Source organism: Musa acuminata, chromosome BXJ3-7, assembly GCF_036884655.1.
Source record: "Musa acuminata AAA Group cultivar baxijiao chromosome BXJ3-7, Cavendish_Baxijiao_AAA, whole genome shotgun sequence".
Taxonomy (NCBI): Eukaryota; Viridiplantae; Streptophyta; class Magnoliopsida; order Zingiberales; family Musaceae; genus Musa; species Musa acuminata.
The window spans coordinates 37,502,785-37,574,481 of NC_088355.1; the positions used below are offsets into that span (position 1 = coordinate 37,502,785).

Sequence of the window (71,697 nt, forward strand, 5' to 3'; positions counted from 1 at the left end):
AAAGTTCTATATATTCTCTTTGGAAAAAGTTGGAAGGTCTCTATGAAAGAAAAACAGTTGGCAACAAAGCTTTCTTGATCAGAAAACTTGTAACCCTAAAATATAAAGAGGGTGCTTCTATTGCTGAGCATTTGAATGAAATGTAGAGTATCACTAACTAGTTATTCTCTATGAAAATATCTCTTGATGATGAGTTGCAAGTATTGTTACTTCTCAATTCATTACTAGAAAGTTGGGAGACACTAGTGGTTTTCCTCAGTAATTTTGCACAATATGGTGTTATCACCATGAGTCAAGTAACAAGTTGTTTATTGAATGAGGAGTTGAGATGAAAGAATTCAACAACATCTTAGAATGATTCACATATACTTATCTCAAAGAACAAAGGAAGGTCAAAGTCCAAGAATAGAAGCAATTCACGTATTGGTAGAAGCAAGTCAATATTAAGAAAAGATATTGTTTGCAATAACTATGGTGAGAAAGGATATTACAAGAATCAATATGAGCAACCTAAGAAAAGAAAGAAAGAGAAAAAAGAAGTGGAGTCTATAGAGTCAAAAGATAATATTGCAACTATAGTGCAGGGTAGTGATTATTTGATTTTGTCTTCTTCTGATGATATTTTTTCTTATGTGTGTCAGGATCTTGAGGGAGTAATTAACACATGTGCTTCTTATCATACTACACCACGAATAAAGTTTTTTGCTACATACAGGTCTGGAAATTTTGGTGTTGTCAAGATGGGCAACTATAGCATGGCAAACATCATTGGCATGGGTGATATCTACATAAAGACCAACCTTGGCTACAAGTTGGTGCTTAAGGATATGAGACATATAGTTGATTTGAGGCTGAATTTAATTTCAGTTAGAAGATTAGATGAAGATTATGATAGCAGATTTCACAAAAGGTAATGGAAGCTCAATAAGAGTTCTCTTATTGTAGCTAATGGAAAGAAATGTCACACCTTATACAGTTTATAGGGCAAAGCTTATGATAAGCAACTGAATGTTATAGAGAAAGACTTCAGTATAGAGTTATGACATAGGTGACTAGGACACATGAGCGAGAAGGGGCTGCAAGCTCTTTCAAAGAGAGAGGTATTGTCAGACCTCAGAAGTGCATATTTGAACCCTTGTATTAATTGTTTGGCTAGTAAACAACATAGAGTTTCATTTATTAGTCCTACTTTGTCTAGAAAAATGTATGTCTTAGACCGTGTTTATACATATGGATGTGGTCATTTGAGAACAAAAACTCCTGGTGGATCTGTTAATGTTCATAACATCAGTGATGCACTTTATTTTGTCACTTTATAAATAATTTTTCCAGGAAAGTTTGGGCCTATGCTATGAAGACCAAAGATCAAGTTATTAATGTCTTAAAAAAATTTCATACTAGAGTTGAAAGGGAGACAGAAAGGCAATTGAAATGAATAAGATCAGATAATGATGGTGAGTATACAGGATTATTTAATGATTATTGTATATCACATGAGATCCAACAAGAGATGACAGTTCTTGGTACACCTCAGTATAATGCAATTACAGAGAGGATGAACTGCATCATCATGGAAAAAATCAGATGTATGCTTTCATAGGCCAAGCTATTCAAAAAGTTTTAGGATGAGGCTTTGAGGACTGTAGTTGATGTGATCAACTTATCACCATGTACAACCCTAGATGGTGATGTTGTAGAGCATGTATGATTAGGGAAATATGTTTCCTATAGGTATTTGAGAGTGTTTGGTTGTTGTGTATTTGCACATGTTCTCAATAAGAGGTCCAAGTTAGATGGTAAGACTAAATAATGTATTTTTCTTGGCTACTCACATGATCAGTTTGGTTACAAGTTTTAAGATCCAGAAAAGCAAAAGGTATTTAGACGTAGAGATGTAGTCTTCTTAGAGAATCAAACCTTTGAGGATTTGAAGAAGAAGGCACCAACCAAGACTTCTGCAGAAGGATTAGCATATTGTGACCCAGTTACACCTCCAGTATATCAGGGTGATGGGGAGATGTGTAGAAAGATGGTATAGAGCCTGATGTTGATCTACCTATAGGATATGTTAAGCAAGAAGAAGTTAGAGAGGAACTTCCTACATAGCCTCAGTTGAGAAGATCCTCTAGACAACGTCAACCTTCAAGAAGATACTCTACAAAGGAGTATGTGATGCTTACTAATGCAGGTGAACCAGAGAGTTACTAAGAAATAGTTGAAAGTGAGCAGAAAAAGAAGTAGTTAGTTGTTATGCAGAAAGAGATGGATGCTCTTCAGAAGAACCATACATATGATTTGGTGCAACTACCAAATGGAGAAGGCCTTGAAGAACAAGTAGGTTTTTAGGTTAAAGACTTAAGAATATTATTCTCAACTAATGTACAAAGCTAGATTGGTTGTGAAAGGCCTTGGTCAAAAGAAAGGTATCGATTTTGAAGAGATTTTTTCTCCTGTTATTAAAATATCTTCTATTCGTGTTGCTCTTGGTATTACTGCTAGCCAGGACTTGGAGGTTGAGTTGTTAGATGTGAAGATAGCTTTCTTTCATGGTGATTTGGAGGAGGAAATTTATATGAAGCAACCAGAAGGTTTCAAAGTCAAAGGTAAAGAGAACTTTGTCTGCAAGTTGAGGAAGAGCTTGAATGGGCTGAAGTAAGTTTCAAGACAATGGTATAGAAAGTTTGATTCATTTATGACAAAAAATAGATACAAAAGAATGACTTCAGATCATTGTGTGTACATTTGGTGAGAATTTTATTATTTTCTTACTATATGTTGATGACATGCTTATTCTTAGGAAAGATATATTTACAATTGATAGGTTGAAGAAGAAACTGAGTGAGTCTTTTGCAATGAAGGACATGGGGCCAACAAAGCAAATACTAGGTATACAGACTTCTCGTGACAGTAAAAATAAGAAAATTTGGTTGTCACAAAAAAAATACATCGAGAAGATATTGGAGAGATACAAAATTAGTTGTTTCTCCTCTTGTAGGTCACTTCAAATTGTGTTCAGAACAGAGTCCATCAAGTGATGAAGAGAAGGAGAAAATATAAAAAGTTCCTTATGCTTCAATAGTTAGAAGTTTAATGTATGTAATGGTATGTACGAGGTCGGACATCGCATATGCAGTGGGTGTTACTAGTAGATTTCTTGCAAATCCAAACAAAGAGCACTAGACAAGTAGATTTTTAGATACCTCGGAGGGAGCTCTAAGGTTTGTTTAAGCTTTGGAGGTGGATCACTTGTGTTGACAGGTTACACATATGCAAATATAATAAGAGATATTGATACGAGGAAGTCCACTTCATGTTATGTACTTACTTTTGCAGGGGGGCGGTGTCATGACAATCCAAGTTGCAAAGGTGTATTGCTCTCTCTACCATAGAGACAAAATATATTGCTGCTATAGAGATATGCAAAGAAATGTTATGGATGAAAGAATTCTTATAAGAATTGGGGCTAAAACAGAAAAACTATGCGGTGCATTATGATAGCCAGAGTGTCATCCATTTGTGTAAGAACACAACTTTTCATTCTAAGTCGAAGCATATAGATGTTAGATCTATAATAGTGTTATCAATCATCTAGTAGTGTTATCATCTCATGTTAGATTAGATCTACAGTATATTCTTGCTGTGATTACTTAGGGAGAATTTAAATATTATGCACAGTGACGTGATCATTTATCCCAGTTATTCTCTTGTGATTGTTACTAGGGTTTTGGACAAGAGATTGAGATTTGTATATTTATTATTCTTATAGTGGATATCTCTAGTTTGTCTCGTGGTTCTTACCCTTCACTTTGGAGGGGTTTTCCATGTAAATCTTGGTGTCATATTTTATTATGATTTTCATTTAATTCTGTTGCGTGTTACGGCCTGTTAGTATTTATTCCTATATAAAGTTTATTTCTCCTTATATCCAATTAAAGTTTAGATCATATTTGTATATCATTTAATGTGATCATATACACACGAATATACATATGAGGATATAAGAAACTAATTTTTGTGATAGAAAAAGAAAGAAAAAAAATGTGTTTCTTAATAACTGAAATATCAGTACCCAATGAACGTTTAAAGATAGTCACACGATTTTATTTTATTTTCAGATAATAATAATGCAGTCTATCTCACGAAGAATATTATGGATTTACATGAGTTCAATTATAACGTCTATTGGAAAGAGTTGAACACATGCTGATAAAGAGTAATTAAATGACAAATGTTGCTCCCATGGCATTGCAGGTTCACCAAGCCGCAGCACCATCGCCGTCAGCCTCCTCCTCCTCCTTCTTCTTCTTCTTCTTCAAGGAAATGACAAATAGGTAGTGCTTACTTTTCTGTTGAAGGAGATGCCTGGAGACATTGGCTGCATATATAGAGAATAATTCATCCAGTATGGCATCCCCGAAATGCTCTTCAATCAAGGGTTGAAACGCTGCTCTCACATATCCTGCGACGTTCTTTCCGCTTGCTATACTGTCGAATGCAGCGGAATCATCATCCGAGTCATCAAACGGGTCCCAATTAGCCTCAAAGATCTGTGCTTGTTCTAAATCAAACAGGTCTTCCCTATGGATCACTGCCTTTACTTCTTCCATGGAAGGTGCATAATACGGCAAATTGAAGGTCACCAGTTTGTCCTCCTCTATGATTCCCTGGACAATAATGTCGCCAAACCATCAAGAGGGTATGAAAGGTTAAAGTGCATTCTCTCCAATTTATTTCTTTGGGATTGTGTTTGCTCACTATTTATTTCTTTACACTTGAACTATGTTCTCTTTCTTGTTTCTGTTGGAGCATGACATGGCCATGCTTCTGACCAGATCGATCCAAGTCCACTAAATTTTTATGAGCAAGAAGGGTGCAATGCTGTTTATTTTCCTCTTTCTTCCCCGTTCTACTACTACTTGTGATGATGTAAATATTTGATTCTCCACCTCCCTCACATCCTATCATCTGTAATTAATTGGAGGATGATGGATTTAAACTGTTAAGATTAATTTAAATAGTTAGAATTAGATAAAATAAAAGAAAAAATTAGATTTAAATATATAGATTAGGATAAAAATATTTATTGAGGTATGATAGATTTTTTTATTATTTTAAAAAATTTATATTTTATCTTTTAGTCAATATAAATATGTGCTCTTGGATCAATCCAAAATATCGTAGATTGAAATTACTTATAGTTCCTTCTACTATTCTTTTTCTGAAGTTCTATAGGAAAGTCAACAATATGATATCATAGCCTGATTCAAAGAATATCAATAGAAATATATCGATTAAAAAAGAAGAGAAAGTTGGTATATCAAAAAAAAAAAGATGACAGGAGTAGGTGCTCCTAATCAACTTCTCTCTATCTTCAAATATGATAATTATCAATTTTAGGTTGTTAAAATGAAAATTTTATTTATCTCATAAGGATTATGAAATTTGGTAGAATATGATTTTGTTAAGTATGATATATAGGATTCTAATATTATTAAAAATCAAAAATATCATATGAATGAGAATACATAGAAAGATGCAAAAGCCCTCTACATGCTATAATAAATAATAGATAATTCCTTATTTTCCTGAATTATGATGACATCAACATCATTAGAAGCCTGAAAAATATTAAAAAGTGTATTTGGAGGCACAAACAAGGTAAAAATTTTAAAGTTTCAAATTCTTTGACATAAATTCAAAACTCTTATGATGAAAGATTCTAAATCTATTGTTAATTTCTTCTAAAAAATATCTAAATCAAATGAGATATTATGGTGAAAATCTAAAAGATCAATATGTAGTAGAAAAGGTTATATGAAGTTTATCTCAAAATTTGATATGATTTCTACTGATATAGAAGAAGATAAGGATAAAAGTACATTATCTATTGATGAATTAGTGGGTTCTCTTTTAATTCATGAACAAAAAGTGAATAGATCTTCAGATGAAACTTTAGAACATGCTCTTGAAATGAAGATAGATTAGAAGAACGACAGAAAAAAAAAATTCATAAGTCATATCTCAAGGGAGAGATCAAAATAGCTGAGGTCATGATCAATTAAATGAGGGTCAAAGGAACTCAAACAATGGTAACAAAGAAACTCATTGATGTTTTTTATTATTATTTTAAAAAACTTATACTATATATTTTAATCAATATAATTAGGTACTTTATGATCAATCGAAAATACTACAGATTAAAAGTACTTCTAGCTTCTTGTACTATTTTCTTTTCTTTCTAATTTTTTTGTAAAAAGGCCAACATAAACAGCTCTCCTGAAATGAAACCATTTGGTTTGATCTTTTTAATTCTTTTATTTTCTTTTTTGTGTTTTACCATATTCAACTTTGCGGTAAGATAAAGGCCAACCATGCAATAAACATGAACTAGGAAGGATATGAACTGGTACGTGAAGAAGAAGACGAAGAAGAGAAAGGTACCTGTGATACCAAAGCACTCAGGGCTTCGGCTAACAGGCCGTAAAAGTATCCCACATCTCCCGAGGGTGGATAACTCCCTTTCCTTCCTAGAAATGACAATACCATTCTTGCTCCGTAGCTTAGTTCTGCATGACGGCACCTAAGGAACCCTGACAAGTCTCTTTGGTGTTGGTCTTGATATGCTTTAACAACTTCCAGTGGGCTTGTCTCTGCAACATAGATGTTCTTATTGTTGAGTGGAACTCCCTGTTCACCTTCAGGAACCTGATATTTTCAGAATTAAAAGTAAGTTTGCCTTAGCAAACAAAAGTAACATAGGTTTTGTGTGATGTTTCTGATAGAAATAATAGAAGATAAGAACAATAATTGAAGAAGCTTTATTGTAGAAATGAAATAGCTTTAGCTTGAATCTATTAACATGTTCCCTCTCCTATTTATACAAATTAGGAGGAAGGATTTCCCTAACAAAATAGAGGATTTTCCTCAACAGAATAGAGAAATTTCCTCATATAGTTAGGAAAATCTTATCTTCTATCATGCCCCCGCAAGATGGTGCTCCTGACAAGGATACCAATCTTGGATCGATGCAAAGAATTATTTACAAGCGAGAGGCTTCATGAGTAAGATAAGTGTAAATCGCTGCTGCTGCTGCTGCGATTGCTGTTGCTGTGATGGCACAGGCGTTCCCTTCATTCTCCTTAAGTCTGCCGAATGTTGACAGATCAACGAAGACTACCGCGGTGAGGAAGATGAGGATTGACCACGGAGCCTCTTAGGAATGCAACGGCGTTGGTCGCTAGCCGAAGGGTGAAGCTTCACTTTTCTCAGTGACGTTGGTCGCTGGCCGAAAGCAAGAGCGAAGCTTCGCTTTTCTCAACGACGTTGGTCGTGGTTGCGATTACGACGGCTGCGACGGTAGAGAAGAAATCTACAGCAATGTTGCAGTGATGCTACTACAGCAAAGGAGGAAACTGCAACAAAGGAGGAAGCTGTAGTAGAAGAGGAAGTTGTAGCAAAAGAGGAAGGAAAATAGCTACAACGAGGAAGAAAGGTGGGGCAGTGCTGATGAGCAGCACTAGAGATGCCGTAGCGGAAGGGAACGGACGTTGGCGCAGAGTGGCAACACCAATGATGAATTGGCAGCGAGAAGAGAGCTTGCTCTAGGCAAGCGGCTCTGATACCATGATAGAAATAATAGAAGATAAGAACAATAATTGAAGAAGTTTTATTGTAGAAATGAAATAGCTTTAACTTGAATCTATTAACATGTTCCCTCTCTTATTTATACAAATTAGGAGGAAGGATTTCCCTAACAAAATAGAGGATTTTCCTCAACAGAATAGAGAAATTTCCTCAATATAGTTAGGAAAATCTTATCTTCTATCAGTTTCAAGCAGTCTTCCTTTTCTTTACGAGGTTAACCATGCTGATGAAGTGAGCGAGCATTTCAGAGAATTTGTTTAGTTATTGGTAGTTAATTAACCGTACCAATCATAGCCGCTTTAAGAAAGTAAATAATGAAAAAAAACAAAGAAAACAAGTAGAATTCAGATAATAATAGTGTAGCAATTGTCATTTATTAAGAGGAAGGCAACCTGAGAGAGCCAGTTGAGACAACAGGAAGCGTTGAAGAAGTGGACACTTTGACAAGGGAAAAGCCTGCCGTAGAAGGAGCCTGGAACTCCCACGACGTAGTATGGCACCAGCAGCTTCCCCTTCTCCTCCTCGACCTTCCTCTTGTAATCTCCCAGAGACCGGAAGACGTGATTGAAGTCATTCCCCGGGAGGTCATTCAAGAAGAACAGGATCTCCGGCATCTCCTGGCGTCCCAGGCTCCGCCGTAGCTTGCCAATCACGTCGAGCACCTCGGAGACCACCTCCAAAGTGTTAGGGCCCGAGGAACAACCTAAGTCGACCACCGCCATCCTCTCGGGGAGCAGCGACATGTAAACCCCTCCTATTGCCTCCTCCAGTATTGGCTTCGCCATGTGAAGTACCTTCTCCTGGGACGCAGTTAGCAAACCAGTGAAAAGATATGCTGACGCCTACGCAAGTGTAAGTTGTTTAAGTTCATGCAAACAGTTGGGGTGTTCAACACTACCTGAAACTTAGAATTGGAGGCGTAGCTGGTTTCCCCAGCTCCTCCGACCATGTGAAGGATTCCTTCTATCCTCTTGCCCATCTCTCTCTCTCTCTCTCTCTCTCTCTCTCTCTTTTTGAAAACCAAGTTCCGAGCACCATGATTATAAATAGCCTATAAGGACCACTGTGGTTGTGCAGAAGCTGTAACATGCTTCGGAGAATACATAGAAAGCAATAACACCATTTTCTCTGACAACATTAACAAAGTCAAAGGAGATGGAAAATAGTAAATGAATGAACGAAGGTACCACCAAGTTGGTTGTTTGTATGTCACTGTCCGTACTAGGTTAAAGGAGATGGTGGCATGGTTGGACGATAGTAAATGAATGCATGGAGGTACCACCAAGACAGCTTCAGAGAAACACATCATCTCCTCTTGTTTCAGCTGTGCTCCTGCTTCGTCGTTATCAGTCTTCGTTGGCATCTTAATAGCTAGGAAAGAAACAGGAACACGCTCTCATCACTCCTTCGATCCCCTTTAATTTGATCTGTGATGGAAGGGACAGATTGTCCTTCTGAAAGTGTCGCCGGGATGTAGAATAAACTTTAAGCAAAAAGAAAATGATAATTTTAATAATTAAAAAAAATATATAAAAAAATTAACGTAATATTATGGTTCGATAACTCTATTAATGCAAGAAATTATTTTCTCTTGATTTAACCCAAACTTAAGTCTAAAATCACTTAGCACACTCTCTCACCTAAATCCATTAAACATTTTTGTCAACCCTCTAGATTTATTAGTGAAAAACCCTTATAAGCATCGTCTCTCTTTCTTACATCAAAATCTTGAGATTAAATATGTATATATTTATAGGAATAAATTCTAATTCTCTAATGATTATTCATAGTCTCTAATTTAAATTATAATCCTCATCCATCAAAAAAATTAAATTTAATTAAAACTCATCTCAAGTAGTTATAATTTAATTAAAACTCCTCCCAAGCAGTTAAAACCTAATTAGAACTCCTAAAATACTTTCAACCCTAATAATTCCTACCTTGGTGAGTATTTTTTCACTTTTTGCCTTATATACAAAACTAAACCATTGACTTAAAGAATTACTCACATCTATATGAATTGAATTGGTTCATGATCCAACACCAAATTCCAACAAACCTGCTAATGAATCTTATATAGCTGCATCAAGTCAATGATACTACTTGATTCCGAAAAGAGACATTCATCTCACTATCTTACCATTACTAGATTTTTTTCCCTAATAATTCTCTACATCCTAAAAATCATAAATATGATCATTTATTTATTGCAAATGAAACTTATTGTTATATGTATTTATCATCCCCTAACTTATTTTCAGCACTTTGATGTCTTTACTATTTATTTCCATATGATACAACCCTTGATGCAATCTTTCATTCAACAGGACCATGAAACCCTTAGTACACCAGTAGCTACAACAGGACCATGAAGCCGTTAATCAATTTTGCCCTCTATGTCTGGATTTAGATTCTTAGTTCTCCACATCATGACATTAATCCTTTAAGCTTTTGTGCAATAGTTAAATTGCTCTTCAATTATTGCCTTCCATATTCGGACATGTCTGCACCACAAACAACCGACGCCCACAAAGCCTTCAATGCGAGGAGGAAATTGGGTGGTAGATGGATCTCACTGTCAGGGTTGTTCATCCCAGTTCACTTTTATCAATAGAAAGGTATGCATATTTGGATGTACTTTCTATGACCATGTTCTGGGTTTTTTGTTCTTTCCTGTATGAGTGTTTTTAACTTGAGTCTTTGTCAATGCATGATCATGTGGGAGCACTAACATTGCTAGTCATCCGTGCTATGTTTTTATTTTTCTGGTGCTAAATCCTGGTTTCTTTTTCCAGAATTTATATTGACAAGGCTGCATCTACAAGATGCATGCAGAAATATTGGGGAGTTTCTCTCCAGTCCTCCACTGGTACAGAATTCGCTCTACACCGATGGAATTCTTTTATGTTTTTGAAGTTACTCCAATTTTGTGTACACTTGGTATCATTCTCTATTGGACATCAAATGTCCCTGTATCCATGAAGATGAACTCGTGAGGATGCCTCTCTCTTCCAAAAGCTTGTCATCTGGCAGGCACATATCTTAGTCTACTTGAATGCAATCAAGTCGATGTCTCTCTCTTCTTCTAAGTGCTTGTGGTGCTTGGAATGCTAAGTTTTGAGCCCCCGGACTCTGTATATAGTCTACAAGATGGTGGTTTACTGCCCAAGGAGGACAGCGCTCTTTGGTGCAACTCGCAACGACACTCAAAAGGGTGTTCGACGAAATGTCTAGTGTTCCTATTGCGACGCAAAGGACGGAGTCGAACATCAAGCAGCAGCAAAATGGCTGTCATCCTTTTTCTTCAAGAAATGGCAAATACGTTCTGCTTAGTTTTCTCTTTGAGGAGATGCCTCGAAACATTAGATGCAAATCTCGAGTTGATCTCTTTGGAATTGATCTTGATATATGCTTTTATGACACTCCGGTGGGCTTGTTTCTGCAATGTAGACCTTCTTTTTGTTGAGTGAGACTCCCTGTTCAGTGTCAAGTCCTTGAGGAACCTGACATTTTGGGATCACTAGAGCGAGAATGGATCGATGGATAGATACAATGTGATATCAGATATTAAACAAAATTTTCAATATAATATCCATCCCGAACCATAATTGATTACTCCCTCAGTTTTCACTTTCCTAGTTGTGTAATAGAAGTATAAGGGTTGATGGCTTAATAACCTTGTTAAAAAAGAAGTATACAGTGCAACATAATAGTATGGAGTCGAATGCACATTGCAAGTCCGTCCATCAACCAGCAGCGAGATGGCTTTCATTCTTTTTCTTCAAGGAAATGACAAACACGCTATGCTTAGTTTTCTGCTGAAGGAGGTGCCTCGAAACATTTGCTGCATATCTAGAGAACAGCTCATCGAGAATGGCGTCGCCGAATTGCTCCGAAATCAATGGTTGCACCGCTGCATGTAGGTTAGTTCTGCATGACGGCACCGAAGGAACTCTGACAATACCATTCTTGCTCCGTAGGTTAGTTCTGCATGACGGCACCGAAGGAACTCTGACAAGTCTCTTTGGCGTTGGTCTTGATATGCTTTCACAACTTCCAGTGGGCTTGTCTCTGCAACATAGATGTTCTTATTGTTGAGTAGAACTCCCTGTTCACCTTCAGGAACCTGATATTTTCAGAATTAAAAGTAAGTTTGCCTTAGCAAACAAAAAGTAACATATGTTTTGTGTGAAGTTTCAAGCAGTCTTCCTTTTCGTTATGAGGTTAACCATGCTGATGAACCGACTGAGCATTTCAGAGAATTTGTTTAGTTATCGGTAGTTAATTAACCGTAGCAATCATAGCCGCTTTAAGAATGTAAAGAATGAAAATAAGCAAAAAAAAAAAGTTGAATTCAGATAATAATAGTGTAGCAATTGTCATTATTAAGAGGAAGGCAACCTGAGAGAGCCAGTTGAGACAGCTGGAAGCGTTGAAGAAGTGGACACTTTGACTAGGGAAAAGCCTGCCGTAGAAGGAACCTGGAACTCCCACGACGTAGTATGGCACCAGCAGCTTCCCCTTCTCCTCCTCGACCTTCCTCTTGTAATCTCCCAGAGACCGGAAGACGTGATTGAAGTCATTCCCCGGGAGGTCATTCAAGAAGAACAGGATCTCCGGCATCTCCTGGCGTCCCAGGCTCCGACGTAGCTTGCCAATCACGTCGAGCACCTCGGAGACCACCTCCAAAGTGTTAGGGCCCGAGGAACAACCTAAGTCGACCACGGCCATCCTCTCGGGGAGCAGCGACATGTAAACCCCTCCAATTGCCTCCTCCAGTATTGGCTTCGCCATGTGAAGTACCTTCTCCTGGGACGCAGTTAGCAAACCAGTGATCAGATATGCTGACGCCTACGCAAGTGTAAGTTGTTTAAGTTCATGCAAACAGTTGGGGTGTTCAACACTACCTGAAACTTAGAATTGGAGGCGTAGCTGGTTTCCCCAGCTCCTCCGACCATGTGAAGGATTCCTTCTATCCTCTTGCCCATCTCTCTCTCTCTCTCTCTCTCTCTCTCTCGCTCCCTTTGAAAACCAAGTTCCGAGCACCATGAGTATAAATAGCCTATAAGAAGGACCACTGTGGTTGTGCAGAAACTGTAACATGCTTCGGAGAATACATAGAAAGCAATAACACCAAGAAGGTTGTTTGTATGTCACTGTCCGCACTACGTTAAAGGAGATGGTGGCATGGCTGGACGATAGTAAATGAATGCATGGAGGTACCACCAAGACAGCTTCAGAGAAACACATCATCTCCTCGTGTTTCAGCTGTGCTCTGCTTCGCCGTTATCAGTCTTCGTTGGCATCTTAATAGCTAGGAAAGAAACGGGAACACGCTCTCATCACTACTTCGCATCCCCTTTAATTTGACCTGTGATGGAAGGTACAGATTGCCCTTCTGTACAGTTTTCTCGAGGGAGGTCGAGAAAACTTTAGCCAAAAAGAAAAATGATAAGATTAATAAGAATAAAAATATATAAAAAATTAACGTAATACTATGGTTCGATAACTCTATTAATGCAAGAAATTATTTTTTCTTCAGTTAACCCAAACTCAAAGTCTAAAATAACTTAGCACACTCTCTCACCTAAATCCATTAAACCTTTTTTTCAATCCTCTAGATTTATTAGAGAAAAACCCTTATAATCATGGAAGTATCTTTGTCTCTCTTTCTTGCATCAAAATCTTGAGATTAAATATATATTTATAGGAATAAATTTTAATTCTTTAATGATTATTCCTAGTCTCTAATCTAAATTATAACCCTCATCCATCAAAAAATTCAAATTTAATTAAAACTCATCCCAAGTAGTTAGAATTTAATTAAAACTCCTCCCAAGCAGTTAAAACCTAATTAGAACTCCTAAAAAACTTTCAACCCTAATAATTCCTACCTTGGTGAGTATTTTTTTACTTTTTGCCTTATATACAAAACTAAACCATTGAATTAAAAGAATTACTCACATATATATGAATTGAATTGGTTCATGATCCAACACCAAATTTCAACAAATTCCAACAAAGTCAATGATACTACTTGATTCAGAAAAGAGACATTCATCTCACTATCTTTCTATTACTGGATTTTTTCCCTAATAATTATCTACATCCTAAAAATCATAAATATGATCATTTATTTATTGCAAATGTAACTTATTGTTATATGTATTTATCATCCCCTAACTTATTTTCAGCACTTTGATGTCTTTACTATTTATTTCCATATGATACAACCCTTGATGCAATCTTTCATTCAACAGGACCATGAAACCCTTAGTACACCAGTAGCTACAACAGGACCATGAAGCCGTTAATCAATTTTGCCCTCTATGTCTGGATTTAGATTCTTAGTTCTCCACATCATGACATTAATCCTTTAAGCTTTTGTGCAATAGTTAAATTGCTCTTCAATTATTGCCTTCCATATTCGGACATGTCTGCACCACAAACAACCGACGCCCACAAAGCTAAGTTCCTTTTTCGAGGAATCACTTTGCATTATTGTGAATGCGTGAATCGTATGTCAAATACTAAATAGTTGCACACCTCATCTCTCACTTTCTAATCCTCCGTTATAGTACAGACTTGATTATCCACTTAACTAATTCTCTCACTTCCATATCCTTATCTAATAAATACAGACTATTAGATTATATTATTATATTTAATTAAATAAAATATATTTTAAACATGATTAGATTCTAATTATGGTTATTAATCAATAAAAAAAATTAATTATAATAGTATTTCTTAGGAGATGATCTTGATTGAAAAAACTCTTCTAATTATTTATCCTACACTCTTTCTACTCTTATTTATAAATAGACAGGATCTTATGAGGACTAGACATATGATGTGTGGATATGCGGATAAGTGAATACGTGATATTATTGAGAGATTATATATATCTTTTCTCATCTCCTTTTAATCATGTGAACTAGTCATTGAGATGTTATAGATTTTCTCTCATCTCTTCTAAGTTATATGAACCAATCATTGAAAGATTATATATCTTTTCTCATCATCCTTTTGTCCTTAATCGATCACTCATAGCGGTCCTGTGAAGTTAGGAAGAGAGGAGAAGGCGAGTCTAGTTCTACTTATAGATCGACATTGCTATACCTTTCGGATCCGATAATGGTGCATTTGTAGATCAGATAAAAGTTTTTTAAATGGCTTTGAAAGGTATATATCATAACTTTGATCTATTGTTATTTGATTTTATATTTTAATATTAATTTTTTTCGTATAACATAAGGATATTATTTTGCTCACAATTGGTATCAGAGCTATGTTTGTAAAATCAAATATTTTATATCTATTTGTTAGCATCTTTCGATCATGAAAATGTATTATTTAGTTTTTATTTATGATGCATGAACAATTTATCTATATTGTCAATCTACTTTTCTATCCAGTTTGTTTTATCTCCTGCTTGCGAGCGATGCAAGATACCTTATGCTTGATCGATGGACCACCATCGACAACCTTCCATCGATAATACTATTGTTAAGAATGATAATCTTTGGTGGTTGCCTGTCCAGTTGAAAGTAGCGATTAGTAAGCACTATTGGATACTTATTGAATGTCTGATTATTAAATTTTTTGAGCTTTAATACCACTTATTGAGGTGAAAGAGAAAAACTTGAAACCAAAAATTAAAACCCTTAAGATTAATAAAAAAATATATACTAGAAAGTCAACACTATTCAACAACTCCCTAGAAAAAATCAAATTCTTCACAAAAAAATTAGTACAAGTGATCACTTTAGTTTGAGTTAACCCAAACCTAAGCCAAAAACTCTTCGCACATCCTTTCACATAAATAAAAACTTTTTTCACAATCATTTTTAGATCTACCAGAGAGAAACTCTTACAAACACTCAAAATATCTTACCTCTACCTCTCACAAAAACCGTAAGACTCAGTGTATTTATAAAAATAAATCATAATGACTATATTTCTTAATTGAATCACTAATCCAAATTCTAATATTAATCTATCAAAATATTTAAATTTAAGTAAGATTCCTTCTAGATATTTAGAACTTCTAAAAGTCTCCTATCTAGATCTTCATTGCAGATAACTATGGCGACCGATCTTGGGGTGATGACATAAAAAGTAGGTCGTCGGCAAGTTAGTTGTTCCTTAGATTCTTTGGTCTAGTTGACTGTTCATCATATTCTTTGGTCATTTATAGATAAATTCATTTGCATAAAATGGTGGGCCAATGTCAACACCAAATCATCCGTGATAGAATTGAAAATATTAAATCTTTATCATAATTGGATCACTATTCGCTGGAGATAGAACTAATAATGATTTAACATCTTATCCTAATAGGATTTATATCCAACACGTGGATTAACTTGAGGTTTAGTAATCCTTTAAGCTTTTGTGCAACAGTTAATTATTCCTCAATTATTGCGTATCGTATTCGGACATGTATACATCACAAACGACGTACGAATCCCACTAGTATGTGACTAGAATGTGAAACACTAAATAGTTGTATACTTCATCTCCAACTTTCTAATCCACTTATCTAACTCTTACCGTAATACTCTGCATGAGTCCTATATCCAAGATTAATAAAATTAAAATTGATTTATACGAATATGATAAATATATATATTTTGATCAGTGATTTAAATCAAACGAAGTTGATAGGTTAGTTAGCCCGTGATATTCAATTTCAAATCCTCTATTAAGTATAAACTATTAGATTATATGATGTTATCTAATTAGGTAAGATATATTATATATATGATTGGATTCTCATTTAGATAATATATTATAATATAAATAGACATGACCTCCCAAGAACTAGACACAATGTATAGATACGTAGATAATTCATCACTAATAGTGGTTAAGTACATATTGTTATTTGATTTCTGATTTTGATAATGATGATTTTTATGTTCATAATTGGTATTCGAGTAATATGAAATCAAATACTTTATATCTATTTGTTAGCACTTTTCTCTCACAAAAATATATTGTTAAATTTTTATTTACGATGTATAAATAATTCGTTTGTATTATTGATCTACTTTTCTATATTACGAGTGATCCGAGATTCCATGGTCATCGATAGCTTTCTGTCATATATTTATGAGTGATGCAAGATTCTATGCTTGGTCATCAATAGCTTTCTGTCGATAATAATATTATTATGAAAAATGAACTGATCATCATTTATTTACGGGTATATATCCAATGCAAATATTATGGAGTGTGATAGCTCTATGATGGCTACACAACGTCACTTCGTGCAGTGACTTTGTCGATAATAATATTATTATGGAAAATGACTTTTTGTGGTCATCATTTCACTTGCGAGCGGCAGCTATGTTCCCAATGCAAATACTATCGAGTGTGATAGCCCTATGATGGCTACACAACACCTAACTTTGTCGACAACAATATTATCATGGGAAATGACCTTTAGTGGTCATCATTTCACTTGCGGGTAGCATCTACGTTCCTAATGCAAATACTATGGAGTGTCACAGCAAACGACAAGATACATTTGATCTAGATGTTATACTATGGAGTGTCAATGCAAATACATCTTTGTTGTCTATTTATGATGGTTATGGTATATGTTAAGAATCTAATTTCTCTACATAATGGGGTAAAACATAATTTTGGATCTTGTCATGAGGATATAGTGTTTTGAATCTAATTTCTCTATGCCGGTTTCAAAATTTGAGGAGCAACTCATATATCGATATTCTTGGAAGAACTATTGAAGTATTTTAAAATTTTCCTAGGTTTGGATTTAGTTTCGATAATAATGTTAATTGTCATATGGATTTGGATACTATGAACCATTGAGATTGTAATTAAGTTTATTGAATATGTTTTGTATTTAATATTTTATTAGTAAAAAATTTAATTTAGCATCTAATTTAGCATCTAATGGGTAATACTCTCTGATTTACAAACTTTTCTAACTTAGCCATTGAAAGTGTTTTATTGATTAAACCCTTAGTGTGGTTCTTTACTAAAAGTAAGACACAGGATACAAGTATATTCTATCTGTTGATGAACCCTTACACCGTAACCGAGGTGTCAGCACACAGCTCGGTCTAATCTTGAATGCGCAAGGTTACAACGTGGATGCTCGGGTGGTGGAAGCGAATATCAAGTTGGTTTGACACCTGTCTCCCGAATGCAATCTTCATTTGTAGTGAGTGGCCTACTTTTTCATCGTTGGGCTCTTGCATATAGGCCGAGGTTGGGAGGGGGATTTCTCAACTCGATCCCTCCGAAGCTTAAGTTAGTATTATGTGGATAAAGAGATCGAATGTCCGAAGTGCTTCCCTTGATGTCGATCAAGGGGTCGACTTTTATACATTCAAATGAGAGTCGATCGTATGTGATCGGTAAATGACGGTTGACTCTTCGGGCGACGGCTCATACCTACTATGCAAGTGTCAACCAATTTCCACAGATCCACACTACGCGACACCATTCTAAACTTTCTGGAATGGCTTTGTGCTATGCGCCCCACCTCGTACGGCCTCAGACAGCACGAGACAAGTAGCCGTCTCACTCGAGTCTGAGGTGTCATTTTGACATGATGCACTATATCAGTCCTGAGGATCCATGTAGGCGCTAGCGTGACTGCTAACTATTATTGTGGAGGGTGGCCCTAGAATTTACTGAAAGAAAGTATGCAGAATGTATATATTTTTCACATTAAAAAAAATTCTCCCACTTGGTTTGATGCCTTAAGGGTTTTTTCGACTGCTTTCTAAATAAATGTTTGAGAATGATACTCTCACCTTCCATCTCATGAGTTACAGTGGTTTCGATGAGGACAAGTCGATGGGCCAAGCCATCATGCCAACTGCGAGCGCTCAATCTCGAATGTCATGTCCGCGGTGACATGACGACAAGCTATTACTGTTCTTTAAGCCAATTTGTTTTCGTTCGGCAATCGTAGTAAGTAAAACTTATTCGAATGCTCACTTCTATTCAACCGATCTAAATCGAGTTAGATATCTTTTGATTGAGTAGGAGACATACAAATAAGTATCAACATCATGTTCTTATATCTAGACAGCAACTACAACTTAGATCATATGAATTATCATTGTAATGCATGCAGGCCTTCAAGCTTTCCTCCTCAAGGTAAAGACTAACACGGTGTAGTTGCATTTGTCTTTTAGGAGGTGCCTTGCAGTAATATTATCGGCAACTAGTGAGAATAATGCATGGGGTATGGCATCCCCAAAATGATGTGAAATCAAGGGCTCCATCACTGCCTGTAAAGTGCTTGCCACATTCCTCCCATTGAGTACATTGTCGGAGTCGTCAAACGGATCCCAACTGGACTCGAAGCTCTCCGCTTTCTGTACATCAAATGAACCTTCCTCCTCTATCACTGACTTCACTTCCTGCATCGAAGCTCCATAAATTGGCAAATTGAAGGTGTCCACTTTGTCTTCTGATATGATTCCCTGAACTCAATAAACAATAAGTCGGGTCACTTCTCTTCTTTAACCTTCCTTACGACGCAAGTAATACCATGTACTCACTACTCCCTACTCCGTAAGGTGAAGATTTGAGGTACCTGTGAGACCATTATGTTAAGGGCCTCTGCTAGTAATCCATAAAGATAGCTTAGCTTGTCATTGGCTGTGTTGGAAAAAACATGTAGAATAATTCTTTTCTCTTTTTTTATCAAAAAATGAGTTCCTCGTCAAAATATCAATTTGATATCAAAATGTAAATATCAACAGTGAGATCAAATTTTTAACATAGAAAATCAAATGTAAGAAAAACCATGAGATCGTAGTCCACCTCAAACTTCCACTATCAATAGTAATGATAATAGGTTTATAGTAAATTTTCTCTAGAATAACCAGAGGATCATAATAAAATCAAGAATATAGATATTGGCTCAAGAATAGCATATCTTCATCATATAGATGAATCTCATCAAAAGAAAATTCTAGATCTCATAAAAATGGGTATAGCAGGAAAGTGCCTCAGAGAGGGTAAACCATGGATCAACACTGTTAGAATTGTAAAGCTTATTGCAAGAAATCTCCGTATAAAATTTGGGTTAAAACTGACAACGTTTAGCCACTGATCGTCAAAAATCAAGTAGAAAACTTAATATCCTAATCTTTCTCTCTAGTTTTTCTCTCTCTCTCTCTGCGCGTCACCACTACCGCATGCGTTCACTGCACAAGCTTGCTGCTCTCTCTCTCTCTCACCTTTTGGCTCAAAAAGCCTAATTATCCAAGCCCACATATGGGCTGAACCCAATAATTCTATCTTTCCAACTCATATGGTGGGTTGTACTAAGCCCGCTCTTCGCCCTACATGCTTCAAGCTTCTCCTTAGGCAAAGACTTTGTCAACATATCTGAATCATTCTCATTGGTATACACTTTTTCCAACTGTAATTCTTTCATCTCAAGCACATCACGAATCCAGTAATATCTCATATCAATATGTTTGGATCTAGAATGGCATGTTGAATTCTTAGAGAGGTGAATAGTGCTCTGACTATCATAGTAAATAGTACATCCTTCCTGTTTCAAGCTCAATTCCTGTAGAAACGTTTTCATCCATAAAGCTTCCTTGCAAGCTTCAGTAATTACTATATATTATGCTTCTATGGTTGATAGAGCAATACAATTCTGTAACTTTGATTGCCAAGAGATTGCTCCCCCTGCAAATGTCATCAAGAACCCTGAAGTGGACTTCCTAGAATCAGTATCACCTGTCATATCTACATCTGTGTACCCTTCTAACACAGGTTCATCACTGTCAAAATATAAACACAACCTGGAAGTACCTCTTAGATATCTTAATATTCATTTCACTACTGCCCAATGTTCCTTTCTAGGATTAGAGAGAAATCGATTGACAACTCCAACTGCATAAGCTATATCTGGCCTAGTACAAACTACAGCATACATCAAACTACCTACTACAGATGAGTAAGGTACTTTGGATATTTCTTCTTTTTCTTTCTCACTTGTAAAACATTATTTCAAACTAAGCTTGAAATGACCTGCAAGTAAAATCCTTCAACGGTAGATATAAGATGACAACCTCCAACAAGAGGTGCAATAAATTGCAGCTTAATTAGGAAAAAGAGAGGTGAATGAATTCTGAGTCTTTAGATATCAAAATCTTCATTATGAAATAAGTGATCCCTCCTGATGATATATAACCACAATGTCATCATCATCATAAAATAAATGAAAGAGAGGCACATAATTAATGAGAACCAACCAAGATGGCTAACACTACAGAAAACTGGCAGCATGCATGTATCAACACACTGAAGAAACCAATTAACTGATAATAATATACAGATGATTGAATCTCACAAAAAGGAAATGATGTTGAAACAATGGAATGGGTTCCTTCAGATGCAATGGAATTGCACATTGGCATTGGAAATGAAACAAGAGATCACAGAAGACAAGGATAAAGAAGAGTACACTAAGCACACTGATGGATAATTCTCCCTCGTGAGTTATTTAGCCTTTTCTTTCTGTAATTTTCTCAGATTTTTGTTCAAAGCTGCTGAAGTAGCATTCTCATCCAGTTGATGGCCATTCCCTACGTATGTCAAAGCTGTAATTGATCTCCAAGAAGCACTTGCCATCATCATCGACAAACTGATACAGGAAGGTTCAGTTCTTAGTAAGCAAACTGCAGTCTCAGTATTCAGCTTAAGCAACTCGATCAAATTGTTAATGATTACAACACAACTGATTGTTTCTACTTAAAAGAGACAAAAAATAGAGTGTAGTAATTGAACAGCTTAACAAAGAGTCACCACCTTTCTCTGAAACTTCAACAAATTCTTTGAAGAACAATTCGGTCTGTCGCGGCAGTGATCCAACATGTCCTGATATAAAACTTCATACAATTCAATATTTCTACTACTTATCCAATATATTGGTCATCTAAATACAGTTAAACACCCACCGGTAAGCTTGGTGGTGTGTATTCAGACTCCAATTGTTTTTCTAAAGCCTTTGCTAATTCAAGTTCAGCCTCTGATTCATCTATCTTTCCTTCTCTACGCAACTTGAGAGCATTACGTTTATGAGACAAGGAATCCTGTCGAATTCTGAAGTGATCACGGCCTGATTTTGGTTTCTCAGATGGGCTAGTTATGTTCTCTTGCTTTAGAGCATTACTGTCAGGAGTTAAAGCACCTCGCTTAACCACATCTGTTTGTTGACCAGCACATAGTGTTCCAATTATGATAAAAATTTAATATTTTCAATTTCATCCTATCCATTCATGACCAAAGAATCCAGGTAAATCATCCAACTTGTGGTGATCTACTTCTTGTATCATCACTCCAAAATCGACCATCATAGTCATTTGTAACAAAGCTCTAGATAGGAGACCTATAGAAATCATTCTAAATATCAAGGAGGAAAAGAAGAAGTCAATAGAAAGTGAAGCTTGATATTGATATATATACATCTTTATTTAGTGGCGTCTTATTTCAAGACAGAGAAATTATGATATCTCACCAGGTGCAAAACATGTTCATACCACTTCAATTAATCAGCTTCACTTGCAATAATATACATATTTCGCTCCATTTAACCAAGGAGCAAAACTTTAACATTCAACCATGTCACCCACTATGAATAAGGACTTCGAAAACCAAAATATATATAAATAAAGAGATCATTTACCAAAAGATATACTGAAAAGTCAAAATAAGAATACTGTGGTTCAATGCTCCCTTTTTATATTCACAAAAGAAAAATTAAGTTATTATCATATGAGATTAATTACAAAATCTTTGTTTTCACTCAAGCACAAATTCTTTTATATACCAACAATATAGACTCTAAAAAATTTATATATTTTCTCTCACCAATCCTAGAGAGTGACATTTCATATCAATCAGATATTAGTATGACTGAACTGAGTTTCAATCGGATGTTAGTACGATTCAATTGGAGTTTAAGTGAAACTCAAATTCGATCTTGATCCAACTAAACCAGGATCAAGCTAGACTTCGAACCCAAGGATCAGATTCTTACTCAAGTTTAACTCAAACCAAATTCTAATGGAAGTCCAAGTCAACTTAACTTGACTTCGACTTGAACTTCAATGCAATCTCAATATTGATAAACTTAAATTGAGCTCAATCTCAAGCCCGAAGTCCAGATGCAGCTAGCTCAACAATCCAACACCCGGATTGAGTCAATCATCCTAAGGATGTAGCCCTCCTTAATAGAATTCCTGCTGGGATTGCAAGGAGACTCGCACACCAACTGAAGCAACTTCCTTAATAGAATTCGATGCTAAAGGCATGCTGTTCACATGGCATATTACGAGTTACAAGACTTAGGTTTCGATGTATACAGTGCAACAAAATAGTATGGAGTCGAACGCACATTGCAAGTCCGTCCATCAACCAGCAGCGAGATGGCTTTCATTCTTTTTCTTCAAGGAAATGACAAACACGCTATGCTTAGTTTTCTGCTGAAGGAGGTGCCTCGAAACATTTGCTGCATATCTAGAGAACAGCTCATCGAGAATGGCGTCGCCGAATTGCTCCGAAATCAATGGTTGCACCGCTGCTCTTACGTATTTTGCCACGTTTTTGCCGCTTAGATCACTGTCGAATGCAGCAGAATCATCGTCTGAGTCGTCGAACGCGTCCCAATTAGCCTCGAAAACTTGTGCTTCTTCTACATCGAGCAGACCATCACCATGGATCACTGCCTTCACTTCTTCCATGGAAGGCGCATAACGTGGCAGATTGAAGGTTACCAGTTTGTCCTCCTCTATCATTCCCTGGATTTGATACGTGAATAACTCGATGAATCAGTTGTCACGATGTCATCAATCGATGTTACTTCTTACCTCTAACACCAAGGCATTCAGGGCCTCAGCTAAGAGTCCCCAGAGGTGTCTCATCTGTCCGTAGGTCGGGCAATTACTTTTCCTGCCTCCAAATGAAATCACCAGTCTGCCTTCGTAGCTGAGTTCTGCATACCGACACCTGAGAAATTCTGAAAGGTCTCGTCGGAATTGTTGTTGATATGCTGTCACAACCTCCGGTGGGCTTGTCTCTGTAATGTAGATGTTCTTGTTGTTGAGTGAGGCACTCCGTTCGGTGTCGAGTCCTTGAGGAACCTGACGTTTCAGGATAGCTAGAATGAGCTATCAGACAGCAGTATCGACTGCTTTGAATACTACCGTTTAAGAGGAGGTCAACCTGAGAGAGCCAGTTGAGAGATCCAGAACAGTGGAAGAAGTGGACGCTCCGACGTGGGAAAAGCCTGCCGTAGAAGGAGCCCGGCACTCCCACCACGTAGTAGGGCACCAGCAGATTCCCCTTCTCTTGCTCGACCTTCCTCTTGTACTCGCTCAGACACCGGAAAACGTGATTGAAGTCGTTCCCCGGAAGGTCATTTAAGAAGAACTGGATCTCCGGTGGCTCCTGACGTTCCTGTAGACTTCGTCGTAGGTCGCCGACGACGTCGAGCACCTCGGACATCACCACGAAAGTGTTGGAGCCCGAGGAGCAACCTAAGTCGGCGACCACCATCTTCGCAGGGTGTAGCGACTTGTAAACCCCTCCTATTGCATCGTCCAGCACTGGCTTCGTCATGAGAAGTGCCTTCTCCTGTGACGCAGTTAGCAAACCATGATCGGATATGGTGAATGCTACGTAAGTGTAAGCTTTTAAGTTCATGCAAACAGTTCAAGAGGAACCACCTGAAACTTAGAATTGGAGGCATAGCTGGTTTCCCCAGCCCCTCCAACCATGTGAAGGACTTCTTCCACCCTCATGCTCATGCCTTTCCTAAGAACACGATGGTGCATGAAACGCAGAGCTTTTTGCACGCCAGGACGACTATATATGGTCTACAAGAAGGCATTTAACTGGCTCATTATCCCATAATCAGAACCACAATTAGTTCTTATTACTTGTAATTTGATTATTCCTGATTCTTTTATAGGACTTTTCTGTTCATCATCCATCACGTAGTCAAAGACATATGTCACTGATGATGTGGTTGTGCAGATATTCTTCGAGGGAAATATAACCACAGCAGCATCGCCAATGTAGATAAAGAATAAAAGGACATTAGAGACGAGGAGTACCGTGGTTAGCCCGTATCTGAAGAGCTTGCTTGGTAGGTCAGAGGTCAGAAACACATACCAATTTCAACCCTAGACTTTTAGAATGCTGCAGTGGAGCAACATCCTCCACCGATCGGTAGCATTATTGCACGAATACCGTGGTTAACCCGTCTCTGAAGACCTTGCTTAATAGGTCAGAATCACACACCGATTCCAACCCTGGACTTTTAAGAATCCTGCGGTGGAGCAACATCCTCCACTGATCGGTAGCATTGTTGCAACGGAGCCTACGATCAGCAAAACAAGACGTTTATGATCGTATTGTGGCGGTCAACCACCTCTTTAAGTTTGCTTTCGAGACGTTTATGATCCATAGCCGGCCATCCTTGTCAGTGACGCGCTAAAATTCAATCGAGGCTCCGCTGTCGTGTCGTCAGCACAGGTTACAGGAAACCCTAATGGGATGCCAAGTCGAAGATGAGCGGACTTGTGCACTTTTTGGTGTTCATCGTGTACTACAGCTAGCAACAAGACAGTAGATGTACATTTCAGTGATCCCAGTCCTTCCATGAAGGTAGCACCTCCCAGCTTAAAGCTTAGATCATATTTGTATATCATTTAATGTGATCATATACACAAGAGGATATAACAAACTAAATTGTGATAGAAAAGAAAGAGATAGATATGTGTTTCTTAATAACTGAAATATCGGTACCCAATGAACTGTTAAAGATAGTCACACGATTTGATTTTATTTTCATAAAATAATAATGCAGTCTATCTCACGAAGAATATTATGGATTTACATAAGCTCAATTATAACGTCTATTGGAAAGAGTTGAACACATGCTGATAAAAAGTAATTGAGTCACAACTGTTGCTCCCATGGCATTGCAGATTCACCAAGCAGCAGCAGCAGCAGCAGCATCGCCGTCAGCCTCCTCCTCCTCCTTCTTCTTCTCCTTCTTCTTCAATGAAATGACAAATTGGTAGTGCTTACTTTTCTGTTGAAGGAGATGCCTGGAGATATTGGCTGCATATATAGAGAATAACTCATCCAGTATGGCATCCCCGAAATGCTCTGCAATCAAGGGTTGAAACGATGCTCTCATATATCCTACGACGTTCTTTCCGCTTACTATACTGTCTTCCCTATGGATCACTGCCTTTACTTCTTCCATGGAAGGTGCATAATACGGCAAATTGAAGGTCACCAGTTTGTCCTCCTCTATGATACCCTGGACAATAATGTCGCCAAACCATCAAGAGGGTATGAAAGGTTAAAGTGCATTTCCTCCAATTTATTTCTTTGAGATTGTGTTTGCTCACTATTTATTTCTTTACACTTCAACTATCTTCTCTTTCTTGTTTCTGTTAGAGCATGACATGGCCATGCTTCTGACCATTTCGATCTAAGTCCCTAAATTTTTATGAGCAACAAAGGGTGCAATGTTGTTTATTTTCCTCTTTCTTCCCCGTTCTACTACTACTTGTGATGATATAAATATTTGATTCTCCGCCTCCCCCACATCCTATCATCTCTAATTAACAGGTAATATTGGAGGATGATGGATTTAAACTGTTAAGATTAATTTAAATAGTTAGAATTAGATAAAATAAATGAAAAATTAGATTTAAATATATAGATTAGGATAAAAAGATTTATTGAGGTATGATATATATATATATATATATATATATATATATATATATATTTTTTTTTTTTTTTTTTTTGAACTTGTATTTTATCTTTTAGTTAATATAAATATGTGCTCTTGGATCAATCCAAAGTACTGCATATTGAAATTACTCATAGTTCCTTCTACTATTCTTTTTCCTTTCTCATTGAAGTCCTATAGAAAAAATCAATAGAAGTATATCGATTAAAAAAGAAGGAAAAGCTAGTAGATCTAGAAAAAAAAAAAAAAGATGACAAGCATCGGAGTAAGTGTTCCTAATCAACTTCTCTCTATATTCAAATATGATATTTATCAATTTTGGGCTATTAAGATGAAAACATTATTTATCTCATAAGGATCGGTGGAATTTGGAATTGGGCTATTATAGCCCTCTACATACTGTAATAAATAATAGATAATTTCTTATTTCCCTTAATCATGATGGCATCAATCATTAGAAGCCTAAAAAATATTAAAAAGTATATTTCGAGGCACGGACAAGGTAAAAATTTTAAAACTTTAAATTCTTTGACATAAATTCGAAACTCTTACGATGAAATATCTTCTATTGTAAATCAAATGAGATATTATGATAAAAATCTAAAAGATCAAATTGTAGTAAAAAAAGTTATATGAAGCTTATCTCCAAAATTTGATATGATTTCTAAGAAGATAAAGATGAAAGTACATTATCTATTGATGAATTAATGGGCTCTTCTTTAATTCATGAACAAAATATGAATAGAGCTTTAGATGAAACTTTAGAACATTCTCTTCAAATAAAGATGGATCAGAAGAATGATTAAAAGAAAAATTCAAAAGTCACATCTCAAGGGAGAGATCAAAATAATAGAGGTCATGATCAATTAAATGAGGGTCGGAGGAACTTGAACAAAGGTAACAAAGAAACCCATAGATGTTTTTGTTGTAAAAAAATTAGACATATTGAAAAAATTATTGGTACAAAAATAAAAATTTAAATGTTCCTCTCTACTCTTAATGTAAAAATATGGCCATCTTGAAAAAGGTTGTTAGAACAAAAAATAAATAAATTATTATAAAAAAATAATGACAAAAAAAGAGATTAAGAAAATATTTTCTTTATAACATCTTACAAAAAATATTCTAGATTTGTTTGGTTTTTGGATGATGGATGCAGTAATCATATGATAGGGGACAAAAGTTTGTTTTAAAGATTTGATGATTCAATTAAATCTATAGTGCAGATGAGAAATGACAGTAAGGTTCAAGTGGAAGGAAAAGGAGCAATTATTATAAACACCAAATTTGATAAAAAAATTATTAATGATGTAATGTTTATTCTTGGTTTAAAACAAAATCACATTAGTATAGGGCAACTAGAATATTGTGTTTTTTTTATGATGAAAAATACTTAATTTATGATAAAAAAAATTAAAAAATTGATAGCAACTATGAGGATGATAAAAGATAAAGTGTTTCCATTATTATTTTTGGATTTTTCCTTACATACTGATGAATCGACATTTTGATATGACAAATCTTGTATGATTCAAACTGATAAGAAGATACGTAAGAACTAGACTAAAGTTGATGAAAGTTTTAATGAGAGCGATGATGAGTCACAATTCAAGAAGCAAAAAGTTTCAAATTCTGTGTCATTTACCAATGGTAAACCTATTACAAAGACTATAAAAAAAGGAATGCACTAGCAGTGATGAAGATGATGATAACAGCTTTAAAGAAAGTTTTTCCTAATGAACAATTAAAAGAACAATAAGCTAAAAAGTTTCAAATATCAAAAGACAATAGTGATTCTAACGAGCTGAAAGTAAAGATAAATAATCATTAAAGACTTTAAAGAATGTTAAAGATGCAAAAATAATGGATGCAATACTGAAGATCAGTTTGCCAATATCTTTACAAAAGCTTTAGTGAAAGATAAATTTTATTGCGAAGACAGCTTCAAGTTTCAACTATTTAAATTAAGGGGGTGTGTTAAGATTAATTCAAATAGTTAGAATTAGATAAAATAAAAGATAAAAAATTAGATTTAATTAAATAGATTAGGATGAAAAGATTTATTAAGATATGATAGATTTTTTTTTATTATACTAAAAAACTTGTACTATATCTTTTAATCAATATAAATAGATGTTCTTAGATCAATCCAAAATACTACATATTAAAAATACTTCTAGTTTCTTATACTATTCTTGTCTTTCTAAAGTTTTGTAAAAAAATCAACATAAACATCTCTCCTGAAATGAAACCCTTTTATTTTCCTTTTTGTGTTTTACCATATTCAACTTTGCTGTAAGATAAAGAAGAGTAGACCATGCAATAAACATGAATCTAGGAAGGATATTAACAACTACGTATGAAAGAAGAGAAAGGTACCTGTGACACCAAAGCACTCAGGGCTTCGGCTAACAGGCCGAAAAGGTGTCCCATGTCTCCCCAGGGTGGATAACTCGCTTTCCTTCCTACAAATGACAATACCATTCTTGCTCCGTAGGTTAGTTCTGCATGACGGCACCGAAGGAACTCTGACAAGTCTCTTTGGCGTTGGTCTTGATATGCTTTCACAACTTCCAGTGGGCTTGTCTCTGCAACATAGATGTTCTTATTGTTGAGTAGAACTCCCTGTTCACCTTCAGGAACCTGATATTTTCAGAATTAAAAGTAAGTTTGCCTTAGCAAACAAAAAGTAACATATGTTTTGTGTGAAGTTTCAAGCAGTCTTCCTTTTCGTTATGAGGTTAACCATGCTGATGAACTGACTGAGCATTTCAGAGAATTTGTTTAGTTATCGGTAGTTAATTAACCGTAGCAATCATAGCCGCTTTAAGAATGTAAAGAATGAAAATAAGCAAAAAAAAAAAGTTGAATTCAGATAATAATAGTGTAGCAATTGTCATTATTAAGAGGAAGGCAACCTGAGAGAGCCAGTTGAGACAGCTGGAAGCGTTGAAGAAGTGGACACTTTGACTAGGGAAAAGCCTGCCGTAGAAGGAACCTGGAACTCCCACGACGTAGTATGGCACCAGCAGCTTCCCCTTCTCCTCCTCGACCTTCCTCTTGTAATCTCCCAGAGACCGGAAGACGTGATTGAAGTCATTCCCCGGGAAGTCATTCAAGAAGAACAGGATCTCCGGCATCTCCTGGCGTCCCAGGCTCCGACGTAGCTTGCCAATCACGTCGAGCACCTCGGAGACCACCTCCAAAGTGTTAGGGCCCGAGGAACAACCTAAGTCGACCACGGCCATCCTCTCGGGGAGCAGCGACATGTAAACCCCTCCAATTGCCTCCTCCAGTATTGGCTTCGCCATGTGAAGTACCTTCTCCTGGGACGCAGTTAGCAAACCAGTGATCAGATATGCTGACGCCTACGCAAGTGTAAGTTGTTTAAGTTCATGCAAACAGTTGGGGTGTTCAACACTACCTGAAACTTAGAATTGGAGGCGTAGCTGGTTTCCCCAGCTCCTCCGACCATGTGAAGGATTCCTTCTATCCTCTTGCCCATCTCTCTCTCTCTCTCTCTCTCTCTCTCTCTCTCTCTCTCTCTCTCTCTCGCTCCCTTTGAAAACCAAGTTCCGAGCACCATGAGTATAAATAGCCTATAAGAAGGACCACTGTGGTTGTGCAGAAACTGTAACATGCTTCGGAGAATACATAGAAAGCAATAACACCAAGAAGGTTGTTTGTATGTCACTGTCCGCACTACGTTAAAGGAGATGGTGGCATGGCTGGACGATAGTAAATGAATGCATGGAGGTACCACCAAGACAGCTTCAGAGAAACACATCATCTCCTCGTGTTTCAGCTGTGCTCTGCTTCGTCGTTATCAGTCTTCGTTGGCATCTTAATAGCTAGGAAAGAAACGGGAACACGCTCTCATCACTACTTCGCATCCCCTTTAATTTGACCTGTGATGGAAGGTACAGATTGCCCTTCTGTACAGTTTTCTCGAGGGAGGTCGAGAAAACTTTAGCCAAAAAGAAAAATGATAAGATTAATAAGAATAAAAATATATAAAAAATTAACGTAATACTATGGTTCGATAACTCTATTAATGCAAGAAATTATTTTTTCTTCAGTTAACCCAAACTCAAAGTCTAAAATAACTTAGCACACTCTCTCACCTAAATCCATTAAACCTTTTTTTCAATCCTCTAGATTTATTAGAGAAAAACCCTTATAATCATGGAAGTATCTTTGTCTCTCTTTCTTGCATCAAAATCTTGAGATTAAATATATATTTATAGGAATAAATTTTAATTCTTTAATGATTATTCCTAGTCTCTAATCTAAATTATAACCCTCATCCATCAAAAAATTCAAATTTAATTAAAACTCATCCCAAGTAGTTAGAATTTAATTAAAACTCCTCCCAAGCAGTTAAAACCTAATTAGAACTCCTAAAAAACTTTCAACCCTAATAATTCCTACCTTGGTGAGTATTTTTTTACTTTTTGCCTTATATACAAAACTAAACCATTGAATTAAAAGAATTACTCACATATATATGAATTGAATTGGTTCATGATCCAACACCAAATTTCAACAAATTCCAACAAAGTCAATGATACTACTTGATTCAGAAAAGAGACATTCATCTCACTATCTTTCTATTACTGGATTTTTTCCCTAATAATTATCTACATCCTAAAAATCATAAATATGATCATTTATTTATTGCAAATGTAACTTATTGTTATATGTATTTATCATCCCCTAACTTATTTTCAGCACTTTGATGTCTTTACTATTTATTTCCATATGATACAACCCTTGATGCAATCTTTCATTCAACAGGACCATGAAACCCTTAGTACACCAGTAGCTACAACAGGACCATGAAGCCGTTAATCAATTTTGCCCTCTATGTCTGGATTTAGATTCTTAGTTCTCCACATCATGACATTAATCCTTTAAGCTTTTGTGCAATAGTTAAATTGCTCTTCAATTATTGCCTTCCATATTCGGACATGTCTGCACCACAAACAACCGACGCCCACAAAGCTAAGTTCCTTTTTCGAGGAATCACTTTGCATTATTGTGAATGCGTGAATCGTATGTCAAATACTAAATAGTTGCACACCTCATCTCTCACTTTCTAATCCTCCGTTATAGTACAGACTTGATTATCCACTTAACTAATTCTCTCACTTCCATATCCTTATCTAATAAATACAGACTATTAGATTATATTATTATATTTAATTAAATAAAATATATTTTAAATAGGATTAGATTCTAATTATGATTATTAATTAATAAAAATAATAATTATAATAGTATTTCTTAGGAGATGATCTTGATCGGAAAAACTCTCATAATTATTTATCCTAGACTCTCTACTCTTATTTATAAATAGATAGGATCTCATATGGACTAGACACATAATGTGTGGATATGCGGATAAGTGAATACGTCGATACGTGATATTATTGAGAGACTATATATCTTCTCTCATCTCCTTTAGTCATGTGAACTAGTCATTAAGAGGTTATAGATTTTGTCTCTTCTCTTCTAAGTTATGTGAACCAATCATTGAAAGATTATATATCTTTTCTCATCATCCTTTTGTCCTTAATCAATCACTCATAGCGGTCCTATGAAAGTAGGAAGAGAGGAGAAGGTGAGTCTAGTAGATCCGATAATGGTGCACTTGTAGATCAGATAAAAGCTTTTTGAATGACTTTGAAAGGTATATATCATAAATTTGATCTATTGTTATTTGATTTTATATTTTAATATTAATTTTTTTCGCATAACATAAGGATTTTTTTTACTCACAATTGGTATCAGAGCTATGTTTGTAAAATCAAATATTTTATATTTATTTGTTAGCACCTTTCAATCACGAAAATGTATTATTTGGTTTTTATTTATGATGCATGAATAATTTATCTATATTATCAATCTGCTTTTCTATTCAGTTTGTTTTATCACCTGCTTGCGAGCGATGCGAGATACCTCATGCTTGATCGATGGACCACCATCGACAACCTTCCATCGACAATACTATTGTTAAGGATGATAATCTTTGGTGGTTGCCTATCCAGTTGAAAGTAGCGATTAGCAAGCACTGTTGGATACTTATTGAATATCTGATTATTAAATCTTTTGAGCTTTAATACCACTTATTAAGGTGAAAGAAAAAAACTTGAAACCAAAAATTAAAACCCTTAAGATTAATTAAAAATATATATACTAGAAAGTCAACACTATTCAACAACAACATTAGTTAAAAAAATTAAATTCTTCACTATATGAAAAAAATTAGTACAAGTGATCACTTTAGTTTGAGTTAACCCAAACCTAAGCCAAAAACTCTTCCACATCCCTTCACATAAATAAAAACTTTTTTCACAATCATTTTTAGATCTACCAGAGAGAAACTCTTACAAACACTCAAAATATCTTACCTCTACCTCTCACAAAAACCGTAAGACTCAGTGTATTTATAAAAATAAATCATAATGACTATATTTCTTAATTGAATCACTAATCCAAATTCTAATATTAATCTATCAAAATATTTAAATTTAAGTAAGATTCCTTCTAGATATTTAGAACAACTTCTAAAAGTCTCCTATCTAGATCTTCATTACAGATAACTATGGCGACCGATCTTGGGGTGATGACATAAAAAGTAGGTCGTCGGCAAGTTAGTTGTTCCTTAGATTCTTTGGTCTTAGTTGACTGTTCCTCATATTCTTTGGTCATGTATAGATAAATTTATTTGTATAAAATGGTGGGCCAATGTCAACACCAAATCATCCATGATAGAATTGAAAATATTAAATCTTTATCATAATTGGATCACTATTCGCTGGAGATAGAACTAATAATGATTTAACATCTTATCCTAATAGGATTTATATCCAACACGTGGATTAACTTGAGGTTTAGTAATCCTTTAAGCTTTTGTGCAACAGTTAATTATTCCTCAATTACTGCGTATCGTATTCGGACATGTATACATCACAATCACAAACGACGTACGAATCCCACAAAGCAAGTTCCTTTTTTTAAAAGAACTACTTTGCATTATTGCGAATACGGGACTAGTATGTGAAACACTAAATAGTTGTATACTTCATCTCCAACTTTCTAATCCACTTATCTAACTCTCTTACCGTTGAGTCCTATATCCAAGATAAATAAAATTAAAATTGATTTATATGAATATGATAAATATATATATTTTGATCAGTAATTTAAATCAAGCGAAGTTGATAGGTTAGTTAGCCAGTGATATTCAATTTCAAATCCTCTATCAAGTATAAACTATTAGATTATATGATGTTATCTAATTAGGTAAGATATATTATATATATGATTGGATTCTGATTTAGATAATATATTATAATATAAATAGATATGACCTCCCAAGAACTAGACACAATGTATAGATACGTAGATAATTCATCACTAATAGTGGTCATATAAATGATAAGTACATATTGTTATTTGATTTCTGATTTCGATATTAATGTGTTTCACATAATGATGATTTTTATGTTCATAATTGGTATTAGAGTAATATGAAATCAAATTCTTTATATCTATTTGTTAGCACTTTTCTCTCATAAAAATATATTGTTCAATTTTTATTTATGATGTATAAATAATTTGTTTGTATTATTGATCTACTTTTCTATATTATGAGTGGTGCATGATTCCGTGCTTGGTCAACGATAGCTTTCTGTCATATATTTATGAGTGATGCGAGATTCTGTGCTTGGTCATTGATAGCTTTCTGTCGATAATAATATTATTATGAAAAATGACCTGATCATCATTTCACTTTATGATAATGGGTATATTTCCAATGCAAATATTATGGAGTGTGATAGCTCTACGATGGCTACACAACGTCACTTCGTGCAGTGACTTTGTCGACAACAATATTCTTATGGAAAATGACTTTTTGTGGTCATCATTTCACTTGCGAGCAGCAGCTATGTTCCCAATGCAAATCCTATCGAGTGTGATAGCCCTATGATGGCTACACAACACCTAACTTTGTCGACAACAATATTATCATGGGAAATGACCTTTAGTGGTCATCATTTCACTTGCGGGTAGCAGCTACGTTCCTAATGCAAATACTATGGAGTGTCATAGCAAACGACAAGATACATTTGATATAGATGTTATACTATGGAGTGTCAATGCAAATACTACGTTCCTAATGCAAATACATTTGATCTAGATGTTATATTAAAAATGCTTAAATGCTGACAGTACCTCAAGATAGTATTAGCATTTCAGCCCTTGTAGGATGCTAACATAGTTTTTTTAATTTTAAAGTATCTAATAACTTTATCTAAACTTACAAAATTGTCAAATGATTTAATGAGAAACCAATATGATTTATTATTTATACAAAGGTATAATTTTATTTACTTATTTTTAAAGATTATTTTTATATGATTATATTTTTTTATTTACTATGCATTTGGGCCATATGAAATTTTAATAAGATTAGATATATTTATTTATTTATTACTTATTAATTTAAATAAAAATACGTATTTACTTTTGAATAAATATTAAAAATATTATAAGGTTAAATTTATTATAAAATATTCAATAAATTCTAAAATATTATTTTATCAAATAATACTTACTTCAATACATATTTAAAATATAATATTTATTTATTATTTATCAAACACTTAAAGTATTCCACAACTATATATTCATTTAAACTCCTTTCCCTATAGTTGCACAATGAAAATATAAATATATTCCTAAACATAACCAAATAATAAGATAAGAGGGAGTAAGATTTGGTTTGTTGTGTATTGGTAAAGTGAGGTCATGGGACAAGCTAAAGTGAAAAAGGAAAAAGGATTTAAAGGAAAAAAAAAATTAATATCAAATAGAACGTGCAGACAATGGATTTTATTTATGATTATTGATATGTTTTCTTTATAAATTTAGGGAAAAAATCTTAATTATTATAATGATTTTGATAGTAGGTAGGTATCTAACGACTTTGTCTTAGCCTATTTTTGAGGTAATGATGCATATGTTAGTGGCTTGTAATGTTTTTTTGTTAGTTTATAAAATATTTTATTATTAAAAAATATTGGATACATATTATGTATGTTTTCAACCTCTGAAAAATATATGTTTTGGACATATTATTTGAAGCAATTATTGGCTTACAAATTATTTTACGGTTCAAAATATCAAAAATCCATTGCAAAATCAGTTCTGTAAATACTTTATGATTCTATGAAATATTTTTTAACGAACTGTCCAAATGTTTGACATTTGATCGATGACATCTTTGTTGTCTATTTATGATGGTTATGATTTAGATCCTATCAATGGGGGTTAAGCATTGGTATATGTTAAGAATCTAATTTCTCTACATAATGAGGTCAAACATGATTTTGGATCTTGTCATGGGGTTCTCTACGCCGGTTTCAAAATTTGAGGAGCAACTCATATATGGATATTCGTGGAAGAGCTATTGAAGTCTTTTGAATTTTTCTTAGGTTTGGATTTAGTTTCAATAATAATGTTAATTGTCATTTGGATTTGGGTACTATGAACCATTGAGATTGTAATTAAATTTATTGAATATGTTTTGTATTTACGAGATGAGTTATGAGTTTTATTAAGTGTGTAAAATTGGGATGGTAAGCAAATTATTTCTTGTTTTTCTCGTAAGAAAATTTATGAGGAATACGGTGTTACACAACTCTCGGCTTTTTGTTGTGCTGAGGCGTTACAAGAACAGTGCTGGTCATGTTAGAAAAGACAGTGATAATGATAATTGGGTTGGTTGGTTAGTGATAGGGCAATATCACCCACATGGACACAGTCAAGCAAACATGAAGGCACTGACATGGAACCTAAAGACTGATGTGGCATGTAGCACACGCGTGGCACCTCGAACTCAGGTGGACAACCACCCCTTCCACATGAAACAACATCATGCAGTATAGTCGCCCCAGAAAGCACGAAACAACATCGATCTGTGCAAGTCGATCGACGCCTGCACAGAAGCTTAAGCCGATCACCCGAGGAGCCGATTGTAGTTAATTGATTGTATGCGGCCAAGTTATCCTCGTAGGTGTAAAAGACAATCCTCCCTGATTGGTAAGGTGGAGATTTTTCTAAAAGCTCAATTCCTCTCTAAACTACACAGTATTGACTTAACTTTCGAATGGACAAAGTCGGGAAACCCCTCCCCTCCCGACCTAGGCTTGTGTATAGGAACCTATGTTAGGATCGGAGCGGCACTAAGAGGGAGGGGTGAATTAGTGCAGCGGATTAAAATGTTGGTTTCGACAAATCTTTCGTACGATAAGAACGAAACTTGAAAAGCTAAACTTGAAAGCGTATTCTTAAAGTTGCGCAGCAAAGGTAATAAGGAACTAAAGCATGTAAGAAGGTTTGCAGTAATGTAAATAGCAATAATGAAATGCAAACCAGAGATCACGCCGATTTTAGAGTGGTTCGGTCAAATGACCTACATCCACTTGCGAGGCCCCTCTTCGATGAGGCTCCCACCTTCTACTAGCAAATCTCTTGAAATGAAAGGGCAAATACCCCTCTTACAACCTTTTACAAGCAGTTCAACCTCTTACAAATTTTCAGCAAGAAAGAATGAGGAGAACTCTCTAGCAAATTGAAAACAAGACTTGCTAAGACTTTCTAAGACTTTTCTCTCAATCAATTGCTTCTCAAAAGTTGTGTTCTCAGCTGAGACTTGAGGGGTATTTATAGGCCTCAAGAGGATTCAAATTTGGGCTCCAAAAATTTAAATTCTCTTATGTTCCTGATGCTGGCGGTGCCACCGCCCAGCCAAGCGGTGCCACCGCCCAGCCCAGGAGGTGTCACCGCCCAGCTCTCGGGTGCTGGGCGGTGCCACCGCCCAACCCAGGCGGTGCCACCGCCTAGCTAGGCGGTGCCATCGCCTGGCTCTTCGATTCACTAGTTTGGCTTAATTTTAGCCCAAACCAAATCTAACTTTGGGCCCAGTTGGCCCCTAACCAGGATATAGGATTATCTCTTAATCCTAATCCTAATTACAAGTGAACTACATAACAAAAAAAACATCCTAAGCAAGTTTTCAACTGCGAACGTCGAGTCTTGTTCCAGCGAGCTTTCCGACGAACTTCTTCCTACGGACTCCCTGCAAACTCCCGATCTTGTGATGACTTTAACGAGTAGCCGAGCCTTCTCGGTGATCTCCGTGAACCTCCGACGATCTCTTCGGCGAACTTCCGAAAATTCCGATAGGTTCCCGATTTCTTCTCGGTTGGTTCCGGTAGCATCTCCGACGATTCTTCGGACTCTTAAACGTCCATCGATCTTGACTCCGGTATTCTTGCTTTGTGTTTTCTGGTTATATAGTTAATCCTGCATACTTAACTCAATAATATGGATTAGATCAATTAACCCATCAATTGATTTTATCATCAAAATCCGAGATTCAACAATCTCCCCCTTTTTGATGATGACAATCAATTGATGACGGAGTTAAACATAACTCCCCCTATCTATATGCCATATTATGAGAAGATGAAAACACTTGAATTCCATCCATAGAATTCAAGCATAAACCGATAAGTTCTAACCGTAGAACTTATCGTTATTCTCATTAAGCAATAGTAAATACAAAACTTCGATGAAAATCATTTTCAAGTAGAATGATAAGAGACAATTTTTACTACGATAGGAGATAAAGATTTTCAACATGAATTTCATGATATAAATGTAAGGCATACTTTCAATATGATCAATCAATCTTGCAATATTCTCAAGGATTTTGCAAGGCATATAAGACATTCATATCACACATGCTTTTGAAATTCATATAAGTCATGCTATCAAAATGGTACAAGTCATCACTTTTCGCCCCCTTTGTCATCAACAAAAAGGGAATGAGACTTGAAGAATATAACTTGTGATTATAATATCAGGAATTCAGCATCGATCATACGAAAATCCATCATCCAAAAGTAAGTATGCTAAAATATTTACGCAGAGTTCACCTAAAGGAAAATTCAGCATTCATCCATTTTATCAAATCTCTTCTTTCTATAAATAAAAATTGTAGATGTACAAGGAAGAGATAGTGATAAAAATTCCAAGCGTAATTCCAATAAGTCAAGATCATAATTCGAATACAAATCCATTCAAATTCAATTTGTTAACTTGAAACTCATAATTAAGTCATCAAAATCAATTTCGAGATTCACAAAATATCATAAAATCATTCATCTTGATCAGATGGGAGCAGAGTTTGACTCAAGATGAGATAATTTAACATGTCATTTAGAATCGAAAGAGAAGAATCAGATTCATCGAGGAATGGAGAGAGGATGAAAAACTTTACGGAAAAATCCATTCAAACAAGTTTATTCTTAGGGACAATTTAACATACCTAATTCCCTTCTAATGAATTCAAATTGGTCTTCATTCAAAGCTTTTGTAAATATATATGCTAATTGATGCTTTGTGTCAATGAATTCTAGAGCAACATCATTGTTAAGGACATGATCGCGTATGAAATGATGCCTAACGTCGATGTGCTTAGTTCTAGAGTGCTGAATTGGATTTTTAGTAAGACATATGGCACTAGTATTATCACATTTTATGGGAATATTTTTAAAGTGAATTCCATAGTCTTCTAATGTATTTTTCATCCAAACAACTTGTGCACAGCATACACTTGCAGCAATGTACTCGGCTTCCGCCGTAGATAGTGCAACAGAATTTTGTTTCTTGGAAGTCCAAGAAACAAGTGCATGTCCTAAAAATTGGCATGTTCCGGATGTACTTTTTCTATTTATCCTGTATCCGCCAAAATCAGCATCTGCATAAGCTATTAAATCAAATTTTTTAGATTTTGGATACCACAGTCCTAGATTTGGAGTTCCTTTAAGATACATAAATATTCTTTTAACACTTTTAAGATGAGATAATTTAGGATTTGATTGAAACCTAGCACAAAGTCCTACACTAAACATAATATTCGGTCTAGTCGCGGTGAGGTAGAGTAGACTACCTATCATTCCCCTATATGTTTTTTGATCGAAATTTTCACTATTTTCATCCATGTCTAACTTAGTCATAGTACTCATAGGGGTGTTTATTGCTTTTGAATTATCCATGTTAAATCGTTTTAACAACTCTAATGTATATTTAGATTGGTTAAGAAATATACCATCACTAAGTTGTTTGATTTGTAATCCCAGAAAGAAAGTTAATTCACCCATTAAACTCATTTCAAATTCATGACTCATACATTTGGCAAATGATTCACATAGTGATTCATCCGAAGAGCCAAAAATAATATCGTCAACATAAATTTGCACAATAAGAAAATTATTTTCAAAATGTTTGATAAACAATGTAGTATCAACCTTGCCTTTGGTAAAATTATTTAAAATAAGAAAGGAACTAAGCCTTTCATACCAAGCTCTAGGAGCTTGTTTCAAGCCATAGAGAGCCTTAGTCAATTTGAATACATGATTAGGAAGAAGAGAATTTTTAAATCCGGGAGGTTGTTCGACATATACTTCTTCGGAAATAAAACCATTCAAGAAAGCACTTTTGACATCCATTTGAAACAGTTTAAAATTATTACTACTAGCACAGGCAAGGAGCATCCTTATGGCTTCTAATCGAGCCACGGGAGCGAAAGTTTCTTTGTAATCGATACCTTCTTCTTGGTTGAAACCTTTGGCCACTAATCTAGCCTTGTTTCTAACCACGATACCATTTTCGTCTTGCTTGTTTCTAAAGACCCATTTAGTACCAATGACTAAATGGTCACTAGGTCTAGGAACAAGCTTTCATACCTTATTCCTCTCAAATTGATTCAATTCCTCTTGCATTGCAATAACCCAAAAATAATCTTTTATGGCCTCGTCAATGCATTTAGGTTCGATTTGAGAAAGGAAGGCGGCATTAGCACAAAAATTCTTGAAAGAGGAACGAGTTTGAACCCCTTTTGATGTATCTCCTATAATTAGCTCCTTTGGATGAGCATCTATATACTTCCATTCCTTGGGTAAGGAAATTTCGGAAGAAGGTGCATCCAAGTTGCTATTTTGAGGAGAAGGTTCATTTAAATTCAAATTATCAAAACCAAGATCATCATCAAAATCATTTTTCTTTAAATTAGAAATTTCATTAAAAACTACATGAATAGACTCTTCTATTACTAACGTTCTTTTGTTAAAAACCCGAAAAGCCTTAGAAACGGAAGAGTAACCAAGAAAGATGCCTTCATCGGATTTAGCATCAAATTTTCCTAAGACATCCCTTTCATTCAAAATAAAGCATTTACAACCGAAAACTTTAAAATAGGAAATATTTGATTTTTTGTTATTCCACAATTCATAGGGAGTTTTTGATAAGGATGGTCTTATTAGGACTCTATTCATGATGTAGCAAGCCGTATTTATGGCTTCGGCCCAAATACACTTAGGTAAACTATGTTCATTTAACATAGTTCTTGCCATTTCTTGTAGGTTTCTATTTTTTTCTTTCAACTACTCCATTTTGTTGGGGATTCCTCGGAGTGGAGAAGTTGTGATTGTATCCATTAACTTCATAAAAATTTTGAAAGTCACGGTTTTGAAACTCCCCACCGTGATCACTCCGAATTGATGAAATCATGAAACCTTTTTCGTTTTGAGTGAGTTTACAAAATTTAGAAAAGCACTTGAAGCAATCACTTTTGTGGACTAAGAAATAGGTCCAAGTGTACCTAGTATAGTCATCCACAATTACAAACGCATATTTGCTTCCTCCTAGACTTGTTGTGTCAATTGGTCCGAATAAGTCCAAATGGATCAATTGTAGTGGTCTAGTGGTGCTAATTTGATTTTTTGGTTTGAAACTAGTTTTTATTTGTTTACCTAGTTGACATGCATCACATACTTTGTCCTTAGTAAACTTCATATTTGGAATCCCTCGTACTAATTCTCTAGATGAGATCTTAGATATTAGTTTCATGCTTGCATGGCCTAATCTCCTATGCCAAAGCTAAGCATCATCATTTAGAGCGGAGAAGCACATTTCATTACTTAGTTCATCAAGGTTGATGGTGTAGACATTATTTTGTTTTAATGCAATCATAGTCAAGTTATTGTTTGGTTTTTCGATAATACACATATTTGATTCGAATCTAACGATATAACCTTTATCGCATAGTTGGCTAATACTCAAGAGATTATGTTTCAATCCATCAACTAGTAAAACATCATCAATGGAAAAACTAAATTTGTTACCAATAGTTCCCTTGCCAATGATTTTGCCTTTGTTGTTGTCTCCGAAGGTGACGTACCCTTCTTCTTTGCTAGTGAGCATAGAGAAATGATATGGATCTCCAGTCATATGTCTTGAGCATCCACTATCGAGATACCATCTCTTGCTCCTAGCTTGTGGGTTTGTCTACAAAAGAGGATGACTTTTAGGTACCCATTTGATTTTGGGTGCCTCAAAAATTGATCCACTAACTTTGTTATTTATTATTGAATCCTTTATAGTTCCTTTAGGAACCCATATTAATTTTTGTGAACTAATTTTCCTAAATGGACATTTGTAGGCAATATGTCCGGATTTACAATAGAAGTTGCATTTCATATAAGAGGAAACATGTAATGTAGGTCCTTTTATGAAAGTGGTAGGATTTTGATGTAATCCTTTTACAAATCCAATTCCATTTCTATTTGCGACGTGACCCTTGTGTGCAAGGATCATATCTAATCCTTTGCTTCCAACCTTAAACTTATTTAAGGTTTCTTTAAGAAGCAAATTTTTATTTTTTATTACTTCTAAATGCTCACACTTAGAGCATGGAGGAGTTTGAAGACTATCAAACTTATCTTGTAGCAAAGCATGCTCTTTCTTTATGATACTTAACTTCTTGCTAATAGTTCTACATTCATCAAATAATTCATGAAAAGCGATAGAGAGTTCTTCAAAAGATAAATCTTCATTAAATAAATCACATACCTCTTCTCCTAAAGCCATTAGCGCGTAATGAGCAACTTGCTCGGTGTTGGACTCCTCTTCTTCGGACGCGCTTGAATCATCCCACGTTGCCTTGAGCGCCTTCTTCTTTGATGTTCTCTTTTTGGCTTAAGGACAATCGTTCTTGTAGTGTCCCGGTTTTTTGCATTCATAGCAAATCACTTGGTCATTCTTTTGTTCAAATTTATTTTTTGTATTATTTTTAAATTTGTTCTTTCTTAAATATTTTTTAAATTTTTGAGTCAAAAGTGCAATGTCATTATCACTGTCCTCATCACTTGATGTTCCTTTCAAGTGGTCTTCTTGTGATTTGAGTGCCATATCCTTCCTGTTCTTTGGAAGGGGGTTCTCGAGCTCGTCATGAGCTTGACATGTCATTTCGTAGGTCATTAGAGACCCAATGAGTTCTTCAAGAGGGAATGCTTTAAGGTCTTTGGCCTCTTGAATGGCCGTAACTTTTGGATCCCAACTTTTAGGGGGGGATCTTAAGATTTTAGTCACTAGTTCAAAGTTAGTAAAATCTTTACCAAGAGCTTTGAGTCCATTGATGACATCCGTAAATCGGGTGTACATGTCTCCGATGGACTCACTTGGTTTCATTCGGAAAAGTTCGTAAGAGTGCACAAGGATGTTGATTTTGGACTCTTTCACTCGGCTAGTGCCTTCATGAGTGACCTCAAGAGTTCTCCAAATATCAAAAGCCGAATCACAAATTGAAACACGATTAAATTCATTTTTGTCTAGTGCACAAAACACGGCATTCATAGCCTTTGCATTTAAAGCAAAAACCTTCATCTTTGATTCATTCCATTTGCTCATCGGAAGAGAAGATTTTTGAAATCCGTTTTCAACAATAGTCCAAAGCTCGAAATCCATAGAAATGAGGAAGATCCTCATCCGAGTCTTCCAATAAGTATAATCCGACCCATTAAACAAGGGTGGACGTGTGATAGAATGACCCTCATGCATGCCGGAGTAAGCCATCTCTCTTGGGTATTAAACCAAATATGAGAGTGAGCCTCGCTCTGATACCAATTGTTAGGATCGGAGCGGCACTAAGAGGGGGGGTGAATTAGTGCAGCGGATTAAAATGTTGGTTTCGACAAATCTTTCGTACGATAGGAACGGAACTTGAAAAGCTAAACTTGAAAGCGTATTCTTAAAGTTGTACAACAAAGGTAATAAGGAACTAAAGCATGTAAGAAGGTTTGCAGTAATGTAAATAGCAATAATGAAATGCAAACCAGAGATCACGCCGATTTTAGAGTGTTTCGGTCAAATGACCTACATATACTTGCGAGGCCCCTCTTCGATGAGGCTCCCACCTTCCACTAGCAAATCTCTTGAAATGGAAGGGCAAATACCCCTCTTACAACCTTTTACAAGCAGTTCAACCTCTTACAAATTTTCAGCAAGAAAGAATGAGGAGAACTCTCTAGCAAATTGAAAACAAGACTTGCTAAGACTTTCTAAGACTTTTCTCTCAATCAATTGCTTCTCAAAAGTTGTGTTCTAAGCTGAGACTTGAGGGGTATTTATAGGCCTCAAGAGGATTCAAATTTGGGCTCCAAAAATTTAAATTCTCTTATGTTCCCGATGCTGGCGGTGCCACCGCCCAGCCCAGGAGGTGTCACCGCCCAGCTCTCGGGTGCTGGGCGGTGCCACCGCCCACCCCAGGCGGTGCCACCGCCCAGCTCTCGGGTGCTGGGCGGTGCTATCGCCCAGCCAGGCGGTGCCACCGCCTGGCTCTCCGATTCACTAGTTTGGCTTAATTTTAGCCCAAACCGAATTTGACTTTGGGCCCAGTTGGCCCCTAACCAGGATATAGGATTATCTCTTAATCCTAATCCTAATTACAAGTGAACTACGTAACAAAAAAAACATCCTAAGCAAGTTTTCAACCGCGAACGTCGAGTCTTGTTCCGGCGAGCTTTCCGACGAACTTCTTCCGACGGACTCCCTGCAAGCTCCCGATCTTGTGATGACTTTAACGAGTAGCCGAGCCTTCTCGGTGATCTCCGTGAACCTCCGACGATCTCTTCGGCGAACTTCCAAAAATTCCGATAGGTTCCCGATTTCTTCTCGGTTGGTTCCGGCAGCATCTCCGACGATTCTTCGGACTCTTAAACATCCATCGATCTTGACTCCGGTATTCTTGCTTTGTGTTTTCTGGTTATCGTAGTTAATTCTACACACTTAACTTAATAATATGGATTGGATCAATTAACCTATCAATTGATTTTATCATCAAAATCCGAGATTCAACAACCTAATGACGACAACAAAGCAGACCGCATGTCGGTAGAAGGATCGCGTGTGGAGCCAACCCCGAGCTCAACCCGACCCGACGAGGGCCTCGTCGTAGGGATGTTCCTAAACATCGATGATTGGACCAAGTCGTGCTGACACCTCAGTCATGGTTAGAGAAATTTGTTAACAGTTAGCGTGATGTAAACCTCTATTTGTATATAAAGAGTTCAGATGCAACACTTTTCGGTGACTGCAAATTACAAGGTTGGCGCAATTATACAACGTAGCTTATTTGTAAGTTGGCTTTGGAGCATTCTTCTTCGAGGCAACCACTAATATGGTATAGTAGCATTGGTCTTTTAGGTGGTGATTTCATGGGCAAATCTTGAGAATGGATCATCGAGTATGGCATCCCCAAAATGATGTGAAATCAATGTTTCCACCACTGCCAGCAAATCTTTTGCCACATTCTTACCGTTGACTACCTTATCGACAAGATGATCATCGTCGGAGTCCTTAAACATATATCAGTTGGACTCATAAACTCTCTGCTTTCTCCGCATCAAATGAACCTTGGTCCTCTATCACCTGCTTCACTTCTTGCATTGAAGCGCCATAAAGTGGCAAATCAAAGGCATCCACTTTGTCTTCAAATATAATTCCCTGAACTCAGTAAACAACCACTCGGGTCAGTTCTCTTAACGTTTGTGCTTTCTTTAACTAAAAAAGAGCTGCGTATGCATAAAACTTTTGTACTAATGGGATATAAAGAGAAATAACTTTTGTATATGAACAAATACTAGTAGGCCATAACACATAGCGAAATTAAATAGAACCATAATTAAATAAAACACCAAGATATACATGAAAAACCCCTCCAATGTGAAGGGTAAAAATCACGGGGCAAACTAGAGATAATCCAATATAATAATAATAAATATACAAATCTTAATCTCTTGCCGAAACCCCTAGCAACAATCACAAGAGAATAACTGGGATACAAGGATCATATCACTATGCACAATATCTAAATCCTCCCTAATTCTCCCCAAGTAATCATAATAAGAATCTACTGTAGATCTGATCTAACTTGAGATGAAAGCACTGCTAAATGATTAAGAACAGTCTCTTTGCGTTGTCCTTGTTTTCTTCCCTTCATTTCTCCTTTGATTTCTATCTTTTTCTCTTCCTTTTTGCTATTGTAAGATCTCTCTTACTACCCTCGTTGCTGCCCTATTTATGCCTATTTTCACAGCCACCACACCCCCTCTAATATAAATTAGGGTTAGGTTAAGAGGGGGTGAGTTGTGGGCTGATAAAGCTCACCTTGGGCTGAATATGAGCTATCAGCCCAACAACCTCCCCCTTCAGCCCATAAGGGAGGCTGTCCTAGGACTCCTCAATATGAAGCCATGCCGACCAGCTGTCGGCATATCTCCTGTCTTTCTTTTGGTAGAGTCTTTGTCAATATGTCTACTTCGTTGTCATCTGTATGAATTTTCTGAAGCTGCAACTGCTTCTCTTTCTACTCACTTTCAATTGCTTCCTAGTAACTCTCTAGTTCACCTGCATCAGTAAGCATCACATACTCATCTGTAAAGTATCTTTTGGAATGTTGACATTGTCTAGAAGATCTTCTCAACTAAGATTCTGCCAGAACTTGCTCTCTAAATTCTTCTCGCTCAACATGTCCTGCAGGTAGATCAACATCAAGCTCTACACCATCTTCCTGCACATCTCCCCTGTTAGGATCAAAAGCACTAAGAGGGGGGGGGGGGGGGGGGGGGGGGTGAATTAGTGCAGCGGAAAACTTTCGACGATTAAAATTGCGTTTGTACGATAAAAGCGATTTCGGTAAGAAAGCCGATTCGTACATCACTTTAACTTGTGATCAAGCGAGATGTAGTTAAAGCAAAGATATGAAGGCAGTTTGCAGTTATGAGAGAAATTAGAATGTAAGTACAAACTGAAATATGATGTTTGTACGATAAAATCGATTTTCGTCTTAACGTCGATTCGAAAAATACTTAACTATGAACACGTTCGTAAATGAGCATAAGGTAGTAAGCTACTGAGGAGGTTGCAATAAAGATAAGATGCTCAAAGTAAATGCAAACCGAGATTTAGAGTGATTCGGTCAATCTTGACCTATATCCACTTTTGGCTTCCTCCACCGACGAGGTCACTGACGTCCACTAGAGGCCTTCCTTCAATAGGCAAAGGCCAATCACCCTTGTAACATCCCTGATTAGTCCCACATCGAAAGTGGGTAAGATTAAGATTGGTTTATAAGGGTTTGATGAGTGTACTACTATAACTTCAGCTTAAGCATTTTGGTCAGTGGTTTTGTCACATCCTGGATTTTTTTTTTTATATATCTTCCCACATATTTAGGCCAAATAGATGAACATCACTTTATTCATCATTCATAAACATTTATTACAATTCATTTATTATAATCCATTTATTCATCAAATCATAAATAGAAAAGTAAATATAGTGATGTTAACTTCAAGAATCATCCAAGTGGCTCTACCTAGCGGTAGAGGAAGGTCCGCTCTCCACTGGAATCTGATTTAGTACTAGAGGGAGTACTAGAGGGAGGCTGCTCTGAAAATCAGAAATAAAGAAAATTCAGCAACGCTGAGTAGGAACCCAAAAGTCAACTCAAAATGTATACATGATCAAAATTCAATCAATCATCCCATTGGCGTAGTCAAATACCCGAAGTAGCACTCCCCCAATAGCGGATGGAGAGGCTTTATCCTACGGGATGAGTTTGTGTTCTCCCAATAGCGGATGGAGATAAACTCATATCGCACTCCCCACAGCGGATGGAGTGGTGTCCCACACCCGCCAAAGTGGGGACACGTTCCTCCCAACAGCGGATGGAGAAATCGTCCAGCCGCCACGTCTGACGACCCGCTAATCCCCAAAGGGAATCGCCCTACCTACTCTTGGTAGGAAAATAATATAATCTCACACTGGTCATGTCCATTTTGGGATGAAATAACATATTTAAAACGTCTCTTTCAAATATCATCAATATCAAATAATATAAATTAACCCTCAATTGACTTGAACTCTAGTTTAATTGATTCAATTGAACTCGATTTACTAGAGCCTAACTGAACTGATCTCTAATCCTTATTTAACTGGTCTGGAACCACCCTAGACTAGTATAATTTAGACTAGATTAAGTTCAATTTAGGTTAAACTAACTTGAATAAGTCAATCAATTCGGAATCACCCTGAATTGATCTAGACTAATCAAGTCTAGTTTAGTTCAATCAATATTTGGGCTCAAGTTCAACAATAATATTGGGCTAAATTGAGCTAGTTCATCTACTAGTCATGTACATTATATATGATTGAGCATGAATTACACAAAACTGGCCCAGCCCTGGCCCATGGACTAGTCATGTGCGTCGCATGTGACCGCCCATAATGGTTGGGCTAGGGTAGCCTACGGGCCAAGGCCTGACCCGTGGGTTGGGCCTGGCCTGTGAGCAATTTCATTCCAATTAATGTCCAATTTCATATTATAGCATATACCCATTAACAATATAAATAAAAACATAATAATGTATTAAAAGATAGATGAGGGGAAAAGCTTTAATACAAGAAAATAACGTTCTAAATTTGACTAGAAATCATAAGAAATTAAAAGAGGGACTAGGAGATAAGTTTTAATACAAGAAAATAGTCTTCTAAATTCAAATAAAAAAATCATGTTTTCAACACATATAAAATTTTAACATATTTTAGTCATATTTTAAATCATTCAGAAAAATATATTTTAAATTTCAAATCAAAGAATATCAAAAAAGGATTTTAGATAACATATTCTAATCTAACAAGATTTTAATCCAGATAAGATTAAAGATAAACTGTAATACAGGAAATATCATATAAAACAAATATATTTTTAACATATTTAACTCTAAAATAAAAACCTTAATCATGGGTCAAAGAATATTATGAAAACTTTAACTAATTACTTTAATGTAAAAATTTTGACATTTAATGAATTGATACATATTTTTCAAATTATAAAACTTTCAACATTTAAAGAATCAAAAGAAAAGTTAAAACTTTTAAATTTAAGAAAGGTAGGGAAACCTACCTCTTATCAACAGGGTGTAACTCCTCGTTCTCTTGTCAACAAGGTGTAACTCCTCGTTCCTCCCGCTGCCAGGCTCGACTAGGTGAGGAACGAAGGAGAGAGATCCCTCCCCTTTAAATAGGAGGAGGCGAGCCTCTATTAAGGGAAATAAATTTTAATTTTCGTATTTATAATTATTTTCATTTAATATACTACCAAATATGATATCATCATATTTGGAATACTTACTAGTTATTTCCTTAATTCATATCAACAAACAAGGAAGTAGATTAGGATTTCCTTAAATTATAATAACAAGTAAGGAAAGAAAATCAATTCCTAACTTAAATATTTGATGTGATTACAGGTTTAGACCAAACGAAGTTGATAGGCTAGTTAGCCCATCAGGCTCGAGTCATAATATTTGGTATCAGAGCCGACCTAGCATTTGGGCATGGTGAGGGGGCTCGAGTAAGAAAGGGCTACCCGTAGACGGAGTCAGAGGACTCATCACGGCGTGGAGCCACCACTGGGCTATGCCTCACATGCACTATGCTAGGGTCTGATCTGGGTTATGTTGGGGCTTGACGAGGACGTCAAGCCTTTGAGTGGGGGTGATTGTAACATCCCTGATTAGTCCCACATCGAAAGTGGGTAAGATTAAGATTGGCTTATAAGGGTCTGATGAGTGTACTACTATCAACTTCAGCTTAAGCATTTTGGTCAATGGTTTAGACCAAACGAAGTTGATAGGCTAGTTAGCCCATTAGGCTCGAGTCATAATAACCCTTTTACAGTTTCACTCCTTTTGATGGGCTTAGGAGATAACCCTTACAAGAATTTTCTTTCCTCTCTTGACATATCAAAACTTGGAAGAAAAGAGGAAGGAGAACTTTTAACTCATACAACACTTTTTGCTCTTGTCACGGCGGTTGCACCTCCTAGCATAGCTCGGAGATCGAGCTCAGGCGGTGCCACTGCCTGACTAGGGTGGTTCAACCGCCTGGCAGAGCTCGAAGACTAAGCTCAGGAGGTGCCACCTATTGTCAGGGGTGGTTGCACCTCCTGGCAGAGCTCGGAGACCGAGCCCTGGGCGGTGCCATTGCCGGCCAAGAAATCTAGGTCCGAATGGGCTGATCCATTCGGTCCAATTTGGGTCTGTCAAGGGCCTAATTGCCCCAAGATTAAGTTAATGGGATCACCTCCCATTTCTAACTTAATCATCGTGCTAACTACGATATTTCTTAAGACATTTACTGCAACTTGCTCCGGTGCGTCAATCACTTCTTCCGGCGAGCTTCCAGCGATCTTCCGGTGAACATCCGACGAATCTTCGGCGATGCTCCTGTGGACTTCTGACAAACTCCTGGACTTGCGACGATCCACTTGGCGAGTTCCGACAAGCTTCTTTGGCAAGCTCCTGGACTTCTCGGATTTGTTCCCGCAGAACCTCCGACGACCGTCCGGACTTCCGTCGAACTCTCGAACTCCCAATGTGATCATAGTCTTGACTCCGGTGCAACTCCTACTGCATGTCTTACTTTTATCGTAGTTAATCCTGCACACATAAAACAAAACTTCGATCGAGATAATTAATACTAAGCATTAATCACATTGTCCGGCATGTCATTGGTCTCTCGACGCTTCGTTTGATTCTTCGGCGCATCGTCCTCTCTTGCAGCCTATTGCCCAATCGGCCAGTTGTCTCCGCAACTCCGATGTCCTTGGTGCAATATCCGCTCTTCTTGGCCCGATGCCCGAATCCACGTGCCGAAGTCTTCTGTCGATATGTCGATCGATCCACCGGCCCGACGTCCAATCTTCTGACATGTTCCTTCGGCCCAACATGATTTTCCTGCTTTAATTGTCTCATCCTGATCGAAGTATCCTGTGTCACTTAAAACATAGATTAAATCATAAACATATATCAAGTGGTTTCATCATCAAAATACGGGATTCAACAATCTCCCCCTTTTTGATGATGACAACCACTTGATGACGGAGTTAACCTTAACTCCCGGAGTTTAAACAAACTCCCCCTATTAATATGCCATATTGATAGAAACTCTTGGATTCAAAAATCCAAGCAACATGTCATCATAAACTTATGCATAACATGTCATGTCATCAACATACTTCTCCCCCTTTGTCATCAACAAAAAGGAGATGTACCACAATCAAGTGTTTGTGATATAAGTTTAACTCATTGCATGAAAAACATAATATCTATTTTTACCATCATGCAAGTTTGCTATCATCAAATGGTAAGATATCAACATGTAAAATTGCGATGTAAGCTTTTGATATCTTAACATGATATGACACTTATAGCATCAATTCATATATTTCTCCCCCTTTGTTATCAACAAAAAGGAGAACGATATAAGCAAATTTTGAGTATAAGTGTGGTAATTATTCATGCCATAACTAGGTTCATGTCATTTTCCAATAGTGAGTGATAGGATACCAATTATGCAAACATCTCAAGGAAAACATGACATGGAGATAGCTTTGAATACTTCTTCCTTTTTATTTGTTATTATCTTTTTGCATGAAGGAGGAAGGCTATTTGTGATACCAGCTATTTGTGAGTTTACTTCGAATGAAGTTAAAATCGATGAGAGAATAAATCATGCTTCATTTTTACAATGATCAAGATATGTATGTGAAACAAATCCTTGCAAGTAAAAACACTATCATTCATATTTCAAAAAGGAATTTACAAGCAGTAATCATTTCATCAAATCCATTTCTTCAAAAAATATTTTTCACATGATAAGTGTATGAGAGATGTATTTCATATGTCAAAAATCAATGATGTGAATTAAACTTGATATGACATATGCTTGTTAAGTTCGGAAGAGAATAATGTATCGAGAAAATCCGATTGTTAGGATCAAGAAAATCCGAAAATGAAATTTGACACTTTCTTGCATTCGGACAAGGTTTTGTTATATATTTTCAAACACAATCATGAAGATAAAACATGCTTATTATCATGGAATTTTTTGTATTCAAGCACATAATTTCCAACATGTAATCATGGCAAGTAATTGTGTAAAATCATCATGGCAATCAAGTGATTTGATCATTCAATCAGGAAAGTCCGAAAAATAATTTTAACAAGTTTAATCATTCAGACATATTTTTTCCATAGTTTTTCAAATACAATCATGAAAATAAGACATGCTCATCATCATGGTAGTACGATAGCAAGTTTACAATATATAAGCTAGCAAAATTTTTTAACATTTTAAGACACGCAAGCTAGCAATTTTGAGATGTTCAAGAAAGCAACTCTTGCTTCCTGGATTATGCAAGTTGCAAGCTAGCAAATTTTGCTTTCTTTGCCATGTTTGAGCTCGCAATTTTGCTTTCGTTGCAAAGTGCAAGTTTAGCATGTTTAGCATGTTGAGATAGGCAAGATAGCACATTTTGCATTTTCTTGATATTTCAAGCTAGTAATTCTTGGTGATATTCAAGAGAGCAATTTCTTCTCTTTTGAGAAGTGCAATTTTTGCTTTCTTCTTGAATTGTGCAAGCTAGCATCTTTCCCTTTGAGATATGCACATTAGCAACTCTTTCTCCCCTTTTGTCATTGGCAAAAAGAAGGGAAGACCTTTTACATCAATTTCTAAATCATGATAAAAGTAAGTTTCAATCTTATTTGTGCATCATTATATTTTCAAATTCGAACATGCACAATTTCAAAAACCTTATATTTCAATAATGCATTATACCAAATAAATCAATCAACATTATGAATATATCATACACGATACTTCAATTTTTAACTATTTATCAACATTCTGATCATGATACCAAACATTCATCATTTAGAGCATTCATTACATTAAATCAACATTTATAGTACATCATTTTAGCAACAACTCATAGCATTTTAAATCATGATTCACATCATATGCAATACATCACATCATAATTAAAAAGCACAAGTATTGCATGCATCATACCAAATCATCATATATATATATATATATATATATATTTCAAAATATATAAACTCATCATTATATGCATGATTCCAAATCATTATCATTATATCAATTATCATTATGACTCGTCATGCACAAAATGTAAAATCATCTATCATGATACAAATAATTTTCAAAATATTCATCATTATTTTCATGTGTGATAATAAAGGATTCATGATACCAAACATTAAATCAAAATCGTTTTCAAGAGATTCATAAAAAAGACATAAATAGATTCATTAGTCTCTCTTTTTGAAAACTCGATAAAGTAAAAAAAATAAATTCTTCAAGGAGAAACCTTTCTACTTTTTAGTTTTTTCAATTTATTTGATTCAATTCATAGTAGCATACCTTTTTCATTTATTCCAAATGAAAACAAGCATTATCATTTAAAACTGAAACTTTCAATTATAAATCATCAAGCATAATTTTAAAATGTTAACCTTCAAATCATCACTTCAAATCCTCACGCATAAAATCATAAGCAAGACACGTTTGATATCTTCATTCTATCTTATATTATTATGTCTTTAAAACATCAAGCATTATTGCATTAAACATAGAGCATTTTTATTTTTTAACATTTAATTTTCAAGAAAATTAATTCAAAAATGCATAATGAAAAGCATCATGTTATTTCAAAATAGATTAAGGGGATTTCGATTACCTCATCATTGTAAGCAGTTAAGGCGTAGTGTGTCACCTCATTTTTCTTGATTTTCTTCTCGTCTTCAGAGGAGTTCGATTCATCCCAATTTTTATTCTTCTTCTTACGTTCAAAGCAAGTAGTTCTGTTCTTTTTACTTTTTAATTTTTGTTTCATTTGTAGTTTAAGTTCACCATCACTTGAGCTTATGCTCGAGTGGTCTTCAAATGTTCTATATCTCAAATCCTTCCTGTTCTTTGGAAGGTTGTTCTCAAGTTCTTCACGTGCATTGCACGTCATTTCATATGTGATCAATGAACCAATTAGTTCTTCAAGTGAAAAAATATTTAAATCTTTTGTTTCTTGTAAAGCCGTTACTTTTGAATCCCACTTCTTAGAAAGAGAACACAAAATCTTGTTCACTAGTTCAAAATCCGAAAAACTTTTACCAAGTGCTTTTAGACTATTGACGACATCCGTAAAACGGGTATACATGTCGCCTATAGTCTCGCTTGTTGTATTCGAAAAAGCTCAAAATTATGCAATAAAATGTTAACTTTCGAGTCTTTAACTCTACTAGTTCCCTCGTGCGTGATTTCAAGTGTTCGCCAAATATCAAAAGCCGCTTCGAACGTAGAAATCTGATTGAACTCATTTTTGTCCAAAGCACAAAATAAGGCATTCATAGCCTTTGCATTTAAAGAAAAATACTTCTTCTCCAAATCCAACCATTCGTTCATCGGTTTAGAGGGAAGTTGAAAACTGTTTTCAACAATATTCCATAAATCCAAATTCATAGAAATCAGGAAAACCGAGCTTTGATACCAATTGTTAGGATCAAGAGCACTAAGAGGGGGGGGGGTGAATTAGTGCAGCGGAAAACTTTCGACGATTAAAACTGCATTCGTACGATAAAAGCGATTTCGATAAGAAAGCCGATTCGTAAATCACTTTAACTTGTGATCAAGCGAGATGCAGTTAAAGCAAAGATATGAAGGCAATTTGCAATTATGATGGAAATCAGAATTTAAGTGCAAACCGAAAAATGATGTTCGTATGATAAAACTGATTTCCGTCTTAACGTCGATTCGGAAAATACTTAACTATGAACACGTTCGTAAATGAGCAGAAGATAGTAAGCTACTGAGGAGGTTTGCAGTAAAGAGAAGATGCTCAAAGTAAATGCAAACCGAGATTTAGAGTGGTTCGGTCAATCTTGACCTACATCCACTTTTGGCTTCCTTCACCGACGAGGTCATCGACGTCCACTAGAGGCCTTCCTTCAATAGGCGAAGGCCAACCACCCTTTTACAGTTTCACTCCTTTTGATGGGCTTAGGAGACAACCCTTACAGAATTTTCTTTCCTCTCTTGACAGATCAAAACTTGGAAGAAAAGAGAAAGGAGAACTTTTAACTTATACAACACTTTTGAGCTCTAAAAATCACAAAGTAAGATCAGGATTTCGGTGCCTTTTTGGGTGCCCTTTCATTGCTGAAATGGTGGGGTATTTATAGGCCCCAATCCAGTTTGAATTCGGAGCTCAAAACTGTCATTTCCCGGAATTCCGGGGTTTGGCGGTTGCACCGTCTGGCAAAGCTCGAAGATTGAGCCTCTGGGCGGTGCCACCTCTTGTCAGGGGCGGTTACACCTTTTGGCAGAGCTTGGAGACCGAGCTCAGGCGGTGCCACCGCCTAACTGGGGTGGTTCAACCGCCTGGCAGAGCTCGAAGATTGAGCTCAGGCGGTGCCACCTCTTGTCAGGGGCGGTTGCACCTCCTGGCAGAGCTCGGAGACCGAGCCCTGGGCGGTGCCACCGCCGACCCAAGCGGTGCCACCGCCGGCCAAGAAATCTGGGTCCGAATGGGCTGATCCATTCGGTCCAATTTGGGTCTGTCAAGGGCCTAATTGCCCCAAGATTAAGTTAATGGGATCACCTCCCATTTCTAACTTAATCATCGTGCTAACTACGATATTTCTTAAGACATTTACTATAACTTGCTCTGGTGCATCAATCGCTTCTTCCGGTAAGCTTCCAACGATCTTCTGGCGAACATTCGACGAATCTTCGGTGATGCTCCTGCGGACTTCCGACAAACTCCTAGACTTGCGACGATCCACTTGGCGAGTTCCAACAAGCTTCTTTGGCAAGCTCCTAGACTTCTCGGATTTGTTAGCGCAGAACCTCCAACGACCATACGGAATTCCGTCGAACTCTCGAACTCCCAACGTGATCATAATCTTGACTCTGGTGCAACTCCTGCTACATGTCTTACTTTCATCGTAGTTAATCCTGCACACGTAAAACAAAACTTCGATCGAGACAATTAATACTAAGCATTAATCATGTTGTCCGGCATGTCATTGGTCTCTCGACGTTTCGTCCGATTCTTCGGTGCATCATCCTCTCTTGCGGCCTATTGCCCAATCGGCCAGTTGTCTCCGCAACTCCGATGTCCTTGGCGCAATATCTGCTCTTCTTGGCCCGATGCTCGAATCCACGGCCCGAAGCCTTATGTCGATACGTCGATCGATCCACCGGCCCGACGTCCAATCTTCTGACACGTTCCTCCGGCCCAACATGATTTTCCTGCTTTAATTGTCTCATCCTGATCGAAGTATCCTGTGTCACTTAAAACGCAGATTAAATCATAAACATATATCAAGTGGTTTCATCATCAAAATATGAGATTCAACATCCCCCATCACAATCTGCTAACCCTTCTGCAGAAGTCTTGGCTGGTACCTTCTTCTTCAAATCCTCCAAGGTTTGATCCTTAAAGAAGACTGCATCTCTGCTTCTAAACACCTTCTACTTTTTTGGATCCCAAAGCCTGTAACCAAACTGATCATGTGAGTAACCAAGAAAAATACATTCTTTAGTCTTACCATCCAGCTTTAACCTCTCATTGTCTAGAACATATATAAATGCACGACAACCAAACACTCTCAAATACTTGTAGGAAACATCTTTCCCTGACCATACATACTCTGCAACATCACCATCTAGGATTGTAAATGGTGAAAAGTTGATCACATCAACTGCAGTTGTCAAAGCCTCATCTCAAAACCTTTTGGGTAGCTTGGCCTGTGAAAACATATATCTGATCTTTTCCATGATGGTACAGTTCATCCTCTCTGCAATTGCATTATGCTGAGGTGTACTAGGAACTGTCATCTCATGTTGGATCTCATGTGACCTACAATAATCATTAAACAATCCTGTGTACTCACCACCATTATCTGATCTTATGCATTTCAATTATCTTTTTGTCTCCCTTTCAACCCTGGCATGAAACTCTTTAAAGACATTAATCAACTGATCTTTGGTCTTCAAAGTATAGGCCCAAACCTTCCTAGAAAATTCATCTATAAAAGTGACAAAATAAAGTGCACCACTTATACTAGGAACATCAACAGATTCACTAGGTGTTTTTATCCTCAAAAGACCACATATATCTGTATAAACACAGTCTAAGGTATGCATTTTTCTAGACAAAGCAGGACTAGCAAATGAAACTCTATGTTGTTTACCAGCCAAACAATCAATACAAGAGTTCAAATGTGTACCTTTGAGGTCTGGTAATATCTCTCTCTTGAAAAGAGCATGCAGCCCCTTCTCGCTCATGTGTCCCAGTCGCCTATGCCACAACTCCATGCTAAAGTCTTTCTCTATAGCATTTAACTACTCACCACAAGCTTTAGCCTACAACATGTACAAAGTATGACATTTCTTTCCACTAGCCACAATAAGAGAACCCTTACTGAGTTTCCATTGCCCTCTATGAAATATGTTATCATAGTCTTCATCATCTAGCCTTCCAACTGAAATTAAATTCAGCCTCAAGTCAACCACATGCCTCACATCCTTAAGTGCCAACTTGCAACCAAGGTTGGTCTTTAAATTGATATCACCCATGCCAATAATGTCTGCCGTGCCATAATTGCCCATCTTAACAACACCAAAATTTTCAAACCTGTAAGTAGTAAAAAACTCTCTCCGTAGTGTAGCAAGATAAGAAGCATATGTGTCAATCACCCACTCAAGATCCTGACACATACAAGAAAAACTATCATCAAAAGGAGACAAAATCAAATAATCACCACTCTGTAGCTATGATATTATCTTTTGACTCTGTAGACTCCACTTCTTTTCTCTTTTTCTTGTTCTTTTTAGGTTGATTACATTGATTCTTGTAATATCTTTTCTCACCACAGTTATAGCAAACAATATCTTTTCTTGATCTTGACTTGCTTCTACCTATGCGTGAACAGCTTCTAGACTTTGACCTTCCTCTGTTCTATGAGATAAGTGCCTATAAATCATTTTGAGATGTCGTTGAATTTTTTCTTCTCAACTCCTCATTCAACAAACTGCTTGTTACTTAACTCATGGTGACAACACAATCTGGTGCAGAATTACTAAGGGAAACCACCAGTGTCTCCCAGCTTTCTAACAATGAACTGAGAAGTAACAATGCCTGTAACTCATCATCAAGAGACATTTTGATAGAAGAGAACTGGTTAGTGATACTCTGTATTTTATTCAAATTCTCAGCAATAGAATCACCCTCTTTATATTTTAGGTTCATAAGTTTTCTGATAAAAAAAGCTTTGTTACCAGCTGTTTTTTTCATAGAGACTTTCTAACTTTTTCCAAAGAGAATATGTAGAAATTTCAGTAAAAATATGGTGAAAGACACTATCATCAAGCCACTGTCGAATAAACCCAATTGTTTTTCGATCTAACCTCTTTCACTCATTATCTATCATAGTTGTGGGTTTTGCACTATCCTCCTGCAAAGGTTCATATAAATCTTTGCAATATAAGAGATCTTCCATTCTTGGTTTTCATATCATCCAATTGTTTCCATCAAACTAATCATGCGAAAAATATTACTAGCCTCTATGTTCTAATACAAAATTAAATCACTACAACCCTGCTTTGATACCAGTTGATGGGTTATAAAGAGAAATAACTTTTGTATATGAACAAATACTAGCAGGCCATAACACACAATGAAATTAAATGGAATCACAATCAAATAAAACACCAAGATATACGTGGAAAACCCCTCCAATGTGAAGGCTAAAAACCATGGGGCAAACTAGAGATAATCCACTATAATAATAATGAATATAAAAATCTCAATCTCTTGCCCAAAACTCTAGCAACAATCACAAGAGAATAACTGGGATACAAGGATTACGTCACTGTGCACAATATCTAAATCCTCCCTAATTCTCTCCAAGTAATCATAGTAAGAATCTACTGTAGATCTGATCTAACCTAAGATGAAAGCACTGCTAGATGATTGAGAACAGTCTCTCTGCGTTGTCCTTGTTTTCTTCCCTTTCTTTCTCCTTTGATTTCTGTCTTTTTCTCTTCCTTTTTGCTGTTGTAAGATCTCTCTTGCTGCCCTCATTGCTGCCCTATTTATGCCTATTTTCGCAGCTACCACACCCCTCCTAATATAAATTAGGGTTAGATTAAGAGGAGATGAGCTATGGGCTGAATATGGGCTGTCAGCCCAACATGAGCATATTGATGTCTTACTATTCCTCAGTGTGAAGATTTGAGGAATAGTAATTCAATAAATTATTAATACATTTTATCTCTTATAATTTAATAAATAATATTTGATAATTGTGATACAATTGCAATTATATTTATATTGTGTTAGATTATTATCATAATTATTTGTGACATCTATTTCTCTTAACCGAACTTCATAACCAATATTTTAAATATAATCAACTTACTTTTCTATTTCATTAAATCAATATTTGTAACCATAAAGATTTTTAAATTTTATTTTATGAATATTATGCATTTGCTTTATTCCCTTAGGTTTAATTCTAAATCTTAGTAGAATGACCATGTTCCTTAAACTTAAGAAATTTAATGAGATTAAGTTTGTCAAACGGCTTAAACAATTCGAAGCTTAGATGGGAGAAAAAAATCGACTGATTTTAGAAGCTTAAAATCAACTGAATCATTATTGCATATATGATTATTAAATCTTTCGAGCTCTAATACCATTTGTTGAGATGAGAGAGAAAAATTAAAATAAAAAAATCTCTAAAATTAACAATCAAAACAATATACTAGAAAGTTGATAAAAGATTTCGTATTGATCGATAACTCCTTACCTATATTTGTGAAAAAAATTATTTTTTTCAATATATACGAAAAATTAGTACAAGGATCACTCTCCCTTGAGTTAATCTAAATTCAAGCCAAAAACCCTTCGTATACTCTCTCACATAAATAAAAAGAACTTTTTTCTCAATCCTATATAAATTCACTAGAGTAAAACTCTCAAGAACACTCAAAAGTATCTTACCTCTACCTTTACCTCTTACAAGAACCTTAAAGACTCAATATGTATTAATAGGAATAAATCCTAAGGACTATACTTTTACCCGAATCACTAATCTAAAATTTAATCTTAGTCCATCAAAATATTTAAATTTATGTAAGACTCCTCCTTGATATTTCGAATGACTTGTAAAAGTCTCCTATCTAGAGCTCCATTATAGATAACTATGGTTGTCCATCTTGAAGTGATGATACAGGATGCAGGTCCCAAGCTGAGTTGGATGAGTTCCTCATATTCTTTGATCATGTATAGACAAATTTACATAGAGTAATCCGTCAATGTCAACACCAATAATGATTTAACATCTTATCTCATCCTAATAAGATTTATGTCTAACACATGGAATAACTTGAGGTTTCGAGAAACAGCTAAATAATTTTGCCCTCTATCTCTTAGAACTCCACATCATAATACTAATCTTTAAGCTGTTGTGCAACAGTTAATTACTGCTCAATTATTGCCTATCATATCCAACATGACTACATCACAAATGATGCAATATAAAGGCATTCTCCACCTTCATTAAATATCCTCTCTCCTTTAAATTTTTAATATTCAATGACCTTTTTATATCTTAGAGATGCCTATTCAAATTGGTTCGAGTCAAAATGAATCAAATCGAAAAAATAGTTTGGCTCGATTAAGATAATGCTCTCCGAATCGAAAATCATTTGGGATCTATTTAATCGAATCGGTTCAAAACTTATTAATCAGTGTCTAATTTTAAATAATTTTAAAAATATATAAATTTTAAATGAATCGATTCAGTTCAATAAATTAATTCAATTTAAGTCGGATTTGACAGGGTGGATTATTAGTCGATTTACTACGATGAGCTCATAGAAAATAAGCAAACTAAAAGAGAATGAAATCAAGTAAAGTTCATACGGCGTCAAGCTTCTCAAAACTGATCTCGCTACAACCGGGAAAGGAATGGGGGGCACAACTTTAAGGTAGAGAGGTCGACAACCCTCATCCGCTCAAGTCGAGAATTCCGACCTTAGAATATAGAGAGAGGCCCGATCTCAATAAGTGGTTTGGCTCATTCTTCTGTCAGCAACAAGTGGTTTTTCTTATTCTTCTCTCATCAACTTATATAAGCATGCATGCCGGTTCTTGAATTCGTTGCTTGTAAGGGAAGCTTGTTGCAGAATGAAGCTCGGACAACCCCTTCATCTAATTCCTACCGATTGCCAATATTTCCGACCGATTTAGAATACACGAATTGATCTCAACCAAACCAAACCAAAAAATAATCATGATGATTCATCCCAATCAATCCCCGACCATTCTGATCCATAGCAGTCTCTGACTGGGCAAATCCAACTCAGTCGCAAAGTTCATTGTCTTCAACATGCACATCACATCGGGAAAAGTGATCATGACTCTCATCGGTCAAATCTCTTCCGTGTAGTTCGCTCCTAAGTTTTTTAGAAAAATATTCACTTATTAGACATATGTATGGGTATTGATAAGGTCATTAATATTTTATTAGTAAAAAATTTAACATATTAATTAAATCGAAACACTTATTAGACATATGCATTTAATGGGTAATACTATCTGATTTACAAACTTTTGATAGTACATTAACTTAGCCGTCCAAAGTGTTTTATCGGTTAAACCCTTAGTGAGGTTCTTTACTAAAAGTAAGATATAAAATACAAGCATATTCTAACCGTTGGTGAACCTTTACACTATGGCCGAGTGGTCAACATAGTTTGATACAGTCCCAAATGCGTAAGAATGCCAATGCGGATGCTCGGGTGGTGGAAGCGAGCGTCAAGTCGGTTTGACACTCATCTCCCGAACGTGATATTTTCTCATGGCGAGTGGCCCGCTTCTTCATCGTCGGGCTCCTGCACATAGGCCGAGGTCGGGAGGGGGATTTCCTAACTCGACCCCTCCGAAACTTAAGTCAGTGTTGTGTGGATAAAGGGGTCGAATGTCCGAAGTGCCTCCCCTAATGCCGATCAAGGGGTTGGCTTTTATACCTGCGAACGAGAGTCGATCATACGTGATTGGTAAATGACGGTCGACTCCTCGAGCGGCGACTTGTACCTACTGTGTGAGCATCGATCGACCTGCACGGATTCGCACCGTGCGGCATCGTTCTAAACTTTTTGGAGCGGCTTTGTGCTATGTGGTGCCGCCTCGAATAGTGCGGGACAGGCAGCCATCCCACCTGAGTCTGAGGTGTCACGTTGACGTGATGCATCATATTAGTCCTGAGGCTCCATGTCGACGCTGACATGGCTGCTAACTATTGTCGTAAGGGGTGACCCCAGAATTTGTCCTATCACTATCCTCGAACCAAAACTGACAGAAAGCATGCAGAATGTATATATTTTTCACATTAAAAAGAATTCTCCCACTTGGTTTGATGCCTTAAGGTTTTTTCGACAACTTTCTAAATAAATGTTTGAGAATGATACTCTCACCTTCCATCTCATGAGTAATAGTGGTTTCGATGAGGACAAGTCGATGGGCAAAGCCATCATGCCAACTGCGAGGGCCCAATCTCGAATGTCCATGTCCGCGGTGACATGACGACAAGCTATTACTGTTCTTTAAGCCAATTTGTTTTCATTCGCCAATCGTAATAAGTAAAACTGATTCGAAGGCTCACTTCTATTCGACCGATCTAAATCGAGTCAGATATCTTTTGATTGAGTAGGAGACATACAAATAAGTATCAACATCATGTTCTTATATCTAGACAGCAACTACAACTTAGATCATTTGAATTTTCATTGTAATGCATGAAGGCCTTCAAGCTTTCCTCCTCAAGGCAAAGACTAACTCGGTGTAGTTGCATTTGTCTTTTAGGAGGTGCCTTGCAGTAATATTATCGGCGACTAGTGAGAATAATGCATAGGGTATGGCATCCCCAAAATGATGTGAAATCAAGGGCTCCATCACTGCCTGTAAAGTGCTTGCCACATTCTTCCCATCGAGTATATTGTCGGAGTCGTCAAACGGATCCCAACTGGACTCGAAGCTCTCCGCTTTCTCCACATCAAATGAACCTTCCTCCTCTATCACTGACTTCACTTCCTGCATCGAAGCTCCATAAATTGGCAAATTGAAGGTGTCCACTTTGTCTTCTGATATGATTCCCTGAACTCAATAAACAATAACTCGGGTCACTTCTCTTCTTTAACCTTCCTTACGACGCAAGTAATACAATGTTCTCACTACTCCGTAAGGTGAAGATTTGAGGTACCTGTGAGACCATTGCGTTAAGGGCCTCTGCTATAAATCCACAAAGATAGCTTAGCTCGTCAGTGGCTGGGTGTTTGCTTTTTCTTCCTACGAAAGTTAATACCATTCCCCCTCCGATGCTTAGTTCTACGTAACGGGATTTGAGAAACGTGGAGAAGTCCTTCCGGTGTTGTTCTTGGTATGCTTTCACGACTTGGGGTGGACTGTTCTCCGCAATATAGATGTTGCCCTTGTTCAGCGGAACACCCTGCTCACTCTCGAGACCTTGTGGAACCTAAGACGCATATTTCATGATCATTAGTAGAACATCAACTCAGTGCAACACCGCATGCATGACACGAGAAAGCGCAGTAGTGATCGACCTGAGAGAGCCACATGAGACAGTAGGAAGAGTGGAATAAGTGCACAGTGTTACACGGGAAAAGCCTCCCCCGTAGAAGGAACCGGGCACGCCCACAACGTAATGAGGCACGAGCAGGTCCCCCTTCTCCTCCTCCATCTTCTTCTCATACCTTTCCAAAGACCGGAAGACATTATTGAAGTCATTTCCCGGGAGGTCGTTCAAGAAGAACTGGATCTCCGGTGGCTTCTGTTCCAGCCTTCGACATAGGTCACCGACGATGCCAAGCACCTCAGAGACCACAAGAAAGGTGTTCGGACCCGACGAACAACCGAGATCGACGACGACCATCCTGTCGGGGAGCGGCGTGCTCCTGTACATCTCTGCTATGGCGGTCTCCAATATGGGCTTTGTTCGAAAAATCGCTTTCTCCTGCACACAAACCAACGTAGTAAACCGAAGATTCAACTAATACTACTACTTCGAGGGAGACGACTAACTTGAAGTCTGGAATTAGCGGCGTAGCTGGTTTCCCCATCTCCTCCAACCATGTGAAGGACTCGCTCTTCCTTAATGACCATATCTACACCCCGTATCTTTCTAATAACTTGTTGTAAGCGCTGAGCTTTAGGCTGCGGAACCATATCTATATAGGCAACTCTCCTTTAGAAAGAATTCCACTGTTCTAACGGAGATATCCTAAATTACTATATGACTCACCTCTCACTCCATGAATAATTCTCAGGGCGTCTGAATTCAGACCTGATTGGGCAGATGGTGTCAGACATAACAGCTGAAGGCCGCCTGATGTCAGAGAAGCTTTAATTGGATATGGGTTAGTTTAATGCAATTATTGGACGATGAGTGCAAATATATCATTTTACTGTGACTGCAAAGTAAAAGGTTGCCACGTCAACGTGTAGTTCTTCCGATGGCCCACGATTGCTGAGTATCCTTCAAGTTTTTTAGATGCCACATAGACTTGTTGAATTCATAAAGGATTTTTAAGTCGACTAATTAAAAGTTATCTCCTATAATTAATTATATTTAATATTTTACGCTTTCAAAAATTATGTCGAAATTCTTATACTTGTGAAAATAATATGCTAACCTTACCTCATTTTAATTTACGACTACGATTACGCACACATGATATTTCCGACAGTAGAGTCGATAATATAAGGAGAAATGAAATTCAATATTTTACTTTCATAAATATAAAGATCCGAATATAATTTTTGAAAATGTAATAATCGAAATGATAAAGATAACTAATTATAAGAGATGATATATAATTAGTTATTCTTAAATTAATACTGTACATTTATACCTCTTATTTCGCTTAATTGAGTTGAGGGAATACATGCAAACTATTTTTTTTAAATATAAAAATATTTTTATTACATTAAATAACATACGTTTATATGTGGAGTTGAAATTCAAATCTATCATTTGTGTAATAATGTACTAATTAAAATATTATGTTCAAATATTATGTTAAAATGTTAAAAGTGATGATGGGTAAATTGAGAGAGGAAGAGAGAATTATAAATATATTAAAATATTTATAAATATATGATGTAAAATATAGGATGAGAATGTTAAAATATTATGTTCAAAAAGTGATGATGGGTAAATTGAGAGAGGAAGAGAGAATTATAAATATATGATGTATATTAACTAAAGGGGAGAGACTAATACAAGATTCAAGCTTAAATTTATTTCAAAATCATAATGATGATTGTGACCAAGTAATCCTTAATCCCAAAATTTTAAAATAGAAATCAATTTATATTAAATTCTAACACTTAATATTCATATATTTTGGCAACTAGGCCAAATTTGGGTGCTTTGTGAAATCCTTCCACGGTAGATATAAGATGACAACCCTCAACAAGTGGTGCAATAAATTGCAGCTTAATTAGGAAAAAGAGAGGTGAATGAATTCTGAGTCTTTAGATATCAAAATCTTCACTATGAAATAAGTGATCCCTCCTGATGATATATAACCACAATGTCATCGTCATCGTCATCGTAAAATAAATGAAAGAGAGGCACTTAATTAATGAGAACCAACCAAGATGGCTAACACTACAGAAAACTGGCAGCATGCATGTATCAACACACTGAAGAAACCAATTAACTGATAATAATATACAGATGATTGAATCTCACAAAAAGGAAATGATGTTGAAACAATGGAATGGGTTCCTTCAGATGCAATGGAATTGCACATTGGCATTGGAAATGAAACAAGAGATCACAGAAGACAAGGATAAAGAAGAGTACACTAAGCACACTGATGGATAATTCTCCCTCATGAGTTATTTTTAGCCTTTCTTTCTGTAATTTTCTGAGATTTGTTCAAAGCTGCTGAAGTAGCATTCTCATCCAGTTGATGGCCATTCCCTACGTATGTCAAAGCTGTAATTGATCTCCAAGTAGCACTTGCCATCATCATCGACAAACTGATACAGGAAGGTTCAGTTCTTAGTAAGCAAACTGCAGTCTCAGTGTTCAGCTTAAGCAACTCGATCAGAATGTCAACGATTACAACACAATTGATTGTTTTTGCTGAACTTGAGAGCATTACGTTTATGAGATAAGGAAACCTGTCGAATTCTGAAGTGATCACGGCCTGATTTTGGTTTCTCAGATGGGCTAGTTATGTTCTCTTGCTTTAGAGCATTACTGTCAGGAGTTAAAGCACCTCGCTTAACCACATCTGCTTGTTGACCAGCACATAGTGTTCCAATTATGATAAAAATTTAATATTTTCAATTTCATCCTATCTATTAATGACCAAAGAATCCTAGTAAATCATCCAACTTGTGGTGATCTACTTCTTGTATCATCACTCCAAAATCGACCATCATAGTTATATGTAACAAAGCTCTAGATAGGAGACCTATAGAAATCATTCTAAATATCAAGGAGGAAAAGAAGAAGTCAATAGAAAGTGAAGCTTGATATTGATATATATACATCTTTATTTAGTGGCATCTTATTTCAAGACACAGAAATTATGATATCTCACCAGGTGCAAAACATGTTCATACCACTTCAATTAATGAGCTTCACTTGCAATAATATACATATTTCGCTCCATTTAACCAAGGAGCAAAACTTAACATTCAACCATATCACCCACTACGAATAAGGACTTCGAAAACCAAAATATATATAAATAAAGAGATCATTTACCAAAAGATATACTGAAAAGTCAAAATAAGAATAATGTGGTTCAATGCTCCCTTTTTATATTCACAAAAGAAAAATTAAGTTATTATCATATGAGATTAATTACAAAATCTTTGTTTTCACTCAAGCACAAATCCTTTTATAGACCAACAATATAGACTCTAAAAAATTTATATATTTTCTCTCACCAATCCTAGAGAGTGACATTTCATATCAATCAGATATTAGTATGACTCAACTGAGTTTCAATCGGACGTTAGTATGATTCAATTGGAGTTTAAGTGAAACTCTAATTCGATCCTGATCCAACTAAACCAGGATCAAGCTAGAGTTCGAACCCAAGGATCAGATTCTTACTCAAGTTTAACTCAAACCAAATTCTAATGGAAGTCCAAGTCAACTTAACTTGACTTCGACTTGAACTTCGATTCAATCTCAATCTTGATAAACTTAAATTGAGCTCAATCTCAAGCCCGAAGACCAAATGCAGCTAGCTCAACAATCCAACACCCGGATTGAGTCAATCATCCTAAGGATGTAGCCCTCCTTAATAGAATTCCTGCTGGGATTGCAAGGAGACTCGCACACCAACTGAAGCAACTTCCTTTTTTCTTTTTTCTTTCAAAGAATCCCTTCCACAACACCAATAAGAGGGGTTGAGAAGAAAAGGGGAGAGAAATGGGGAGTTCAGCAACAAGTTTTCAGTCCTAACAATCCGCATTTCTCGTTCAAGAAGTTCGAATATTATTATTTTTTCTGTTGCAAAACTTAAAGATACGTGAGATATTTATAACAATAAATCTTGATATACTAAGAACTTTTATTTCTGAATCCCTAATTCAAATCCTAATACTAATAGTTTTTGGCAGTTTCTTTGCAAGATGAGACCCTTCCCACACGAGTTCGATGCTAAAGGCATGCTGTTCACATGGCACATTACGAGTTACAAGACTTAGGTTTCGATGTATACAGTGCAACATAATAGTATGGAGTCGAACGCACATTGCAAGTCCGTCCATCAACCAGCAGCGAGATGGCTTTCATTCTTTTTCTTCAAGGAAATGACAAACACGCTATGCTTAGTTTTCTGCTGAAGGAGGTGCCTCGAAACATTTGCAGCATATCTAGCGAACAGTTCATCGAGAATGGCGTCGCCGAATTGCTCCGAAATCAATGGTTGCACCGCTGCTCTTACGTATTTCGCCACGTTTTTGCCGCTTAGATCACTGTCGAATGCAGCAGAATCATCGTCCGAATCGTCGAACGCGTCCCAATTAGCCTCGAAAACTTGTGCGTCTTCTACATCGAACAGACCATCACCATGGATCACTGCCTTCACTTCTTCCATGGAAGGCGCATAACGTGGCAGATTGAAGGTTACCAGTTTGTCCTCCTCTATCATTCCCTGGATTTGATACGTAAATAACTCGATGAATCGGTTGTCACGATGTCATCAATCGATGTTACTTCTTACCTCTAACACCAAAGCATTCAGGGCCTCAGCTAAGAGTCCCCAGAGGTGTCTCATCTGTCCGTAGGTCGGGCAATTACTTTTCCTGCCTCCAAATGAAATCACCAGTCTGCCTTCGTAGCTGAGTTCTGCATACCGACACCTGAGAAATTCTGAAAGGTCTCTTCGGAATTGTTGTTGATATGCTTTCACAACCTCCGGTGGGCTTGTCTCTGTAATGTAGATGTTCTTGTTGTTGAGTGAGGCACCCCGTTCGGTGTCGAGTCCTTGAGGAACCTGACGTTTCAGGATAGCTAGAATGAGCTATCAGACGGCAGTATCGACTGCTTTGTATACTACCGTTTAAGAGGAGGTCAACCTGAGAGAGCCAGTTGAGAGATCCAGAACAGTGGAAGAAATGGACGCTCCGACGTGGGAAAAGCCTGCCGTAGAAGGAGCCCGGCACTCCCACCACGTAGTAGGGCACCAGCAGATTCCCCTTCTCTTTATCCCATAATCCCATAATCAGAACCACAATTAGTTCTTATTACTTGTAATTTGATTATTCCTGATTCTTTTATAGGACTTTTCTGTTCATCATCTATCTCCTAGTCAAAGATATATGTCACTGATGATGTGGTTGTGCAGATATTCTTCGAGGGAAATATAACCACAGCAGCATCGCCAATGTAGATAAAGAATAAAAGGACATTAGAGACGAGGAGTACCGTGGTTAGCCCGTATCTGAAGAGCTTGCTTGGTAGGTCAGAAACACATACCAATTTCAACCCTAGACTTTTAGAATGCTGCAGTGGAGCAACTTCCTCCACCGATCGGTAGCATTATTGCACGAATACCGTGGTTAACCCGACTCTGATTCCAACCCTGGACTTTTAAGAATGCTGCGGTGGAGCAACATCCTCCACTGATCGGTAGCATTGTTGCAACGGAGCCTACGATCAGCAAAACAAGACGTTTATGATCGTATTGTGGCGGTCAACCACCTCTTTAAGTTTGCTTTCGAGACGTTTATGATCCATAGCCGGCCATCCTTGTCAGTGATGCGCTAAAATTCAATCGAGGCTCCGCTGTCGTGTCGTCAGCACAGGTTACAGGAAACCCTAATGGGATGCCAAGTCGAAGATGAGCGGACTTGTGCACTTTTTGGTGTTCATCGTGTACTACAGCTAGCAACAAGACAGTAGATGTACATTTCAGTGATCCCAGTCCTTCCATGAAGATAGCACCTACCAGCTTAAAGCTTAGATCATATTTGTATATCATTTAATGTGATCATATACACAAGAGGATATAACAAACTAAATTGTGATAGAAAAGAAAGAGATAGATATGTGTTTCTTAATAACTGAAATATCAGTACCCAATGAACTGTTAAAGATAGTCACACGATTTGATTTTATTTTCATAAAATAATAATGCAGTCTATCTCACGAAGAATATTATGGATTTACATAAGCTCAATTATAACGTCTATTGGAAAGAGTTGAACACATGCTGATAAAAAGTAATTGAGTCACAACTGTTGCTCCCATGGCATTGCAGATTCACCAAGCAGCAGCAGCATCGCCGTCAGCCTCCTCCTCCTCCTTCTTCTTCTCCTTCTTCTTCAATGAAATGACAAATTGGTAGTGCTTACTTTTCTGTTGAAGGAGATGCCTGGAGATATTGGCTGCATATATAGAGAATAACTCATCCAGTATGGCATCCCCGAAATGCTCTGCAATCAAGGGTTGAAACGATGCTCTCATATATCCTACGACGTTCTTTCCGCTTACTATACTGTCGAATGCAGCGGAATCATCATCCGAGTCATCAAACGGGTCCCAATTAACCTCAAAGATCTGTGCTTGTTCTAACTCAAACAGGTCTTCCCTATGGATCACTGCCTTTACTTCTTCCATGGAAGGTGCATAATACGGCAAATTGAAGGTCACCAGTTTGTCCTCCTCTATGATTCCCTGGACAATAATGTCGCCAAACCATCAAGAGGGTATGAAAGGTTAAAGTGCATTCCCTCCAATTTATTTCTTTGGGATTGTGTTTGCTCACTATTTATTTCTTTACACTTAAACTATGTTCTCTTTCTTGTTTCTGCTGGAGCATGACATGGCCATGCTTCTGACCATATCGATCTAAGTCCACTAAATTTTTATGAGCAACAAAGGGTGCAATGCTGTTTATTTTCCTCTTTCTTCCCCGTTCTACTACTACTTGTGATGATGTAAATATTTGATTCTCCGCCTCCCCCACATCCTATCATCTCTAATTAACAGGTAATATTGGAGGATGATGGATTTAAACTGTTAAGATTAATTTAAATAGTTAGAATTAGATAAAATAAATGAAAAAATTAGATTTAAATATATAGATTAGGATAAAAAGAATTATTGAGGTATGATATATATATATATATATATATATTTTTTTTTTTTTTGAACTTATATTTTATCTTTTAGTTAATATAAATATGTGCTCTTGGATCAATCCAAAGTACTGCATATTGAAATTACTCATAGTTCCTTCTACTATTCTTTTTCCTTTCTTCTTGAAGTTCTATAGAAAAATAAATAGAAGTACATCGATTAAAAAAGAAGGAAAAGCTAGTAGATCCAGAAAAAAAAAAAAATGATAAGCATTGGAGTAAGTGTTCCTAATCAACTTCTCTCTATATTCAAATATGATAATTATCAATTTTGGGCTATTAAGATGAAAACATTATTTATCTCATAAGGATTGGTGGAATTTGGAATTGGGCTATTATAGCCCTCTACATGCTGTAATAAATAATAGATAATTTCCTATTTCCCTTAATCATGATGGCATCAACATCATTAGAAGCCTGAAAAATATTAAAAAGTATGTTCGGGGGCAAATTTCAAAGCTTTAAATTCTTCGACATGAATTTGAAACTCTTATGATGAAAGATTTTGAATCTATTATTGATTTCTTCTCAAAAGTATCTTCTATTGTAAATCAAATGAGATATTATGGTAAAAATTTAAAAGATCAAATTGTAGTAAAAAAAGTTATACGAAACTTATCTCCAAAATTTGATATGATTTGTACTGGTGAAGATAAAGATAAAAGTACATTATTTATTGATGAATTAATGGGCTCTCCTTTAATTCATGAACAAAATATGAATAGAGCTTTAGATGAAACTTTAGAACACTCTCTTCAAATAAAGATAGATTAGAAGAATGATCAAAAGAAAATTTCAAAAGTCATATCTCAAGGGAGAGATCAAAATAGCAGAGGTCATGATCAATTAAATGAGGGTCGGAGGAACTCGAACGAAGGTAATAAAGAAACCCATAGATGTTTTTGTTGTAAAAAAATTAGACATATTGAAAAAATTATTGGTACAAAAATAAAAATTCAAATGTTTCTCTCTACTCTTAATGTAAAAATATGGCCATCTTGAAAAAGACTGTTAGAATAAAAATTAAATAAATTATTATAAAAAAATAATGATAAAAAAGAGATTAAGAAAATATTTTCTTTATAACATCTTATGAAGAATATTCTAGATATGTTTGGTTTTTGGATGATAGATGCAGTAATCATATGATAGGGGACAAAAGTTTGTTTTAAAGATTTGATAATTCAATTAGATCTATAGTGTAGATGAGAAATGACAGTAA

The 71,697-nt window shown here is 36.4% G+C and overlaps 7 protein-coding genes across 7 annotated transcripts in view; all 7 read right to left on the reverse strand.

Annotated features, from left to right (window-relative positions):
* Positions 1 to 4,073: 4,073 nt before the first annotated feature.
* On the reverse strand, positions 4,074 to 8,638 carry LOC135642626 (anthranilate O-methyltransferase 2-like). The gene is made up of 4 exons (XM_065158920.1): positions 8,543 to 8,638; positions 8,037 to 8,444; positions 6,442 to 6,705; positions 4,074 to 4,664 (listed from the first exon to the last, which is right to left on the reverse strand). Exons 1-4 carry the CDS (start codon positions 8,621 to 8,623, stop codon positions 4,254 to 4,256), a joined length of 1,164 nt encoding a protein of 387 aa, XP_065014992.1. The 5' UTR covers positions 8,624 to 8,638; the 3' UTR covers positions 4,074 to 4,253.
* A 2,699-nt stretch (positions 8,639 to 11,337) lies between these two features.
* Positions 11,338 to 12,664, reverse strand: LOC135642625 (probable jasmonic acid carboxyl methyltransferase 2). Its single transcript, XM_065158919.1, has 2 exons — positions 12,046 to 12,664; positions 11,338 to 11,770 (listed from the first exon to the last, which is right to left on the reverse strand). The coding sequence occupies exons 1-2, from the start codon at positions 12,436 to 12,438 to the stop codon at positions 11,543 to 11,545; spliced, it is 621 nt and encodes a 206-aa protein (XP_065014991.1). The 5' UTR covers positions 12,439 to 12,664; the 3' UTR covers positions 11,338 to 11,542.
* A 10,295-nt stretch (positions 12,665 to 22,959) lies between these two features.
* On the reverse strand, positions 22,960 to 24,465 carry LOC103974658 (anthranilate O-methyltransferase 3-like). Its single transcript, XM_065159071.1, has 4 exons — positions 24,384 to 24,465; positions 23,881 to 24,291; positions 23,526 to 23,798; positions 22,960 to 23,456 (listed from the first exon to the last, which is right to left on the reverse strand). The coding sequence occupies exons 1-4, from the start codon at positions 24,462 to 24,464 to the stop codon at positions 23,070 to 23,072; spliced, it is 1,152 nt and encodes a 383-aa protein (XP_065015143.1). The 5' UTR covers position 24,465; the 3' UTR covers positions 22,960 to 23,069.
* Positions 24,466 to 25,651: 1,186 nt separating this feature from the next.
* LOC135642942 (anthranilate O-methyltransferase 2-like) lies at positions 25,652 to 29,982 on the reverse strand. Its single transcript, XM_065159423.1, has 4 exons — positions 29,856 to 29,982; positions 29,350 to 29,757; positions 28,811 to 29,074; positions 25,652 to 25,990 (listed from the first exon to the last, which is right to left on the reverse strand). The coding sequence occupies exons 1-4, from the start codon at positions 29,934 to 29,936 to the stop codon at positions 25,652 to 25,654; spliced, it is 1,092 nt and encodes a 363-aa protein (XP_065015495.1). The 5' UTR covers positions 29,937 to 29,982.
* A 32,493-nt stretch (positions 29,983 to 62,475) lies between these two features.
* On the reverse strand, positions 62,476 to 63,983 carry LOC135642682 (anthranilate O-methyltransferase 3-like). Its single transcript, XM_065159025.1, has 3 exons — positions 63,882 to 63,983; positions 63,043 to 63,813; positions 62,476 to 62,936 (listed from the first exon to the last, which is right to left on the reverse strand). Exons 1-2 carry the CDS (start codon positions 63,960 to 63,962, stop codon positions 63,355 to 63,357), a joined length of 540 nt encoding a protein of 179 aa, XP_065015097.1. The 5' UTR covers positions 63,963 to 63,983; the 3' UTR covers positions 62,476 to 62,936; positions 63,043 to 63,354.
* A 3,617-nt stretch (positions 63,984 to 67,600) lies between these two features.
* LOC135642943 (anthranilate O-methyltransferase 1-like) lies at positions 67,601 to 68,555 on the reverse strand. The gene is made up of 3 exons (XM_065159424.1): positions 68,412 to 68,555; positions 68,057 to 68,329; positions 67,601 to 67,987 (listed from the first exon to the last, which is right to left on the reverse strand). The coding sequence occupies exons 1-3, from the start codon at positions 68,553 to 68,555 to the stop codon at positions 67,601 to 67,603; spliced, it is 804 nt and encodes a 267-aa protein (XP_065015496.1).
* An 867-nt stretch (positions 68,556 to 69,422) lies between these two features.
* The window catches only part of LOC135642273 (anthranilate O-methyltransferase 1-like), a 4,393-nt gene continuing 2,118 nt past the window's right edge, over positions 69,423 to 71,697 (reverse strand). The window contains exon 3 of the mRNA XM_065158281.1: positions 69,423 to 70,011. Coding sequence (XP_065014353.1) covers positions 69,598 to 70,011 — 414 coding nt within the window. The 3' untranslated portion in view covers positions 69,423 to 69,597. The remainder of the gene's footprint in view (positions 70,012 to 71,697) is intronic.

Bases quoted from the DNA above. Each gene is read 5' to 3' on its own strand.
- LOC135642626 (XM_065158920.1), bottom strand. From the start codon at position 8,623: ATGGGCAAGAGGATAGAAGGAATCCTTCACATGGTCGGAGGAGCTGGG. The intron at 8,445-8,542 runs GTAGTGTTGAAC...ACTGCGTCCCAG, and splicing joins CCTCCAATTCTAAGTTTCAG to GAGAAGGTACTTCACATGGC. The intron at 4,665-6,441 runs GTACCTTTCTCT...ATTATTGTCCAG, and splicing joins TGAGTGCTTTGGTATCACAG to GGAATCATAGAGGAGGACAA.
- LOC135642625 (XM_065158919.1), bottom strand. From the start codon at position 12,438: ATGGCGAAGCCAATACTGGAGGAGGCAATTGGAGGGGTTTACATGTCG. The intron at 11,771-12,045 runs GTTGCCTTCCTC...TGAAAATATCAG, and splicing joins GTCTCAACTGGCTCTCTCAG to GTTCCTGAAGGTGAACAGGG.
- LOC103974658 (XM_065159071.1), bottom strand. From the start codon at position 24,464: ATGAGCATGAGGGTGGAAGAAGTCCTTCACATGGTTGGAGGGGCTGGG. The intron at 24,292-24,383 runs GTGGTTCCTCTT...ACTGCGTCACAG, and splicing joins CCTCCAATTCTAAGTTTCAG to GAGAAGGCACTTCTCATGAC. The intron at 23,799-23,880 runs GTTGACCTCCTC...CTGAAACGTCAG, and splicing joins CTCTCAACTGGCTCTCTCAG to GTTCCTCAAGGACTCGACAC.
- LOC135642942 (XM_065159423.1), bottom strand. From the start codon at position 29,936: ATGGGCAAGAGGATAGAAGGAATCCTTCACATGGTCGGAGGAGCTGGG. The intron at 29,758-29,855 runs GTAGTGTTGAAC...ACTGCGTCCCAG, and splicing joins CCTCCAATTCTAAGTTTCAG to GAGAAGGTACTTCACATGGC. The intron at 25,991-28,810 runs GTACCTTTCTCT...ATTATTGTCCAG, and splicing joins TGAGTGCTTTGGTGTCACAG to GGTATCATAGAGGAGGACAA.
- LOC135642682 (XM_065159025.1), bottom strand. From the start codon at position 63,962: ATGGTCATTAAGGAAGAGCGAGTCCTTCACATGGTTGGAGGAGATGGG. The intron at 63,814-63,881 runs GTTAGTCGTCTC...GTTTGTGTGCAG, and splicing joins CCGCTAATTCCAGACTTCAA to GAGAAAGCGATTTTTCGAAC.
- LOC135642943 (XM_065159424.1), bottom strand. From the start codon at position 68,555: ATGGGATTATGGGATAAAGAGAAGGGGAATCTGCTGGTGCCCTACTAC. The intron at 68,330-68,411 runs GTTGACCTCCTC...CTGAAACGTCAG, and splicing joins CTCTCAACTGGCTCTCTCAG to GTTCCTCAAGGACTCGACAC. The intron at 67,988-68,056 runs GTAAGAAGTAAC...TATCAAATCCAG, and splicing joins TGAATGCTTTGGTGTTAGAG to GGAATGATAGAGGAGGACAA.